The following is a 67503-nucleotide window of genomic DNA, read 5'->3' on the forward strand; positions in this document are numbered from 1 at the left end:
AAACAAGTTTGGTAACTCGTGGATTGAATTGTGCCACAATACTTGTGAGGAAAGTCACCTCAGGTGATGAAATATAGTTGATGAGAACATTCCTGGATAGTGATTTGGGAACAAGAATTTTAGAGACAAACGTTTTAATAAATGTGAGATTGCTCAATAAAGAACCATATGTTTGATTCGAAGTATAACTTATTTCAACTAAAGGGCCCATAGATGGTTAGAAGTGAAATCCACTACTGATAATTGTGGAAGTGGATTTTTGTATGGTCTGACAAGATGAAGGCTCAACATCATCCTATCCGAGAAATTGGAAAATAAGTTTGGTAAATCGTGGATTGAATCGTGCCACAATACTTGTGAGGAAAGTCACCTCAGGTGATGAAATTTAGTTAATGAAAACATTTCTGGATAATGACATAATATAACTTCTCATACTAAGATTATGCTAGGTGAAGAAGTTGTCATGTTGCAAAAAGGATTTGCAAAACAAAGGATCAATAAAAGCAGTACAACATAATTTTATAAGTGAAAACTTATCATCATAACTGAGTATAAGTACATGTATGTTCAACCATAATTCGGAGATTTAACTTGGTTTGCCACATCCTGGACAATAAGAATTTTATACTCTATTCCAACAAATTTTTAGGTTAGAATTCAGAAAAACTTCAGTTATGTTATTAGACATCATACATTACTGGTTGTCTTTGATTAAAACATAAAAATAATGTGAAGAATAAAATATTTTATTAAATACTAGCAGCATAACTATGTAAATTCACACTTGTGATAAATCTACAAATTAAACGATAATATTCAAATAGTTACAAAAGAAACATGTACAATATTAATCAAGTAAAAAAATTCCATCAGATTGGGCATGTCTTAATTTAATTCACGCGTTACTTGACACATGAAGTGAGAGTGTTTTAATACTTTTGATGATTGTGAAAAAAGTTTCAAAATGACATAGCGAGCCTCAACTCGGGGAGTTTAAAATGAACAAAGTTCAATTAAGATGTTTAAGTGAAAGTTGGTGTCAATTTTAGGTGGCCGACCACCTATTTCTGAAAAATGGGTGCCCAAAAAATTGGAGCATAAAGCAATTACATACTATTGCAAGTATTTTAAATTTTAATTGTGTTTGATATAATTTTTACAAATAATATTTAATTATTTGAGTATACTTTTCCTAAAAAAATAATCATGAAATGTGATTTAAACATGAACTACTAAAATTTAAATTAAGCTATTTTACAGAATAAAAATTTAGGATAATTTTTAAAAAAATATATATTAAAAGTGAAAAAATAAAATAAAATTGAATTGTTCTTATTTCTAAATTTGAAATTTCATGATCAATCGTTTTTTAATAAAGTTAAAAAAAATTCTCGATAAAGGTTAAAAAATTCTCGTGCCCAAATGAAAATATAGCCAGCATGTCATTTCAGAAAAAAAGAGACAGAAATCCAACATTACAGTATGAATAAAATGAGTCAAACCCTCTACATTTAATGGTTTATGTTATACTTCACCCACTATTTTTTAATTGTCATTTATATATATTAAAAATACATGTTTCAAAATAATTGTCAGTTTAAATAATTAAGAGTGAATTAATTAAAAAAAATTCAACTTTGTTTTTAACATTAATTATTTTAGAATTAAGAGTCATTGAGAATATATAGATAAAGATTAAAGAATTAATAAGAAATATATTGGTCAAACAACACTCCTTATTAATTTTATCTTTTAAGAATTGTGTCAAACTTTATCATAACAACTAAAAAGGAACAACATGAGTATAATTGTCACAACCCGGGAGCACTCCCTAGTCGTAACCGGCGTACTCGACCTCGAAGAGGTCTAATACAAGCCTCTTAGCACTCATTCATCGCATAGACACTAAAACCATAAGGAATTAAAAACTTTCTTTACCAAGAAAACATTTCATTAAAAAAAAAAAATATCAAGCGGAAGACTTTCTAGACTTTATACATGATGTCTCAAAACCAGCTAATACTTTAGAGTACAAAATTCGGGACTAATCCCATACACAACTTAAACAATACTAAAAAGACATAAAAGAACATACTGGGTATTGTCCTCGAATCTATGAGGACTCACCAAGTCTTCATATTCATCTTCAACACTTAGAAACCTATCAAATAGCCATGACATGTCATCATCTCCAAATCCCTACACTTTAGTCCAAAAAGAGAAAGAAAGGGGTTAGCACAATTAAGTACTAAGTATGGAGACAATGCAAAAACATGTCAAAAAGTACATTTTCAAGGAAGTAAATGCTTTCATATCATTTGATAAAACCTTTCATTTACAAGTATAAGAGACATAATACAAGTCAACATTAACATATAAGACCATAGCCAACCATACATATACTCAACATATGTCCATATACAACCCATGCTTAACTTTAAAAGAACACATGTCATCTCATTACCATAGGACCTCTACCTAATATAACCTTAAGACACACTTGAGAGTGAGACAAGAAGTGACCTCCCATACAACCTCTTCAAGCACACTTAAGTGTTCCCCAAGATTACCTCAGATAAGGACATTTCATTTACAACATAACATCAATAGACCAACATTCTTTAAGAAATCATTTTGGAGACATTCAAGCACATAAGGGGACTTTCACATACTAGTCGTTAGACTTAGGGAATAGTGTCTTCAAAGCCTACTCGTGCAATGTGTAGATAGCATCTCATACTACTACCTACACGTTGTAGAACCTATCCAATAACTATAGTGCACATCCCACATGATGGGAATAGGCATAACCGACATAGACCATACTAGTTAGGTATGGAATCCGGAGTCTATCCTACTCCGTGGAGGTTGTTCTACTTGCCAAAGGTAGAACTAGTAAGCAACCCATGTAGGCACATGGTTTAGGGGATGTCCAAGAAAGTTCATTGTGCCCTAGTCTCATACTCAAGTAGGGCCACCATCCTAACCACATCCACTCGGTGCTAGCCTTGTTTCCCATAGAGTATTTTCATTCACATATGTACTAGAGAGGGTTCCTTTTCTAGTTCAACCAACTCATAGTATCTCTTCCCAAGAAAGGCCCCATTTCTTAGTTATGGTCAATCAAGGTTCATAAGGATAGCTCATTTGACTTTCTTAGATAAGGATTATCATGCCGTTCCGGCTCCATCCATCTCTAAGTCTATCATCTCACTCAAGAAGGGAACTTCGCCCTAAGGCCCATCCTTCAAGGTTATACATTTACTTAGGAAAGCTAGACTTATGAAAGGGCACCATTTCTTAGTTCTGCCGATTCAAGTCTTTGCCTAGAATTCCTCTTTTAGCATTTATAGAAAGGGCACCATTTCTTAGTTCTAGCCCACTTCACACATTCATGCATTCAAGACTTTAAGTAGCAAGGAGAGACACTTTAGTCTACCAGCCAAGTCACAACATTATCATCTAAGGATACTTCATAATCCAACATCATTTCATATATACATCATGAGAAATCATACTTTAAATCACAATGCTATACACTTTACATAGGATCATCAGAAGATCATATAAACTCATTCACATCATACCTTCACATATAGCTTCACATAAAACTTTACATATAGCTTCATATAGGACTTTACACATAGCCTCATATGTGTATAATAATACAACAATATAATAACATTCATATAAGAGATCAACAAATAACCACCTCCACCAAAGGTGGATCAAACCAACTAATAACAATTATAGCAATATTAAGAGATCAAACCATCTTACCATTCTCCAAAGCCATAACCAACATTACTCATTTCCCTAGTAATTCAACATTATTCATAAAATAGGTCAACTTACCATTCTTTCCAAGCCACAATCAACATCATTAATTCTCCATAATATCACAATAGAATAACATAGATAATAGTAGAATTTAGCTATACAATACAAGCTAAACATAATCAAATAATCAACATATGGACCGATTCACTATTTGCCCATTCAAGGCTCAAATCTCATATCCTTCAATTCAACATCAATTCTTCACAATTCGACATATATAATACCATATATGAACAACACATACCATACTAAACACAATTCTATAATCATCTAATCAAAATCAATACACCCACTTTATGGTGAAATTTAGAGAATTTGAGAAAAACATGGGTTCATGGGAATTTCTTTCTAAAAACCATTAATAATCATTAATAACAATATAAATCATCATTTAAAACCTTTTTTTATGCAAGAACCCATGCTAGAATCGAAATTAGGAATTTAGGATTTTTGAAGAACTTTGAAAATACTTTGAATTAGCTCTTTGATTGAAAAAGGAATCAAAGATAAAGAGTCTCCATACCTTAACTAAGAATCCCCAAGCAATTTGAGAAAGAACCACCTTAAAATCGTCAAACCCTAGCTCCTAGTTCTTGACCTTCTTCAATGGAGGATTGTAGAGAAAGATATTTGAGAGGAGGTGGATTTCTTTCTTTATTCTAATTGGAGTGACTTAAATGAAAGAATTTTGGTCGAAAAGGGGATTTATAATTGCTAGGAAAGGCAAAGAATAATAGGAACTCAACTTAGGAAAAGAATTAAGGACCCACAAAGTTAAACTTAAAAGTGTTCACTAAACTCGTCTAAACTAGTCTTTTTGGACAGTGCTTCACTATTTCGGGCATAACTTTTTACTCCAAGGTCGGAATTGGGCAAACTCGGTGGCGTTGGAAAGAGGACTCAGAGACCTTTAATTGGATAGGTAAAGGTCCACCTAATTCATTTTTAGCTAAAAGATATGACCATTTAAAGTTGATCCTTACAACTCACTAGTTCAAATGACTAGTTTCCGGACGTCACAGTCATTTCTCATCATTTCATCATTTCATCAAGTTCTCAACTCCAAACTCACATGTGAGGCTCTAGTTTCACTAGTTCGTTTTTAGGGTCGTTACAATAATAAAACATACGAATGGTCAATGAAATATTTTGGCAAAGCAAAAATGTCACTCTTGGACATTGATTCCAAAATCTTACACCTACAGTCATGCATGCACAACATGATATGTTCATGAAAAACACTACCAAATATGTTACATAAGTTATATATTGAACTTATAGTTGAAAGACGCGAAATTATTGAAATTGAAATATATAGAGAATCATCCTTGCGTTAAAACTATATTCACTAAGTATTTCCTTTTATTATTTTTGTAGTAAATATCAATGTCAAGACATTGTCAAGCTTGAGGTCGTTAAAATAGATATACATTTCATTTTTAATAAGTTGCACATCACACCAAATAATGACATTGGCAAGATAATTTTCATTGTTATAATATATGCATCGTAGATTGAATCAAGAAATAATTTAAAAAATTCATCACAGGCTATCACTAATAGTGCATTTTCTACAATCAATAAATTAAAAAAAATACTATGTGAAAAAAATTACTAAAAAGAAAAAAGATCATTTTATTTAAAACGAATTATAAATGGACAAACATGTCACATCATTCTATTTATGGTATTAGAGAAAAATTAAAGCAATTTTAATCATGCTCTAATACCACAAAAAAGTGATGTGACATGTTTTTCATTAAATATATATGGCACGATGAATTTTTGACACGAATTACATGACCTTACTTTTTTGGTGTAAGATCGTAATTACAGGTGGCTGTAAAGGATGTTAGTGTAAATTCATTTCTTTTTTTTACCAAAAATATTCTCTAACGTGAAATCACTATCTTTTCATTGAAATTATTTTTTCTTTTATAATTTAAATCACTTTGAATAACCTTAAACCTATAATCTTTTTCAACTTAGTATACTGGCCAATTTTTTTAGTTCAAATAACACTTTTCAAAAAGTTATATCAACTAAAATACTCTATGGAGATCATTATATTTGTTCCAAATTTTTTGTCTTCTCAATTCTTCTTTCTTTTGAACATCTCATAATTTAATTTAATGGGCAAGTACGATGACTATGTTGTTTTAAGGATAAAAAAACAAGGTATATATTCAAGTTAATAACAGACGTTATAACCGATTCTTGAAGCTTGTAGTTTGTTATAACTTGTAATTTGGAACTCCAATATTTGATAGCAAATATGAGAATTATATTTATTATGATATAATATGAAAATTTAGAATTAAAATATATGTATTATAATAATATGAGATTTAAATGGAATAAAAAATTAAGACTTAAGATTGAGAGGATATAAAAATAGATGAGAGAATAGATGATTTTGTAAGAAATAATAAGGGATAGAGGAGTATTTATAATATTAAAAAGGGAAAAGGGACGGATTTACCCTCGAACTTTAATAAATGATACGTATATGCCCTCCGTTATACTTTGCATCCACATATGCCCCTACCGTCCAATTATACGTACACATATACCCCTTGACTTGGTTTTTTTTATTCCATTACTTTGTCTACTTTATTCCACTACTTTATTTTTTGTTGGAATTTTTTGTTTGTATTCATGTCTTTATGTTGTGGACCACTTTGAGTTAATAAGAGATAATGTTTCTTTAATTGTTAATTGTGAACCACTTTGAGTTAATAAGAGATAAAACTCAATGTTACTAATTGAAATTCTTAACTCAATGTGACTTAATTAACTAACTTACCTACTTTAATCCTAATGTGACTAACTTACTTTATGCCACTAACTTACTTAATCCAAATGTGACTTACTTAACTAATTGACTTACTTAATCCTAATGTGACTTACTTAACTAATATGATTTTCTTAACTTACTCAATGTGACTTAATTAACTAACTTACCTACTTTAATCCTAATGTGACTAACTTACTTTAATCCTAATGTGACTTACTTAACTTACTTATTTATGCTTACTAATTGACTTTCTTAACTCAATGTGACTTAATTAACTAACTTACCTACTTTAATCCTTATGTGACTAACTTACTTTAATCATTCGTGTAAGAAATTAGGGGTCCCTTAGTAAGAGGGGTATATGTGTACCTATAATTGGACGCTAGGGGCATATGTAGACGCAAAGTATAACGGAGGGCATATACGTACCATTTATTAAAGTTCGGGGGTAAATCCATCATTTTTCCCTATTAAAAATGAATTAAAGTTTATTTATGATAACTTGAGAGTTTAAATTAAAAAACTCAAAGTAGGGAATGTTGGGGAAGTGAAAAAGTGGAATAAATTTGTTTTTTTTTTGGAGGGGGGGGGGGGGAGGGGGGGAGGGCACTAGTCGTTGCCCCAACGGTCCCCAATTGATACAATTCAAATAATTAAAAAAAATAAAAATAAAGGGAATCTTGCGAAAACTGGCCGGTTCAGACGAGCCGGGTCGACCAGGACCAAAGGTTGAACCGGCCCCTAACGCGTAATCCCCCCAACCCGTGAGAATAGATAGGACTGAGTCCGGCGAGGCGATTCTCGATTCAATCGCGGGGCGGGCCGACCCGATTCCCCTACCAATCCTATTTAAGAGAATAAAAAATAAATGTTTAGTGATTATAAACGAATGTTGTTGCAACGTAAATAGTAAAAGGTCAAACAATCATTCTATTTAAACCGTTATAAATAAACAAACATGTCACATCACTTTATTTATGTGTCATGACCCAAGCCTAAGGCCTAGACGTGACCAGCGATTAGGGAACCCGAAGGAACCCTAAACAAGCCTCATAGCATATCATTACACATCCTTGGTCGCGGAAGCAATTAAAATGACCATAAGCGATAAGCATAATCAAGGGGAAGTCGGGACTAAAGGAGCAAGAGAAAAAGAGAATGATACATAAATACCATAGATGAGTCAAGCTCAAACATAATACACAACTTGTCTAACACCACCTCTAAACATGGTTACTTAGCGGGGGCCAAGACAAACTATCGGGCTCACCCTCATAGTCAACACATAACTAAAAACGAAAAGTCTTATACATAGCAAGAGATCATAAGCAACGTCCCCGGAATGGAGGACTCACCAATAACCTCGATAGAAAATCATATTAGCCACGCAGAGGAGGATGGTCAAGCGGTGCTCCGGTCCCTACATGGTGACATCATGTAGGCATAGAGTATGCATTAGTACGTTTGAATGTACTAAGTATATGGGATGCAATGCAATGTAACAATAGATGGACATCATAGGCAAAATGCATAATCATACCCGATAGATAGCATATTAATGAGATGATATGTATAATTATGCTTACATAAAAAATAAAAAAAAATAGTGGGGCGTAGTACATGTGTAGCGAGTGACCATCAATATAGTTTTTCCAAGGCCTACCACCCCCTTGGAGAGGCGAAAGAGGTACAAACCCCTCAATGTGGTTACCCGGGCATACCACCCCCCGAACTAGGGACCAAGGTACAAACCCCTCGATATGGTTATACGGACCTACTACTCCCGTACTAGGCAACCAAGGTACCAACCCCTCGATACGGTTACCCGGGCCTACAACCCCCCCGAGCTAGGCTTGGTCGACTCACAACACTAATATAGAGAAAATCATATACATGTGTCCATTTCATCATCATTTCAGTAATTATATAACTATCCGACTCATAGGACGTACATTAGACCTTCCATTTCCTAAGAATTCTATAAATGAGCATTTTATCAAACACATGGTGGGCTACTGTTCATGTAAATAAAATCATGTATTTCAAGAGTACTAAGTCCAACCAATTCCAAAATCCATATAAATCAGCCCACCAACAACATACATATATATATATATCAACATTCATAATTTGATCGTGGAAGCATGAAAACCATAAACATCACATAATAATTTCATTTCATGATAATATGCAAAATAGACCATAATAGGATGTGTAGTAGTAATTACATACTTCAAGAGTTCATAAATAACCATAAGAACCTATAAACTTGAAGTAGAAATAGAGGATAAATGGTTGGACTTGTGGAAAGGAAGGTTTCCACAATCAAACCCACATACCTCAACTTTGGAGAATCCTTGATGAAGATTGGAATGGAGAATTGAAGCTTGAGATTGAGTCTTGAATTCGGAATTAGAGCTTGAGATGTTTGAATTTGGTTGAGGATCTTGGTGAAATTTTGGAGAGGGCTTAGAGAGTGTTTTTGATGTTAAAAATTACTAAGTATGGGACATATCCCCTTTTTATAAAAAACGTCCCCAACACTTAGCCTCAAAAAAGAAAAAATAGCTCACTGGAAATTGCAAATCTGCACAGACAAGTTTTACGAAAATAGTCATAACTCCCTCATCCTAACTCGGAATGAGGTGAAACCAAGTGCGTTGGAAAGCTAACTCAAAGAGATTTAATTTAATAGGTTGTGGCCCTTCCAGTTCCTTGTGTACTAAGAGATATGCCCCTTTGAAGTTGACCCTCCAAATCGTATTTTTTGCGATTTTTGAATTTTGATACGGTTGCTCTAAAATTCGGGTTAGACCCATTCCCCACTCAATTTGATCCCATGAATAAGAATATGAAGTCAAATTTCCGAAATCATGCACAGATTTTGAAATATATGGTAATTACAATTATAAGTGTTTCCGAAACACATTTTCGGATATTTTTGAGGTCGTTTCATTATGGTATCAGAGCAAAATTAAAGTAATTTTAATCATAAAATAGGTCAATATACCATCCTTATAAAGCGACAATCAACATCCTTAATTCTCCATAATATCACAATCGAATAACATAGATAATAGTAGAATTTAGCTATACAATACAAGCTAAACATAATCAAATAATCAACATGTTGATCGATTCACTATTTACCCATTCAAGGCTCAAATCTCATATCCTTCAATTCAACATCAATTCTTCACAATTCGACATATATAATACCATATATGAACAACACATACCATACTAAACACAATTCTATAATCATCTAATCAAAATCAATACACCCACTTTATGGTGAAATTTAGAGAATTTGAGAAAAACATGGGTTCATGGGAATTTCTTTCTAAAAACCATTAATAATCATTAATAACAATATAAATCATCATTTAAAACCTTTTTTTATGCAAGAACCCATGCTAGAATCGAAATTAGGAATTTAGGATTTTTGAAGAACTTTGAAAATACTTTAAATTAGCTCTTTGATTGAAAAAGGAATCAAAGATAAAGAGTCTCCATACCTTAACTAAGAATCCCCAAGCAATTTGAGAAAGAACCACCTTAAAATCGTCAAACCCTAGCTCCTAGTTCTTGACCTTCTTTAATGAAGGATTGTAGAAAAAGATATTTGAGAGGAGGTGGATTTCTTTCTTTATTCTAATTGGAGTGACTTAAATGAATGAATTTTGGTCGAAAAGAGGCTTTATAATTGCTAGGAAAAGCAAAGAATAATAGGAACTCAACTTAGGAAAAGAATTAAGGACCCACAAAGTTAAACTTAAAAGTGTTCACTAAACCCGTCTAAACTAGTCTTTTTGGACAGTGTTTCACTATTTCGGGCATAACTTTTTACTCCAAGGTCGGAATTGGGCAAACTCGGTGGCGTTGGAAAGAGGACTCAGAGACCTTTAATTGGATAGGTAAAGGTCCACCTAATTCATTTTTAGCTAAAAGATATGACCATTTAAAGTTGATCCTTACAACTCACTAGTTCAAATGACTAGTTTCCGGACGTCACGGTCATTTCTCATCATTTCATCAAGTTCTCAACTCCAAACTCACATGTGAGGCTCTAGTTTCACTAGTTCGTTTTTAGGGTCGTTACAATAATAAAACATACGAATGGTCAATGAAATATTTTGGCAAAGCAAAAATGTCACTCTTGGACATTGATTCCAAAATCTTGCACCTACAGTCATGCATGCACAACATGATATGTTCATGAAAAACACTACCAAATATGTTACATAAGTTATATATTGAACTTATAGTTGAAAGACGCGAAATTATTGAAATTGAAATATATAGAGAATCATCCTTGCGTTAAAACTATATTCACTAAGTATTTCCTTTTATTATTTTTGTAGTAAATATCAATGTCAAGACATTGTCAAGCTTGAGGTCATTAAAATAGATATACATTTCATTTTTAATAAGTTGCACATCACACCAAATAATGACATTGGCAAGATAATTTTCATTGTTATAATATATGCATCGTAGATTGAATCAAGAAATAATTTAAAAAATTCATCACAGGCTATCACTAATAGTGCATTTTCTACAATCAATAAATTGAAAAAAATACTATGTGAAAAAAATTACTAAAAAGAAAAAAGATCATTTTATTTAAAACGAATTATAAATGGACAAACATGTCACATTATTCTATTTATGGTATCAGAGCAAAATTAAAGCAATTTTAATCATGCTCTGATACCACAAAAAAAGTGATGTGACATGTTTTTCATTAAATCTTTACTAAAAAATATATTTGGCACGATGAATTTTTGACACGAATTACATGACCTTACTTTTTTTGTGTAAGATCGTAATTACAGGTGGCTGTGAATAATGTTAGTGTAACTTCATTTCTTTTTTTTACCAAAAATATTCTCTAACGTGAAATCACTATCTTTTCATTGAAATTATTTTTTCTTTTACAATTTAAATCACTTTGAATAACCTTAAACCTATAATCTTTTTCAACTTAGTATACTGGCTAATTTTTTTAGTTCAAATCACACTTTTCAAAAAGTTTTATATCAACTCAAATACTATATAGAGATCATTATATTTGTTCCAAATTTTTTGTCTTCTCAATTCTTCTTTCTTTTAAACATCTCATAATTTAATTTAATAAGCAAGTACGATGACTATGTTGTTTTAAGGATAAAAAAACAAGGTATATATTTAAGTTAATAACAGACGTTATAACCGATTCTTGAAGCTTGTAGTTTGTTATAACTTGTAATTTGGAACTCCAATATTTGATAGCAAATATGAGAATTATATTTATTATGATATAATATGAAAATTTAGAATTAAAATATATGTATTATAATAATATGAGACTTAAATGGAATAAAAAATTAAGACTTAAGATTGAGAGGATATAGAAATAGATGAGAGAATATATGATTTGTAAGAAATAATAAGGGATAGAGGAGTATTTATAATATTAAAAAGGAAAAAGGGACGGATTTACCCTCGAACTTTAATAAATGGTACGTATATGCCCTCCGTTATACTTTGTATCCACATATGCCCCTAACGTCCAATTATACGTACACATATACCCCTTGACCTGGTCTATTTTATTCCATTACTTAGTCTACTTTATTCCACTACTTTATTTTTTGTAGAAATTTTTTGTTTGTATTCATGCCTTTATGTTGTGGACCACTTTGAGTTAATAAGAGATAATGCTTCTTTAATTGTTTATTGTGAACCACTTTGAGTTAATAAGAGATAATACTCAATGTTACTAATTGAAATTCTTAACTCAATTTGACTTAATTAACTAACTTACCTACTTTAATCCTAAGGTGACTAACTAACTTTATGTGACTAACTTACTTAATCTAAATGTGACTTACTTAACTAATTGACTTACTTAATCCTAATGTGCTTACTAATCCAAATGTGACTTACTTAACTAATATGATTTTCTTAACTTAGTCAATGTGTCTTAATTAACTAACTTACCTACTTTAATCCTAATGTGACTAATTACTTTAATCCTAATGTGATTTACTTAACTTACTTATTTATGCTTATTAATTGACTTTCTTAACTCAATGTGACTTAATTAACTAACGTACCTATTTTAATCCTAATGTGACTAACTTACTTTAATCATTCGTGTAAGAAATTAGGGGTCCCATAGTGAGACGGGTATATGTGCACCTATAATTGGACGGTAGGGGCATATGTGGACGCAAAGTATAACGGAAGGCATATACGTACTATTTATTAAAGTTCGGGGGTAAATCCATCCTTTTTCCCTATTAAAAATGAATTAAAGTTTATTTATGATAACTTGAGAGTTTAAATTAAAAAACTAATAGTAGGGGGTGTTGGGGAAGTGAAAAAGTGAAATAAATTTGTTTGGGGTGGGGGAGGGGGGGCACTAGTCGTTGCCCCAACGGTCCCCAACGGATATAATTCAAATAATTAAAAAAAATAAAAATAAAGGAAATCTTGCGAAAACTGGATGGATCAGACGGGCCGGGTCGACTGGGACCAAAGGTTGAACCGGCCCCTAACCCGTAATCCCCCCAACCCGCGAGAATAAATAGGACCGAGTCCGGCGAGGCGATTCTCAAATCGATCGCGGGGCGGGGTGGGCCGACCCGATCCCCCTACCAATCCTATTTAAGAGTATAAAAAATAAATGTTTAGTGATTATAAACGAATGTTGTTGCAGCGTAAATAGTAAAAAGTCAAACAATCATTCTATTTAAAACGTTATAAATAGACAAGCATGTCACATCACTTTATTTATGTGTCACGACCCAAGGCTAGGGGCTAGACGTGACCGGCGAATAGGGAACCCGAAGGAACCCCAAACAAGCCTCATAGCATATCATTACACATTCTTGGTCGTGGAAGCAATTAAAATGACCATAAGCGATAAACATAATCAAGGGGAAGTCGGGACTAAAGGAGCAAGAGAAAAAGAGAATGATACATAAATACCATAGATGAGTCAAGCTCAAACATAATGCACAACTTGTCTAACACCACCTCTAAACATGGTTACTTAGCGGGGGCCAAAACAAACTACCGGGCTCACCCTCATAGTCAACACATAACTAAAAACGAAAAGTATTATACATAGCAAGAGATCATAAGCAACGTCTCAAGAATGGAGGATTCACCAATAACCTCGATAGAAAATCGTATTAGCCACGCGGAGGAGGATGGTCAAGCGGTGCTCCGGTCCCTACATGGTGACATCATATAGGCATAGAGTATGCATTAGTACGTTTGAATGTACTAAGTATATGGGATTCAATGCAATGTAACAATAGATGGACATCATAGGCAAAATGCATAATCATACCCGATAGGTAGCATATTAATGAGATGATATGTATAATTATGCTTACATAAAAAAATCATATTTAGTGAGGCGTAGTACATGTGTGGCGAGTGACCATAAATATAATATTTCCAACGCTACCACCCCCTTGGAGAGGCGAAAGAGGTACAAACCCCTTAATGTGGTTACCCGAGCATACCACCCCCTGAGCTAGGGACCAAGGTACAAACCCCTTGATATGGTTATACGGGCCTACTACCCCCGTACTAGGCAACCAAGGTACTAACCCCTTGATACGGTTACCCGGGCCTACAACCCCCCGAGCTAGGCTTGGTCGACTCACAACACTTATATAGAGAAAACCATATACATGTGTCCATTTCATCATCATTTCAGTAATTATATAACCATCCGACTCATAGGACGTACATTGGACCTTCCATTTCCTAAGAATTCTATAAATGAGCATTTTATCAAACACATGGTGGGCTACTGTTCATGTAAATAAAATCATGTATTTCAAGAGTACTAAGTCCAACCAATTCCAAAATCCATATAAATCAGCCCACCAACAACATACATATATATATATATCAACATTCATAATTTGATCGTGGAAGCATGAAAACCATAAACATCACATAATAATTTCATTTCATGATAATATGCAAAATAGACCATAATAGGATGTGTAGTAGTAATTACATACTTCAAGAGTTCATAAATAACCATAAGAACCTATAAACTTGAAGTAGAAATAGAGGATAAATGGTTGGACTTGTGGAAAGGAAGGTTTCCACAATCAAACCCACATACCTCAACTTTGGAGAATCCTTGATGAAGATTGGAATGGAGAATTGAAGCTTGAGATTGAGTCTTGAATTCGGAATTAGAGCTTGAGATGTTTGAATTTGGTTGAGGATCTTGGTGAAATTTTGGAGAGGGCTTAGAGAGTGTTTTTGATGTTAAAAATTACTAAGTATGGGACATATCCCCTTTTTATAAAAAACGTCCCCAACACTTAGCCTCAAAAAAGAAAAAATAGCTCACTGGAAATTGCAAATCTGCACAGACAAGTTTTACGAAAATAGTCATAACTCCCTCATCCTAACTCGGAATGAGGTGAAACCAAGTGCGTTGGAAAGCTAACTCAAAGAGATTTAATTTAATAGGTTGTGGCCCTTCCAGTTCCTTGTGTGCTAAGAGATATGCCCCTTTGAAGTTGACCCTCCAAATCGTATTTTTTGCGATTTTTGAATTTTGATACGGTTGCTCTAAAATTCGTGTTAGACCCATTTCTCACTCAATTTGACCCCATGAATTAGAATATGAAGTCAAAATTCCGAAATCATGCACAAATTTTGAGATATATGGAAATTACAATTATTGGTGTTTTCGAAGCACATTTTCGGACATTTTTGGGGTCGTTTCATTATGGTATCAGAGCAAAATTAAAGTAATTTTAATCATGCTCTGATACCATAAAAATAGTGATGTGATATGTTTGTTCATTAAATATTTACGAAAAATTAAAGTAATTTTTTAGTACACGTCATTGAATACGTTCATTACATTTTTTAATATTTATGTTATTTATTACTTTTATTAATCCACTTTGGTGTTTTAGCATAGTTTAGAATTACAGTTAAATACAAATAATAATTATGTACACATATATTTTATTTAACCAACAATTTTGGGTTATAGTCTCAAACCCACAATTTGAGCTCATTGTATAATTATTTCCTATTTAAGTTTTGATTAGGTCAAAAAATAAGGGTGGTGGATGAATTTTCGAATTGGAATCAATTTTCCTCCTTCAGCAGAACTCAAACCACCCTTCCAAAATTCCACAATCTTCATTCATAATTTTCATTTCATGGACAAGTACGTCTATATTATTTTTAAAGATAAAAAATAAGGTCTATATTTAAGTTGGCAAGAATGTGCAAATTTGATAATTCGAGTTAACAAAAGTTTATACAGAAAATACAAGAATTATAACGATGTTTTGAAAGCTTTTGAAGATTAAATATTCAAATACATAAACGGTGCTTCAGAATAAGTTTTTCTACTATTGGGAAGAAACTAAAAAAAATTGTTTTTTTAAAGAAGCAAAATTATTTTTTTGAAGATTAAAATATCCCTTACATATTTACATTTTACCAATATATCTCTTATTATTTACATTTTACCAATATAAGTTTTGTTAAGTTTCATGCAAGAATTTTATTTTTTATTTTTATATGATAAACTTTTTATTTTATTTATGTTTATATATTATTATTTATATTTTATATATTATTTTACGTATTATTAGAAATAGGTAATAATAGTATTTAAATTTGTTTTGTTTGATATTTTTAATTATATTTAACTCATCATGTTAACATTATATTAATATTTTATTTATTTATTTATCTATGTATAATATTGATTAATGAATATGTACATTTTAATTTAATTAAATTCTTAATTAAAGTTATGTATTAGATATTTAAAATAGTTTATCTCTACAAAATAATCTTAAAGGTACATTGATACTTGCCATTTTTCGTAATTTGACTCTCAAAAACACTTTTTTTTAAAAGATAGTCAAACACAAATTGCTTATCAAAAGCACTTTTCAAATGAATTTGTCAAAAACATTATTATTATTTTTTGTAAAACACTTCTAGAATCAAACAATTTTTAGCAGTTATGTCAAACAGAATCTAAAAAACCACAAGATTAAAAATTATTTTGGTACATTTGGCAAATCTTTAATTTTATACTACAAAATTCAAAAATCTATTTTTTTTAAAAACTTTGTGCAAATTCAAAGCAGGTAACTCATCAAACAGATGAAGTACTGATTATATATAGTAACTAGTCACAAGTAAGCCTAACAAATTCATGTGAAGCCGCGAGGTAATTGAAGACAAGTTAAGTGGGGTTGCGTAACAACTTGCATTATGACAACTTTCATATAATTAGATTGGTTAATGATGTTTTTAGTTACTAAAAATATGATAAATTAACACCAACTTGAAAAAAAAATAGCTTTTGAAGCCTTTCTACCCTTAAAATCTCTTTTCTTCTTCATGTCTCTCCTTCTTCGTCCTATCAAAGTCAAATATATAGTTCATATTTTCGAGGATAGGGGTGGAGCTACAGTGTGTCGAGGGTGTCCAATTGGACATTTTTCGATGAAAATTATATTGTGTATGTAGGCAAAATGCTACTTAATATGTGGATAAATATAATTTTGGACACCCTAAAAATAAGCTGGTGACTTAGTTCAGTGGTCCAATGCCTAAAATTAGAGTTAAGTTATCCATGTGCACAAGATCAATTCTTGATCGCTATAACTATTTTACTTGTTTTTGTTACTTTTAAACTGTTTTTTTATTTTAAAATGTCTTATTTTTAATTCAATTAGAAAGTCGCAAAGAGATTTAATTTCTCTTAATAATCTCTAAAAGGAATAAAGTATCAATAGCCAATTGAATTCTCACCTGATTTATCTTTTGGATTTTCTTTACATACATTAAATATTTAAATAAAACTTAAAATTTATACCTAAAATGGAAAGCAAAAATATTGACAAGGATTGTTTTGCAAAAAATCATCTTCTGATGTTGCTCTCCTTTCTTCATGTCTCATTGTTATCATTGTTGTTGCTAGGAGTCGATGAAATGTTAAAGCCTAAAAATGATTTCTTTCTAGGCAAAACTCTCTTCTCGCTATCATTCTTCTTCTTTTATTCCATATGTTCACTTCATACTAAATTAGATATGAATTCATTAGAGCTAAATATTATGCATTTTGATTTTATAATTTTGACGAATCCAATTATTAGAAAAGTCAATTACAATAATATATTATTTAATTTTTAAAAAATATGGTTCACCCATTTGTCCAAAATAAAGTTTATTTGTATAACACTTGGACACTCTTCGTGAAATTTCTAGTTGTGCCACTGCCCGAGGATATTGTGACACTATTCTTGCTAGTAATGTGGAATCTCTGGTGTCTCTCATGCTTATTATTGTTCTTCACAATAATTGTTGCTCGAGATTTCACATTGTAGTTATTCCAATTATTTAATTCCTAGAATTTAACTCAACCTTCTCTTTCAGTAATACTCACATGCATATATTTGTATTGAAAAGGTTATTATCTAACTAGTATATAAGAAATAAAAATTACACTCATGATCCTACCAAATAAGAATATTGAAATCATTCATGGCAATTAGTGACGGACATAGGATTTTCTTCGAGTATGATCAAATAAATATTAAACCTTACAATGGTAATTGACGGTAGAATTAGAAATTACTATACTTTTCCCGTAATACCCCTGAAAAATGTTATATTAAAGGTGTCATTATTTCTAAAAATAAATATAATTCCATATATATCATGAATTTCATCAAAAACTGGCCCGTCAAATACATTTTCAACAAACTTTTCATCAAAAGTCCCAAACATCAATGGGTGAATTCGTTGAAAAATCACGTTTTTTTAAATAGTAAATTAGATAAATTAAACAACATTATTTGTACTTCCTCTGTCCAATAATATTTGTTCACTATTGACTTTGCACATTTTTTAAGAAACTATAAACAAAAAGATAATTTTACTGTATCACCATTCGAATATAATAAATACAATGTCTTGAAAAATGTAATAGAAAAATAGTTATAGTTAATGATAAGAGTAAATTAGGAACTAAGTGTAAAATTATCCATTAATTTCATAAAATTGACAAATATTGTTGGACATTCCAAAATAATATAATGGACAACTATTGTTAGACCAATAGTTAGACGGAGGGAGTACTATAGAAGTGATAAGTCGCATGCTTACACATACCAAAATTTAACTTTCTAAATATCAGACTTCAAATTATTATGTTTACTCTTATAATTAGTTGATAACAAAACAATACATTAATTTTGAAAGACCATAAAACTAAACCAACAATTAACTAAAACAATAAAGAAAGAAAAATAAACTAACCTAACCTTCATGCATACCAAAGAAGAAGAAAAAAAGACATAACTTCATAAATTAGAGAACTATTATTCTTTACAAACAATAAACAATAAAATCTAAATTATTGGACAATCTAAAACAATTTTAATATAATTCTCAAATATTATATTTATAAAATTAAAAGTAAGCTAAAGCAAAATGGATGAGCTATAAAACCATAATAAAGATAGAAAATGAAAAATCTATTTCAACTGCAACATAGTTGCTTACACAATATAAAGATTAAAACTTAGAGCTTATACAAATCTGCAAGGAGAATAAATCAGAAAATTCAGTACTTATTTTTTGGTTGGTATCCCTGTTGTTACACACTGGTATATAAAAAAGATGTCGAATACAGTCTCAGAAAAAAAAACAAATACCTGATAAAAGAACTACAAGAACAAACAACAGCAGCTTTGCCAGTTACTAAACTGGACAAAAAAGTTCAAAAAAAACTCTACCTCTTGACATAGTCCAATTGATACTCCGCTTTGTTGAGGATGAACAACACACATCAACTGTAGTGGACGGTGTCAAGTATAATCGGATATACATCTTGATTAAATGCTGATACACGAGCCTAAATTCGAAAAATTGAAACCTCAATTTATAACACAAAACCCCTTTAAAAACTGCTTTGTCTCTTCTCAATATGTATACTTTTTCCAGACAGGCCCCTCGTTAGCTCAATATGATCAGCTATAGCTGAAATGCATATTAAGTGGAATATGGATTAACATTCACAGCCCACTTAATTTTCTTAAGGCACTTCGAAGAATCTTCAGATCTCCTATGCTGCGATTCCTGGAAAATTCATGAACAGAAGATTGAGCAATCTCAGTATCTGGACAACTTTCCAGAGTAATATATAACATTGATTCAAGAAACCAGGTAAAACTCGGAGAAAGATAATAAACAAAAGGCAACATTCTGCATTTACTCAATAGCAAGTTTGACGAAAGTAAAATAACATCATTTATACATGACAATTTTTTAGTGAAGGAGCTCATCGTATACTAGGAACACCTGCATCTAATTAACCAGGTCTTTCTACACCACACATTTGAATAAGGGCATCCTTTGGTATTAAACTGTTACAGGCTACAACTTAAATCATTAGAGTTCTTTCTCCTGGGTCCAAAAGGTGTGATTGTTATTCTTTTAAAGCAAACACAAAGTAATGGTCCAAAAGATTTTCAGACAGATTGAACTAGAAACTATTGGGGTATACCAAGGTCCTTTTATATGGCCACTACAAATTCATCATTCATCAGGCCGAAAAACCAGAGCTCAGCAAGCGATAATCCTCCTTCAGCCCCTGAATATTGACCTCCTGTAGATCTGCAGGACCCTAGGGAATGTAGGAAATAAAAATTTTGAACTATTTTTTCGGGGGAAGCAGGAGATGAGGAGGAGAGAAGTCCCACACATTCAGCCTCTCTTTAGGCACTCTAGCTCATCGAAGCCACTAATATTTATTTTCCCTTTACTTTTTAGCATGGAAATGATTTCAATTACAAAAGACACAAAATTTAGCTAAGAAAGTCACAATCATAAGGCCATAGTACGGCTCAAGCAGCTATGGCAGTGAATGGACAAAGGGAGGAAGACCCTAATTCATCTCCCATCTAACCACCATTCTTATTCCCCTCGGTACTATCTCGTGCTAAATCAAGGAACCTTAATTTGAAAATTTAACATCCAACATTGTATGACATTAAAACAATAGGACAGCTCTTTTGGAAGTTGTCAAACCTTATAAGGTACATGATTAGCACATGCATTAACTATCAGGAGGAAAAATATTTCACCCCATTCAAAGCCCCTACTCCCACACCATTAGGGGCGGCCGTACACAAATCCCTAATTCCTTCACCCTCATTCCTGTAACAGCAAGGCTTTACTATCTTATGAAAACTCATAAAAACCATATCTGGTTTACTGAAGTGATTAACTAATGCTTATGTAACTCAAAGAAACTTTTTAAGTAAAAGGTATGGCTACAAGCTTCACCTTTACAATCTTAAATTTAAGAACATATTCCAAGAACTTAACTGGTAAAGCCTATTTGTTTTTGTCTTTTGTTAAGAGAGAGAAGGAAGTTTCACTTTTAGGCACATATTGCAGACTTCGGAAAAGAAAAATCAAATGCAAGATTTCCCAAGGACTTTAGGAAAAGCTGCATGCCCACAGTTCTACAAATATTTCAACTACAATTGCTTGAACAGTGTGTCCTATTTTGCCTAGGAGAAAAAGGCCAGTAAAGGTATCCTCAAGTTTTTTTCTATTAAGGTTTTCAAGTTTCATATGAGGCATAATAAGGGTGTTTCAACCACTTCTGTTATTTCGGAAAAAGAAGTTACAATAATTTATAGAATGTCAACTTAAATTTAAACTTGGAGCAAATACTACCTAAATTGAGATCAAATCTTCAAGCGCCATTTTGCAAATATCTTTTAATGATCTTTCAAGTTAAGAGTCTACTAATCACAAAAGTAAGGTATCCTCTTGCAAATGAAAAACCAAGTTCCTATAAAAAGAAGCATTCTAAATCCAAAAGGGGAAAAGCCGGTTATTATCTACTTGACCAATATTGGTAATATGACAGATATGTGTCAAGAATCAAGAAAACTTCATCAAAAGGAAAAGTAGAATACCAAGAAATGCACAATATGAAGTCCAGTTTTGAAGTAACAGAAGAAAAATATCCAAATTATACAGCATATGCAATTGGAAGAGTATTCATACCTCTATTTGATTGTCTATTTGCAATACTATAATTTCCAATATAATTCTCAGAGTCTTTAGCTGAATCATCTGCTGGATTTTCAAGTCCATATCCAAATGTATTAGAGCCCTCCATATCAGAAGACACAGCTTGCCATGTTGGATCACCATACATGGAGCCACTGCGATATACATCTCCATAAGACCCCTCATAAGCACCACCTGATGCAGCAAATGAAGTTGGGACACCACCTGCTGCATTGCTTCTTGCAAGTCCTCCAGATCCCAGCCCATAACCGTTTCCCCCACTCCTGAACCCAACATTCCGACCACCATATCCAGAAGCACTACCAACTGGAGCAGAAATAGCCGACGAGCCCCAATTGGCACCATTATTCCCAAAGACCCCATAACCACCAGTTCCGGATCCCAAAAATGAACCGGAGCTACCAGGACCTGGAGAACTGTTAAGACCACCATTTCCCCATACATTCCTGGTTGGTGAGCTAAGCAAAGAATCACCTCTATTGCTGCCTGTGTTATATCCAATGGGCGTAGTGTATCTGCTTGAGTTGCCAGTGAAATATGGGTTCAGAACCCGCCCATAACCAAGATTGTTGCTAAAATTGGAAGCTCCTGCAAAGGTGGGGCTCAAAGCTGGGTCCAAATTGACACCCATTCCATAAGCAGGAGAAGAAAACTGAGAGAAACTTGTACGTCCGCTGGAAACTGGACTAAATCTACCATCCACCCTGACCCCATATCCTCCAACCGAACCTAAACTATACCCTTGAGCATAGTTGTTGAGAAAGTTATTTACTCTACCAAGTCCATAGTTGAATCCAGTGAAAGGGCTCCTGTTGGGCCCCGGAGACAGCTCTTTAGGAACAGCGCACTTCACCTCAATCATTTTACCATTTAGATCATGAAACGTCTTATACAATGCCCTATCCACTGCATCCTCTGAATCATAAGTTATAAATCCAAAGCCTCTTGGCCTCTGAGTGTTGTGGTCATACATCACTACAACATCTGTAATTGTACCAAACTGATCAAAGTATGTCTTGAAGTCACTCTCAGTAACAGTAGATGCTAAACCTCCTACAAATATCTTTTTTGTGCGTCCAGGACCTGGAGATCCTTGAATGCTGCTATTGTTTCTATTTATTATTTGTTGGTCATCCCTCGGAACAGCCTTCTTTGCCTCAACCTGAAAATTGGATGCCAATGAAGAACTTGGACATACAAAAATGATTATTCATCTATCCTAATCAGCACAATCCAGCACGGATTAATCTTCAACGGAAACTTGTCAAAAACATTTCCGTCATTTACCCATCAGTTAGGTGTAGTAAATTATGAACAGAAAACTTGCTGAATTGAAGCAAAAGATTCACATAGGCAATATACCAACTAGTTGAGTTTCATAATGATACATTATAAACCTCTAGCATTAGAGAACTCCGAATTATTGAATATTAGTGAAATCGATAGTGAGAATTCATATAACCGACCAAACTAAACACGTAATTGTTGCTGCTGTATTCTAATCAAACACGAAATACTGAAAAAAAAAGAAGAAAATAACTGACCGTCCTCCCATCGATGATGTGCTTCTCATTAACAACTCTTTCAGCAACAGCGGGATTAGCAAAGACAACAAAACCAAAACCACGAGCACGACCAGTATTGCGATCTCTCATGATCACAGCTTCAACCACTTCTCCATACGAAGTGAAATATTCTTTAAGACGTTCTTCATCTGTGTCCCAAGATATTCCACCTATAAATAGCTTACCGAGATCTGTCTCCATCATTTCTGCTATCCAGATCACAACAAATACAAAAATCACTATAAATAGCAAAAACCCATCATCAATACTAATCATACAGATCCAGATTTGGATAATAAAAAACTAATCAACAAACCTTTTTATGAAGAAAATCAGGCAGACCCCAGTTTTCAAAATACTGATTAAACAGCAAAATGAAAGTTTTGGATTCAATCTAACAACATCAGATCTTTATACCATCAATCAAAACTCAATCCACAATCTCTGAAAATCCACAATTCAGATCAGAAACTCATAAAAACTATAAAAATAAAAATAAAAAGAAGCGTATGAATGAAGCATATAAAGATGAAATGAAAATGCAACATTTGCGAATAATGAAAAAGATTAAAGGGAAATTGGTACAAACCAGAGATCTATAAGAAAATGAAAACAGAGGATGTGGTTATCATCCTCATTTCTTTTCATTGATCTTTGGTTATTCCAAAGCCATTTTTTTTTTCTGTTTTTTTACTATATAGTTTTTATAATATGGAAATGGAAATGACAATGTCGAACAAATAATTTGGGTTAGAAAAAATTATTATATACAAGAATATTTGGAGTGCACAACATGGTACACGACCACTACTACCTTTTGGTTAAACCAAAGGCCTACAATACATTGTACTATCATATCTATTTCATTTTTTCTTAGTACTCTAGTTCTGTTTTAATTTTTTTGTCTGATTTTGATTTAATACGGTGTTTGAGAAAGTAAATTGTATTAAATTAAATTTTCATTGTCTTCTTATTCTTTGTATATGATTTTATTGCACTTGAGTCGAGTGTTTTTTGAAAATAGTTTTTCTACTTTCACGAGATAGTGGTTAGATCTACTACGTTTTACCTTCCCTAGACCTTGTTTATGGGATTTCACCCTATATATTGGTGTGGTCTTGAATTAAATGGATGGTTGCTCATGTTTCATTGTGAAATTTTGATAAAAGTAATTTTTATTTTCAAAGTGAAAATTGGAGTTGTTTTTCTGACTTTTTTAGGGTAATTAGGAGTGGGAAAAAAAGAAGTAAAAACACGTTTATGTAGTTTTTCAAATTCTTGAAAATTCTGAAATTTCCACTTTAACTTGAATTGCGAATTTTTATAGTCAAACGTGTTTTTCGAAGTACAACTCTTAAAAGAAGTGAAGAAAATTCATGATCAAATGTCTCTTAAGCATATGTAGAATGTATTAAATTGTTCTTAATTTTGTCATCTTAAACAAATATGTGAAAAGTTAAAAGAGGGCTTTTTTAAAGGAAAAACTATATACATATATATATATACACTTCACTATCATATATACTATTGTTACTTATACTTTCAAAATATTACATGTCTTACCAGTTATCACTACTTAAGAGTTTTTTTTTATCGAAGATACATGTATTTTGACTACCAGATATACTAAAATAGGGAGAGAGGCGAGCGAGATGGGGAGGGAGGCGAGCGAGATGGGGAGGGAGGCGAGCGAGATCTGTTATTTATCCCAAATACATGTGAATCATACTATATACACACTATATGTATCAGGTGTGATACACATTTATTTTGAATATCAGATACATAGGAAAGTGTCGAGCGAGATGAGAGAAAGCCGAGAGGTGAGCAATATTTGTAATGTATCACATATACATGCGAAGCCACTTGGATACAATGTATCTACAATAAATTACACCTAATTTTCACCCCATGTATCCAAAATACATGTATATGGATGCATCAAAATCTAATAAGATACATAATATTGTAAATTAAAATATATTTAAGTAATTACCTCATAAACTAGTGGAATTATATAAGCTTTTCTTTTAAAAATAGATAAAACAAAGAAATTAAAACGGATGGAGTATTTTATAATAATAGAAATGAATTGTTAAAATTACTACTAATGCAAATAAACTCGTCATCAAGAAAGAGGAAGAGTACAAGTAACACATATTTTTGCTAACTAAAATCCGAAATTCTCGCGCATTGAAACTAATATTTTTATTCGTACACTATTTGCATATTAATACGAGGCGAAAAAAAAAAAGCTTTGTTCTACCAACTTTTGTCTCTACGAACGACATTAGTTGCCTCAAATAATATTTACTTGATTGGTATGTGGTTATGTACTTCCTCTTGGTATTTAATTATTGGGTTATAAATAATTTCGTAAAAATATTAATATCATAGAAAATCAAATTTCAAATCAAAAGCAAGTAAAAATAAATGAAAAATCTTAAAAGTTAACGGGTGCACGTGCATCCCTATCCTATAGGGTGGGTCTACCTCTGCACTCTATTACTACGATGACTCAATTGTCACTAGCTCCTAGTGCTGAAAGTGCACACAAACCGTGTGTAAAACATGTGAGTAAAATAAAATATGTGTGCTCAGTAGCATTATCGATCGATCCTGATATGAAGCAATGAAGAGAGTTGATCCAATATTACCCTTTATCTACACTAACCATAAATATCAACTAGAAGTAGGGGTGTGCATTTGGCTTTTCTATTTGACTTTGTATTATTTGGTTTGAATTTTTAGTTTTTGATTTTGAAAAGTATAACATAATTCGAGAATATGAGTGTATAAATACCTCTTATAATTTTGTATGATTTCAATGTTTAGATTCAAGAAAAAAAACGAGGTCAATTTTTTTTATATAATAATGTATAAGACCGTATATTATTGTATATGAGTGTATAAATATCTTTTTATAATTTTGTATAATATCATATAATATTATATATCAAGTTAGTAAATATTTTTGCAAAAATAAAGTATGAAAATTGTGTATGTTATTATATACCGAATGTATATTGTTGTGTACCATTGAGTTTTGGACTAACGATTTGTAAAGTAAATTGGACTATATATTTTTTCAATATAAGTTAGAAAATTTTACTTTTCTGATATTTTTTCTAAAATATTTGATAGAGATAAAATATTAATTGAGATATTTTAAATATATGTAAAAGAGAGAAATATTTGATATTCCTTTTACGGTGTTTTTATTAAGGATAAAAAAGAATTTGTTAATTCAAGGTAAATTGATAATTTGTTATTGCATTAAAATAGAGATGCTAATGGTCTCTTATGAAACTACAATCTATGTAAAAACACAAATTGTTTTTGTAAAATTGAAAAAGTATTATTATTCATGTAATTGAGTCTTAAAAATTGTTTTGCTATACAATTTTTCTTTTTACTATTTCATTTTAAATTATGGCCTTTTAATCTAATACAACTTAGCTCATGGTTCAAAATAAGGATTGATCAGGTATACTGGATCAATATGTTTTGATAACTTTATGTGAATGATATGTAATAAAATTATAATGTTGCAAAAAAACACAATTTAATAAAACAGTATAAAAGGGACAAGCTAAGATAATAACTTTCAAATCTCGTGAGCTCTTTCAAGTGCTTTTAATTTTCTTTTCATAATTAGCAAGCGTAAAACCACAAACTAACTCCGCACCTTATTGTCTCTATCATTCTAAAAAAATCATACTATAAGTCAAATTGCTCAATTATTAATATCGCCTTCAAAAAAGTATTACTATCTTTCACTCGATTTTTATACATAAGATGTATTTAATTACTTAATATACTAATTAATATGGATTTTTATTAGTATCTTTTAAATTCGAGTAATGTTTATTTTGAAAAAAACTTTCTTTACAAATTGCTCTTATTTTCCAATTTTGGATATTTTCTTTTTTTCGATCAAGCTAGCATATCAAACCAAGTAAAATCCTATTTATTAAAAAAAAAGTGTTCTTTTCAAATAAAACCCATGCCAAATTGCGAATTCTTCTTTTCATACTTGAGAAAAACTATAGAATGAATCTAATAAATATTTTTGATGCTCAAAAAAGAAAATAATAGACACAATTCATAATCAATTTTAGCAAAGTTATGACTTGTCATAGATTATATGACCAACAAAATATTTTTGATAAAAAAATTCAAGAGAATTAAAAGCACCATGTGTTTACGATTTTCAGTTTTTTTTTCAATAGTTAATTTCTTTTTTTTTTAATAACTTAGTTGTCTATCTAAACTTTCACCTTTATTAGTGGAAGTTCAATTTTGTGCCTTATAATCTATTCCTATTTATCCTTTCCCACCCCCTCTTTTTTATTTTAGCTCAAAAACATTAAAGGAGAATTATGTAGCAATTTTTACTTAAATTATTTGTTTTTTTCCTACTCATCTACACTCAACCCTTGTTGGTAGGAATGCCAATAGGGCGGGACAAAGCGGTTATGGAAAGAATTTAGAGCTATATAAGGTGGGATAGACTTAATATTATGCGGGATGAGATGAGCAGGGAACAGGTTAAAGTAGTTATTTTTAACAGATAATATGGACGGGCGAGTTTAAGATAACCAAATAAGAACCCAAAGAAAATTAAATTTTTGTAATTAATAAAAATAAAAAATACAAACCTTTTATATTAAACTTTGACTTTAATTTTTTTTTAAAAAATTAAACTATATCTAGCCAGTAAATTTTTAGTGTTGAAATATTAATTAGCGATTTAGAAACAATTGTTGAAATGCTAACTAGAAACCATTAATTAGTTGTTGAGATGTTAATTGGCGAAAAATGATTTTTTTTTTTTTTTTTATGAATTTTATGTTTCATATTAAACTCAATTAACAAAAAACTATAAATTTATGCAAGTTAGGTACATATGTAACAGAGCAAGACGATTTTAAAATGAAAAAAATTGTAATAAATTATCATGTAAGACGATTTAAAAAAAATTATGAGTTAATCTCAATCGGTCACGCACCCATGTCGTCTGGTCTCATTGTCATCCCTAGCCTAGCTTAGCCTTATCTCAACCCCTGTCCCTTCCATGCCCCCACATCCCCACCCACCCCACCCTACCCCACCCTACCCCACATCCCCATCCTATTTCTCCCCTTTTGACTGTGTCTCCTCCTACCTCCAAAAAAAACTCTTCTGAATCCGTCAATGGAAGATTCTCAGTCTCACTCCCACTCTCACCCTCACCAATACAACCACTCATGTCCACTCCCTTCCATCAATGAATCTTCTGAGCAAGTCAAATTTGCAAGCTCCGATGCTGCCTTCTCCCCCACCGTTGGATCCAACACCGGTGCTAAATACAAGCTCATGTCACCTGCTAAGCTCCCGATCTCTCGCTCCACCGCATGTATCACCATCCCTCCTGGTCTCAGTCCTTCATCCTTTCTCGAATCTCCCGTTCTTCTTTCTAACATCAAAGTTAGTTCTACATCTCAACACATGAAATTTACACTTGAGAAATTTCACTTTCAGATTTGGGATCCGATAACCTAACTAGATGTCTTTTCGTTTGTTAAGAAAATGAAATTGGATATCTTAACTAGTATTTTGATTGCTAATTTGAAAGTAATATAGTTGTGCTGTCTTCAAATTGTTTTCCTTATTTGATACTCTCGAGTGGAGGACCGGAGGAATTATTGATGTGATTGCTGCTTTCTTAAAGTACATTTTGAACTATTAATTATATGTTTGGTTGTTTTCATTTTATTGCAATTTGTTGTTTGATTCCTTTTCCCCACCTGAGTGCTATTTTGGGGAATACGTGTATATATATGGATTTCTGTGAAATTTGCAACCGTAGGTTTTGATGCTAACATTAGGGATGCTGATATATGATTATTCTTCTAGATTTTCGTAGAATTATATTCTGCCGTCCCCTGCATATATAGCCGTCAGTGTGCTTCTTCACATGTTGAATCTTCCTTTTGGCAAGATGCTCAACTTACCACTAAGTGGTTCCATAGAGAAAAAAGATACTGGTGATATGAATGTGAACATAATAATGGCATTAGAAAGTTATTTATTCTTTTGTTATTCTAACCAGCATGATTATTATAAGCATGTGTGCCTCATGTGTCACTTAAGTCTTATATTGAAAGGTTCTAACTTCAGTGGCTGGTGATGAATCACCTATGAAACTACTATAAGTAGCATCTATTTTTCTTGAAAGCATCTTCACCCGCCACTGAGATGGAATGATAATTGATAAAGAAAGATAGCGAAAAGAAAAAAAAAAGGTTTCTTCCCCTATAAAGGAGGAGGAAGCTGAGGAAAAAGAGGAAAATTTGTATCACTTTGGTTATCCTATGTTCAGATGCTACTTCTATTTTGGAAAGGAGATTGTGATCACTGAGTAGTGTTTCTTATAACCTGCAGGCTGAGCCGTCTCCGACCACAGGTTCCTTCTCCAAATTTCAACTAATGCAAGGCTCTAGTGGGAGTGCTGCTTTTTCATTTATGAGAAGCTGTTCCAGTGGAAATGCATATGGTGAAACGACCGGCGAATTTGAGTTTAAATTTGCTATTGCATCTAGTTCTACATCAGGATCACTGGCGAAGGAAGCTGCGGTGGTAATGCCCTTGACTGTTATCCTTGGCATATTGGAAATAAATTACCTAGGTTTTATTCAAAGCCTATATACTTGAATTAGATTAGAAACAAGGAAATACAACAAGAGCACTATTGAATATTAGTTATTTTCTCTTCCCCCTTTAAAACTTCTCAATGGGCCAATCCATTCCTTAAATTGAACTGTGCTTGATTCAGAAATTTGCTTAAAAATCTGACTGTGGTGTTCTTGAAATTCTCTCTCTCTCTCTCTCACACACACACACACCCACACCCACTCACTCACTTACCGCATCTCATTCGTGAAAGGATGGAGACACAACTATTACCAATAAAAAAAGGACTATAACACAATTCTTTGCACTTGATGCCTGTTGTATGCTTGTAATTATAACATGAAATGTCAGTCAAAGTAATTCTGTTGATCTTTTTGTCAAACATACAAAAGGCATCTGCAAGTGAGAGATAACTTCTTTGTGACCAAAGTTGTGGGAACAGGGTAGGTTTTTGGTCAATTCTTTCTTTAACAGAAAAATAAAATGGTATAATGATTGCACCTTTTGTTTTGTTTGTTTGTTTTCAGTTTTTGTAACAAGGTGATTACATCTCTTTTGTTGATAGTTCAAGACCCTTAAATGAATTAATTTGAAGATTGACTTTATAAAATGAAAAGAATGGAGTGTAGCTGTTAAAAGTATAGTCAAAAGGTGTTAACTCATTGCCAGGAAAATGATGATTTGTTTGCATCGTGTATTTGGTTTCCATATATGTCGCTAATTTTTTCCTCTTGGTTTTATTTGTTTTCTTCTACATTTGAGTGGATGTGTGGTTCTGATGAATTGCTCATCTCACTTGACTGATGCTTTGGGGTTTGGAAGCATTTCCTTTCTTTCTACATTTTATGGATTTAATGACAGAGGATCCAACAACAATAAGAAGGCCGTGCAGATTTAGTTTTTTATTTTCTTTTAGTACCTAAAGAAGCAACATGTGAGCTTCATTATTATTTTAGCTGAGTTGAATTGAGTTAATTCCTAATACACTGTTGTAATGAAGATATCTGCAGGTTTCAACCAACAGCAAAGTGAACCTCTGATTCAAGTTCAAGATCGATCTCTTTCTCAATCATTAGCACCTTCAGCTCTTGTTGACAGCGAGATGCCTGATTCAAAAGAGCTGAGTCTACCTGCACCTGTTAGTTTAGAAGCCTCGTCAATTAGTACTTCTGCTGCTGCAACTGATAATGAGGAAATAAATCAGAGGGGTCAATCAAATCCAAGCTCGCAAGGGTCACATGCTGATAATAAAGATGTATCATCGGTAACAGCTGAGAGATCATCAGAAGATGGGTATAACTGGAGAAAGTATGGCCAGAAACTTGTTAAAGGAAGTGAATTCCCAAGGAGCTACTACAAATGTACATACCCAAACTGTGAAGTTAAAAAGATATTTGAGCGCTCTCCTGATGGACAAATAACAGAGATTGTGTATAAAGGTTCCCATGATCATCCTAAACCCCAGCCCAGCCGTAGGTTTACTCCTGGTGCGCTTACTTCCATCCAAGAAGACAGAGGTGAGAGAGATGCATGCCTAACTGGTCAAGAAGGTAAATTGAATTGCTCTTTACGGGTTGTTTCCTACTCAACCAATGCATGACATGGTAGTCTTTATTGAAGCTTCTTTGATCTCATATGGAGTTATTCCTCTCTCTGTTTTATCTTTTCTTGAAGACAAATTCAACACTAATGCTCAGACTAGTAACACTGAGCCCAGCGGTACTCCACTATCACCTCGACAAGCTGGTGGTGATGGTCTTGAAGGTACAGTGTCTCAGTTGCATAGTGCTAATGATCAGGTGGACGAGGATGATCCATTTGCAAAAAGAAGGTAAAAACTGAGGGCCCTAAATTTATTCCTGTGTAGTAGTCCGGTTTTACAATTGAGTCTTTAAGCAGGAAAATGGATGGTGGCATGGATATTACACCAATTGTTAAGCCTATCCGTGAACCACGCGTTGTTGTTCAAACTGTGAGTGAAGTTGATATATTGGATGATGGATACAGGTGGCGGAAATACGGTCAAAAGGTGGTCCGTGGTAATCCTAATCCCAGGTATTTTAAGCATTGTGTGTCATCTAATGCTAAGTGTCTGAAGTTCATGGTAGTTACTGGTTAAGAAGTTATTTTATGGTCCAAAGTAAATCAATACTTTTAGGGGGAGTTCCCCATAATGTTCTAAGCCATCTTTCTAGTCGACTCGATAGGTTCCCCTCTCAATAACAGTGTTACTTAGCAAAGTAAAGAAATAGATAGCCAACTATTGTTTTGGGTGAGATGAGAATAATCATGAGATGTAGTGGTGATGTCTTATTAAGCTGTGAACTGAAACTTATTTACAATCCCATACAACCATAACTGGAAAAACTGGGAAGTCATGTGTTATAGCAGAAAGTTTTGGGTCTGTAACATAATCAGCCTAGAATGTTAACACTTTCAACTAATTAGACTCTCTAAATGAGGTCTTAGATGAGTCTGTACCAACTGTTGGGAAATGATTTGAAATCATTTATATGTCAATTCTCATTGCTTGGTAGCCATGTTCATAAATCAAATAAAGTTTATTATGTAGAATGAACATATTTAGCTCTCCAACCCTCCCTCTTCCTATCTAGCAGTCTCTTCTGACCCCCTTTTCCACCTAATTTTTTGTTTGATGTTTTATGTTATATTATTTACACTCAATTTTGGTCCATTAGATTTTTTTTGGTTCTGAATCCAGTCCCATTTTTATTTTGTCGCAGTATTAATAGTACAAAACAACATACCCAGCCAACAAAGTGAGGTCTGGGGCGGACAGAGTGTACGCGGACCTTACCCCTATCTTGGAGTTAGAGAGACATATCCTAGTATTAATAATACGTATGAAAATTGGCAGTGTTAATGATAGATTAATGGCAGCAGTGCCATTCTTGAATGTATTACTTTGACAACTTTTTGGGCTAAAATTTGATTGAGAGGTTAATTACCACTCGATGCCCTGTAGGTTAAGTTAGAGCATGTGAAGCTGCCATTAGAGAAACAGTCATTTAGTAACCATTTATATCCAATCTGTGTTTTTCGCTGCTCATTTAATTGTTGGTACTCTGGAGAGCTCCTTAATACCATAATGGCCTAAAGTATTTGGAGGTTCTAGGTTCAACTCTCATACCCTTGAAGTGCTGAAGTAAAGCAAGGGTTAACATGCACCTGCATGACTGCGTCTGAACCTTGTGCCTCTAAAATATAGAAAATTGCACCACTCAGTATTTCATTTATTTGCCAAAGGCGTGATTGTAATGCCCTTGTTTCAGCAGCAGACCATAGAGTTCTATATGCAGCTTATCAAACAAACATTTCAGAATGAGCTGAATGAACTTCTAGTGAGACATCTAAGTAGTAGAGGGTGAATGGTTTTCATGCTTGATCGATTATCTTCAGGTAAATGTTTAATTAGGAATATAGGACAAGTGAATATAACCTTTTTTGTGTTAAAATATCAAGGTAGTTTGTGACTAGATTCATACACGCCTAGATCTATTGTATTAAATGAAGAAAATCATATAGAATATATTCTATAGGATACCTCAGGATATTCTATTTAATTATAGAATATTTACTTTTTTTATTAGCATAGGAATTGATAACTACTATATTATGTATTAAGTCAATTGAAAATTTTCTATTTTCACAATATGTATATCTGATCTCCTAAATTTTCTTTCTGAAACTCAAAATACCCTTAATTAGCTTTCATGGGTAGAAATCGCTAAACTGAAGACCGAGCAGGCAGAGAGATCATGCATCTAACAATTCATCAAATCTTTGATAAACTTCTGAATATCTTTGCATGGAGGACCTGGTGATGTTTTCATTAATTTGGCGTACTTTAAACAGGAAGGTGAAAGAACATAGATTTGTTGACCTCTCTTTCAATTTTGTAGTCTTTGGAAGGAGGGCGATTATTTAGCTATCATTTTAGGTATAGAAAATAGTCAATTTACCTCTAAAACTGTAAAGTCTACATCCAAAATACAATGAACCTGGTCTTGGCATGAGTTTCTTATGTTTTTATGGTGCTCATGTGAATGTGATGTAGGAGTTATTACAAGTGCACCAATGCTGGATGCCCTGTCAGGAAACATGTGGAGAGGGCATCCCATGATCCCAAAGCTGTAATTACTACATATGAGGGGAAACACAATCACGATGTACCAGCAGCCAGGACTAATAACCATGAAATGGCAGGATCAGCATCTGTAACTGGGGGTTCAAGGGTCAGGACGGAAGAGAATGGGTCAGTTAGCTTGAATCTAGGTGTTGGTATAGGTTATGGTATGGAGAATAGGCGCAATGGACAGCTGCACACACTGCCTGCAGAAACTGTACATAGCCAAGTTCAGGTTTCAAGTTCTAGTATAATGGTAGTACAGCCAGCTACAGTTGCGGCATGCTACAACATTGTAAATGGTGGCATGAGCCGGTTTGGAACTATAGAAGATCGTGTTCAGGGCACTGGCTTTGAGACTCTGCCCTTGCAATCATCTGCTCAATGTCCTCAAAACTATGGAAGGATACTATTGGGGCCGTGAATGTTTCTTCCTTCAGGCAAAAACTTAAAAATAAGATGCCTCCATCTGTTTTCTTTTTCAGCTTCTTGGTGGGATTACAGAGGGCTGGCTACATCTCTTGTTGGCATATACACTTTGCTTCAGAATTGAGAACCCAATATGTTGTATGATACAGGTTCACCAAATGTTCATTATGTAATTAGCTTTAATATCACTGTTGCTTTATACCGACAGTATGCTACAAAATGTAACAACTATGGATGTTCTGAGTAGATGTGAACGTCAATATATTTGCTTTACAGTAGACACAATTTGCTCGGCCCTAGCTGTGAAGAACTTGGAGGTATCAGCTCCTTTTGGAAATTATAGGATACTTGAATATGTTGTATTTTCTGTAATATGGTAGTAGACCTGTGTGAAATGTATTTTCCCACTATAGGTTGTGTAGAATATACCCTTGTTCGATCCCTTCCTGGATTCGGTGCTATCATAGCGGGAGCTTTAGTACACATGCTGCCTTCTTTACTGAGGTAAAGAAAAGATCTGGATCTGATGAAAATGCATTTTTGTATTTTTCCAATTTGATGCTCTTGTATCCTTTTCCTACGTAATTACTCCGCATAAACCCTTCTGCTAAATTTACATGTATTTAGTTTATGGGTGTGTTTGGTATGAAGGAAAATGTTTTCCTAGAAAATGTTTTTCTGGAAAACAAGTTGATTTTTGACTTATTTTCTCATGTTTGGTTGGTGAGTAGAAAATATTTTCCAGAAAAGATTTTGTGTTTGATTTATGAATGATTTTTTTTTTTTTTGAGAAATATCTTTTATTTTTACTAGGGTAGAAAATAATTTTTGAAATTGAAAATATTTTTTAAAAACAAACTTAAATTTTTTTGGGGGTGGGGTGGGGGGTGGTAGGGGTGGGTTGAGGGTAGGGGTGAAAAATTGAATTTTTGAAGTTGAAAATATTTTTTAAAAACAAACTTAATTTTTTTGGGGGGGATGGGGGATGGTAGGGGGTGGGTGGGGTGGGGGGCTGGTAGGGGGTGGGTGGGGAGGTCGAGGGTTGGGTGAAAAAATAAAATTTTGAAGTTGAAAATATTTTTTAAAAACAAACTTAATTTTTTTTTTTTGGGGGGTGGGTGGTAGGGGTGGGGTGGGTGGGGGGCTGGGTAGGAGGTGCGTGAGGGTGGGTAAAAAAAATTTAATTTAAAAACAAGCTTTAAATTATTATTTTTTTGGGGGGTTGGTTGGGGGGCTGATTTGAGGGTAGGAACAAAATAAATTGATTTTTTCAACAATTTTTTTTAATTGGAAGTTGGAAGAGAGTTTTGGAAAATGTTTTCCTTAAGTTTTGAAGGGAAGTCATTTTCCTTAAATCTGAGGAAAATGAGTTGATTTGGAAAACATTTTCTAAAACATTTAACCCAACCAAACATGAGAAAATTGGAAAACATTTTCCGGAAAATGTTTTCCTTCATACCAAACACACCCTATATCTTGACTCTGTAAGATCCTTTTTACACTAGTGTAATTTAACATATTTTAGTAGGTGTCATGTTTTATTTTACTAGTTTTAATGGTTCCATCATCTTTCTCCATAGATGTCGTCGATGATTTCATGTTTCAAATCTTTTTAAAAAAACAACTTACTATAACTACTAGCATGAACAAATGCTTTTTCTTTCAAATTATAGGCATTGAAGTGATCGAGAAAAACTTTTTTCAAGATTTGGACCATATTCACTCTACTCTATAAAATTTCGGCAATAACTACCACAAGTTCTAATTTAAGGAGAATATAGTGCCTTAAATTTGAACGTTGAACTTGGAGATAAATCTTGAATCTCTAATTAAATCACTATACCAACATCTTATCTTGTGTTTAGGAAATTTAAAATCTATACGTACATTTTTATTAAACGGAGTTCAGATGAACACCCTCTCGACCTCCTAAATCAGCCCCTGACCACTCGTTTCAAAGAAATCAGATAATGTATGAAGTGATTCAAGTTGTCATATACCCCCAACAAAATCTGCGTTGTCCTGCATGAGTTTTTAAATTGTACCTACTTGTGAGCTTTTAATACAAAAATACAAAATCCTTAAATTCAATCATTGTCTCTTTTCTCCTTTTGGCAATCTTCCACATATATTTCCCACTACCTTTATTTGGATAATAATAACAATATTCAACTTCTCCATACACTACTTGGTTCATGTTTCTAAGTTTTAGTTCAGTAGTGAAGTCAAAAATTTTGTTAAGAATGCTCAAGAAATTAATATTTTACTTATATATACAGTACAATTTTCTGACATCACTCAATGCATGCTATGTGGATGTTAGTGACAGAAACTATCAAATGTGGTAGTAAGCTGAGTACAGATGTTTTACCACAGAGAGAGAGGACACATTGTTATCATAAGACTAATGCTCCCATTGAAAAACCAGAATTCAGCACCATTTCTCAACACAAGGAACCTCTATGGAGATGGTTTTGTGGTAAAGTTTCTATCTTTCAATTCTTAGTTCACTCTCTCCTTCTAGTATTTTTATTACCATTACAGGTGACTCTGTCCATCAAGATTTGTAGTTGTTTGGCTATGTTTCTTGAAAGTTAAAAGTGAGTTTAAAGTGTTTGACCAAATTTGAAAAAATAAAAAATTATTTTTCGGTAGTTGTAAAATATATTTTTGATAGATATATATTGAATTCCCTTGACGTCTTGATATTTTTGAACCCCCTCAATAAATACTAACTCCGCCACTGATTACTGTTAGTGGCGGAGCCACCTTTTAATTAGGGGTTCGTCCGAATCCCTTTCTGCGGTAAATTATATTATATTTACATGGTTAAAATAGTTTTTTAGGTATATATAGCATATGTCGAACCCCCTTCGGCTACTTCATGTATCTATTTTTTCAGATTTTGAACCCTCTTATCGAAAATTCTGGCTCCGCCACTGATTACTTACTGTAGTGATGTCCCATATATAACACAACATAGTTAAGCTTGGAGTTGTTTTTTTTTCCCCCTCTAACACAACATGATTTTGTGGTTCAACAGAACTGGAAATTGGACATCCATCTAGGAATATTATCGAGAAGATTTTTCTAGCATCCACAACAAATCCATCAAAGCAACGTCGAACAATAAAGAAAGTTCTAAGGGTGAACAACACCATTGATATGTTGGAAAAATTTGAAAAATACAGAGAAACTGTGAAGAAAAGGTCATTTGGACAGTACAAAAACCATCCAAGAAGCACAGTTGATGGAAATGAATTGTTGCAATTTCATGTCACGACAATGAATTGTTGTTATAAACATATGAAAATCAATCCTGATGAACTCTGCAAAGATCCAAGTTGTTGTGTTTGCAGGCTAATTCAATCCAGCTTCAAAACTTTGTACAACTCGAAAAATGGAATTCAATTAAACACAAACAGTGATGTCCCGTGTGAGCACGCGAATCGCGTCTCTAAGGGAAAGAATGTGAAGAGAGCTGTGATAGTTTGCAGGACAATTGCTGGTAGAGTAGTAAGAAAGGATGATGTAAAACTTGATGAAGAGTATGATTCAATTTCAATTGCAAGTGGACTCCATTCATGGTCACAATACTTGATTGTAAAGGACTCAAGTGCTGTACTCCCTTGCTTCATCATTGTTTTAGACTGAATATATTCTTGTGTGGAGTTGATTTTTCTTAAATTATGTGAAATTGAGTAAAAATATATTTTTCTTAATAACTTGATGTAGAAATATCTCCACCATCAGTTGTTTGATCCAAAATGTCTCTGTTGTTACTTAATGTGTTAAAAATGGAGTAAATTCCTTAGATAGTCACTTATGTTTGGAAATTTGTCCCATAATATATCCTTTTTTTTTTATTTTAGGACCACAATATCACTCAACTATTTATATTTTCCTCTAGGCATAATACATAAACATAACTCTCAACTTGACTTCAGCTGACAACTATGACATTTAACTTTGAATGTGCACAAACATGTACTTAAACTTGTATAAGATTAAACAAGTAGATACACGTGTTCTACGTGACATAATACATGTAGGACACCATGTAGGACGAATGTGTTTATTTGTTCAATTTTATACAAGTTTAAGTGCATATTTGTGCACATTCAAAGTTAAATGTCATAATTGTCAGCTGAAGTCAAGTTGAGAGTCATGTTTATGTATTATGCCATACATAAGTATGCCCTTTAAGTTGGCCTCAATTTACATTTATGCCCTCTAACTTTGATTTTGCACAAGTAAACACTTAAACTTTTATAAATATAAACAAATAGACACATACATCCTACATGACATTTTTTATTTTATGTGTCCTATATGTATTATGTCACATATGACTCATGTGTCTGCTTGTTCAACTTTATACAAGTTCAAATGCCTACTTATCCACACTCAAAGTTGAATGACATAAATATGAAATAAGACCAAGTTAAAAGATATATTTATACTGTATTATGTCTTTCCTCTAAATATACTCCTCTCTCCTAATGGGAAAGTGTATATATACCTCAATTTGTTTATTTTTTTTAAACTTATGATATAAAAATGTGTCATATCCATTAAATGGAAAAGTAAGTCCAAAGTCAAAAGAATATGCATGGTATACATGACGACTTATATCGAAATCTTATATTTTACAAGTAGTATACATATGTATATTGGATGTACAGAGTGAATCATCAAACTTGGTATGAAGCTTCCACAAATGTACTACAGTACTGTATATTAACCAGTGAAGAATCTTCTCCAAGACTGCCAAGGAAGAAATCCCCCTGTTTTACATTTAAAAAAAATTAGAAACAACAAACATAATATACATAATAATGCTCTATAACTATATTTTCGATAATTCCACTTCATAGCTATAATTTTGGTTGCTATAAAAGCTGCGATTTGTTCTAAGACCTATTACTAGTTTGAAATATTCAATTTGTAGTCATGAGTAAAAAGGAAGAAAAATTGAATATCATAAAGTAGAGTAGGATAGCTTAGTACCACAATTAGGACATCTCTTGTAAAATTTGTTCTTAAGAACAAGTCCTGAACCCCCACAAACTTCACATTTCCTCTGTTTTACCTGGCAAAACCAACAAGTTTTATCAGATTTTTGAGTATGGGATGCAAGAAATTAAATAGAATTTAGCATTAATGGTACTTAACAATTCTCTTGCTAAACTCCACTCCTGCTACCACAAATGGTGTCACACCCGCTGCATAAATGGTTCTCATTAGTTTGCTAATCCCCCCCAAAAAAAAATAACAATAGCAATAACATATTCAGTGAAATCTCATAGGAGCTTTGAGAGGTTAGAATATACGCATGTCTTATTAGGATATTGTTTTTGAAAAACCCTCAATTCAAGCTAATTAAAAAAAGGGAAAAAAGACAAATATACCCCTGAACTATCTTAAATGGTATGCAGATACCCTCCGTCATACTTTTGTAACATTGGTGCTCCTACCGTCCAAAAACTAGAGCATATATGTTCTTCACTCTAACGGAAGACTATATAGGGACACGTGGCACAATCTTATCCGTCGATTCGATATTTAATAAATGTCGGATCGGTGGATAAGATTATGACACGTGTATGTACGTCAGTATAAAGGGTATATATGCTATCGTTTTTGGACGGTAGGGGCACAAATGTCCCAAAAGTATGACTGAGGGTATCTGCAAATCATTTACGATAGTTCGAATGTATATTTACCTTTTTTTCCTTAAAAGAAAAATGGTGTAAAAAAAATGACAATGAAGATAAACATAATACTATCTAATAGCAAAACAGTGCGGAGAATATATACAAGAAACTGAAACAACAACAATGTGCAGTAATCTAAACACAATAAATCACACAGATAATGTCATATACCAAAAATAAAAAATTACATGAATAGGTTGATACTATGACTGACTCGATGTTTAATGCTAAGAATAGACCAGTAGTAACAAGACAACCCGCTATCCTTGTTTGCGACCTTCATATGCTCTATGACACATTTCAAATTTTGAGAATTAAACCTTTTTAATTTTGATTGTCAATTCAGACATAAAATATTTATTTTTCCTAAAAATTAACAACTGAAAGACATGTAAATTGAGAAGGTAAAATAGTACCCAAAGAGCCAGCAACAATTTGCCAAGTGATTTCCACCTGAGTTGGGTCTGCAGTAATAATATCTGTGGAGGCCGCGTTGATTGAGTTGCTAAATTGCCTGTTTCGTTTCATAAGAAGAGGAAACTGAGGTTGCTTGTTTAATGGAATTGCTGGTGAATTGAATCCATGAAGAGGCGCCAATGGAGTGGCCATTGGAGAGGGAGTAAGGAGCACACAATTCTTCTTTTGGTTATAGGGGTAAAATTGGTGTAAATGTTTAACAACCACAAATTTGTATTCTTGCCCTAATCTCTCCACGTTGCGTTCCTTGCTCTCTCCTGGTTCTTTTTTTGGGGTTGAGAAATTTAAAAAAAAAAAGATATTAGAAAATGCTTTTCAAGTTGTGTTAATCAAAATGTGTTTGAAAAATGTTTTCTCTAGAAATATAAGTTTCTTAAAAAGGAGAAAAATGATTTTTTCAATACGAAGGTGAGAAACAGATTTCATAAATGACATTTCAAATTCAGTATCTCCTCTCTACTCACTGAACACATCTTTGATCATCTCAGCAGACTCAGCCCATGAGCCCCCACTTTTCATCTTATAGTATTTTGTTAGGTTATATATAAATAATTTTAATATAATAATTTTTTACTTGTTATCAAATACTAAAAAATATTTTCTGCTAGTATTTGTATTTGAATTTTTTTTACTTTGACTCTTCATTTTGCTTTTTTGCTTTTCAGTCGTAGATGAAGAAATTTAAATATACTTGTTAAAGAACTCTTAAATTTGGTACACTTTAATAAATGTACACCTAAATTATGAAAAGTCTTAATTACCTCCTCAAATATGAATTAACTATATGCCACATGACACAAAATAATTCTTTACACTTCAATAGTTAATCTATTCACTTTGACCATAATTTTTTAATATAATCTTTTCACATATTACAAATAATGTGTTCATGCCCAACTTGATTTTTGTGTTTTTTATTTACAAAATATAAAATTATATTTTATGGAGAAGAATTTGAGATTTAAAACAAAACACATGTGGAAATGATTCGAAATGGTGACAATTGTCCTTACCAACTTGGATTAAGGTAGTGTGATTGTTTTACCCTTAATTAAATGTATTGTGTTTAAATTTTAAGTATGAATTTTTTTTTATTGAAAACGCCACCTTCAAATAGGCTTTGTGTGCGACTTGAATTTAGTTTTGTACATTTCCTGAATGCTGTAGAAACTGTGAAGCGGAAAAATCACTGCGACTGTTGCGAGGAGTAAAGACATTCTGTGGACCATTCTCCTCTTAAGCATTTTTGTGAAGATAAGATGGCCACAACACAACACCATATCTTCCTCACAAATACCATATACTTCCAAATCCTCTAAATTTAGGGTTTTAGAGTATATTCCTTCTTTTGCTTCTTCTTTCACTAACTAACTAATATGGCAGCAGCAGCTATTTCTATTATCTGCAACTTCCCACTCCATTCTCACACTTCCATTTTCTTCAATATCAGTTTTCCCCCTTCTGTCCGTAGCCGGAAGAGCTGCTTCTTCAGGTTTAGTAGAATTTGCGTTGTTTCTTCTCATACCAATCCGAAGATTCTCAAGCCTAAGCGAAGGTCTAGGTATGGCCAGCCGTTATCTCCTTATGACTCTGACTCCGATGAAGATGATGATGATAGTTTTGAAGATGAAGAAGACGACGACATTTCAACTTCTGATGTGAGTTTCAATTTCCTCGCAAGTTAATACTTTACCTGGGTTTTATTAGTACAATTTCATTAGTGCGGATACATTTAAGAAAATATTGAAAAAACTTCACAAGTAGAACACCAGTTGAATGTTAACCTTACCACATAAATATACTCTGTTAACAATTTTTATTGTCTATGTTAGTTCATTGTACTAAATTGACTGCAACGCGTTTAATTTATTGATATGGAATCCTATAACGTTGGCAAGTTTAGTCAGGTGTCCCCACTAGTTAGTATGATGTAAAGCTAGCTTGTTGTTGAATGATGTTGCATAAATTATTAATCACTTAGGATGAAAAGAATTTTATTGTTAATAGAAAAGAACAAGTGTTGATACCACAGGTAGCACATACTTTTGTTCGTCTTGTTTCAAAAGATCAAATAACACTTTTATGTTGTTGCAGCATATAGTCACTTTGTTTTATCTTCAATTTCACAATGATAAATGTTTGAGTACAAGCTGAGAAAGCTTGTCTTATATTGTTCTGCTTACACTAGCACTCTTTTTTGGACAATCTTGGTTGAGTTCTTTTGGGGTTTATATAGTCTTGGTTACTGATGCTACAGTCTCCTCCTCCCCATCCATTTTTCTTTGAATCACGAAAACTTGATGCTCCTTCTTTTTCCTTTTCTATTACCATGTTTTAATCACCCAGGATGAATCACTAGATGTGAGAGTTTCTGCCCAGGATCGGCAACACCTGAAGTTTCAGAATGCAACAAACATCAGACGAGGTATACTTCCAGTTTTTTCATCTTAATGGTTGGGAAGGAACATAAATTACATGCTATTGTGTGTCATGCAGACAGTCATCACCATTCAGAAGGAGGATCGAATGCAAAGTTGGGACACCGGCGGCAAACTCCTGAGATAACCCAAGGCAAGTCGAGCAATAAAAATGATGAAAGTTCACAAGAACAAAAAAAATAAATAATGGAAGTTCCCAAGAGAAAATATTGGGTATGCTAATTCTTCAAGTAAACTGACTAGTTAAACTTTCTTGCATGCAGATTACAGAGAAAGGTATTAAATGTTAGCATGTCAAGCTGTATAGTTTGCTTCATCCGTTAGCTGCAAAATCATGTCTTGTGGCATTGTAGGAGGCAAGAGGAAGCTTAGCTAAGGACAGATTTAGTCATCTTGCAGAGGAACTGGATCTCGATGAGAGATGGTATCCACTTCTTGATTACCTAAGTACCTTTGGATTTAAGGACTCTCACTTCATCCAGATGTATGAAAGGCACATGCCTTCCCTTCAAATAAATAAGAGTTCTGCACAGGAAAGGTTGGAGTTCTTGTTGAGTGTCGGTGTCAAACATAAAGACATCAGGAAGATAATATTGAGGCAGCCTCAACTTCTCGAGTATACTGTGGAAAACAATCTGAAATCCCATGTCACATTTTTAACTAGTTTGGGTATCCCAGACTCAAGAATAGGACAGATAATTACTGCAACTCCGTCTCTTTTTTCCTATAGTGTGGAAAATTCATTAAAACCCACAGTGACTTACTTACTCGAGGAGGTTGGTATTGAGAAGAATGACCTGGCTAAAGTTGTGCAGTTAAGCCCTCAAATTCTGGTGCAGCGGATTAACACTTCATGGACATCCCGCTTCAATTTTCTCACCAGAGAATTGAATGCACCCAGAGATAGTATTGTCAAAATGGTTAGGAAGCATCCTCAATTACTTCACTACAGCATAGAGGATGGATTGCTTCCCCGGATTAACTTTTTTAGGAGCATCGGAATGCGCAATTCTGAGATAGTGAAAGTGCTAACTAGCATTACACAGGTCAGCTTTATTGCTTCTGCAGTTTATATCTTCATTTGTGAGCGTGGTTGGTTGTCTCACCAAGTTAGAAAATGGTGCTCTGGCCAATTTCTCATAGAGATGGGCTGTTTTACATCTTATCTCCTATTTTGCATAACCTACTGCTCATTCATAATAGATTTCCGAGTATAGCCGACTTATTACTTAAAATTAGTACTATCGGATAAAAATAATGATTACATTACGGAGAAGGCATAAATCATAATACATAAATATACCCTTTAACTTGGTTATGTCCTCAAATTTTGGGTATGCACAAGTAGATACTTAAACTTGTATAAAGTTGAACAAGTAGACACATGTGTCCTATGTGGCACAATACATGTAGGATGCCATATAGGATGTGAATTGCTACATAGGCGTCAAGTATGACATGTGTGTCTATTTGTTCAACTCTACACATGTTTAAGTGTATACCCAAAGTTGGAGGGCATAGATACCATATGAGGCCAAGTTGAAGGGGACGTTTATGTATTATGCTCCAGAGAATTATAGCTGTGCTAGCATGGAAGTCTTCAATGCTATTGAAGATTTCTCATTCTTTTAGATTGATATATTTTCATGGACATATATTCACAATGTCTTTACATGCAGGTCTTCTCTCTATCACTTGAGGGGAATCTAAAACCTAAGTACAGCTACTTGGTTAATGAACTTGGCAATGAAGTGCGATCATTAACTAAATATCCGATGTACCTAAGCTTGTCGCTGGATCAGAGAATTAGGCCTCGCCATATGTTTTTGGTTTCTCTAAAGAGGGCTCCCAAGGGACCATTTCCATTAAGTTCACTGGTCCCAACTGATGAATCTTTTTGTCAGCAGTGGGCAAGGACTAGCGTGGACAAATATCTTGATTTTCGGCAGAGATTGCTTCTAAAGGAACTTGCCAGAAAATATGAAAGACGATAATATGTTTGAGTTCACTGGTCACCAATCTTCTGCCCTGCATACTTATTATAAGGCTAATTTTGTGATTTATAGCCCTTAGTTGAAAGTCAAAGATCAATACACATACGCAGGTAAGCAAAGCATCTCTATTTATGTTTTCCGGAAGCTGTTTTTATCTTTTCTTAACTTGATGCTGAATAATCTTCTATAACTTTCAATCCTTATGATTCATGGCAGGAAACACAGTTAAGACATACAGTTTCAGCAGTTGAAGTGGGACTTTTGCACTACCTTTGAGGTTTTGAAGTCAAACCACACAAACATAACCATATATTCTCAAGCCTCAGGTGAAGCATGCGTTTTTTAAAAATACTTATGGTAAGTGTAATTATATAATGGTACAGTGTATATTGTGAGATACTGCACAAAATTTTGACATCATCTGCTGGCTGTTGTAATATATGGCCATTGTACTACAGTTTTGTACCTTGCTGCAAATGGTTAAAAGGCAGCTTTGGAGACACTTTTGTTTAGTGAGAAAATCTCAGTTAAAGAATACTTTTTGGAGTCTGTTTATTGTCTACTTCTCTATTACATTTATAAATAATTGTGGTTTATCTGGTGCATAATCTGAGTGCAAAAACTTGTAAAATGAAATTAAGTAAAAAGCTTCTATCCTTTGGTCTTTCAAGTTATTATATTCATTAATCTCTCTATTTCTTATGACAGAAATTCAACTTTTTCGATTTTATCTTAAAGGCAAATCAAATGATAATTGAAGCATTTCGATTATCCATGTTTCATCGAGTGTTGAAAATCCTCAAGGGCTCGATTTTATTTAAATACGTCATGATATATGAAAAGGGTCAACTATATTATTGTACTGTCAGAAATAGTTTAATAAACGTATTTTCACTTCAAATATACTCATTTTGTCATACTTTCGATGTGTATGGACAGAATGTGCAGACTTCGATGGTTAAAGGGCAATAGTATAAATTAGATACATAAGTTGTCTCAATTTATGTGACGCTAATGAAATTTCGAGAGTCAATCAAACATTTTATATGATTTTTAAATATTTTAAATTATAAGTAACTAATATAATTTATCATACTTTTTATGTAATTTTCAAATACATAACAAACTTAAAAAAAAATTAAATAGAGAGAATTGAATTTCTAAAATATCCTCAATTAAAAGCAAGTGTATGGATGGACAGTTGTTAACAGCCCTTCTACATAATAGTAAAGTAATATAATATTGTTTCATTATTGAATTGTTTTGTGCATCCAAAAATTATATACAAAGAATTTCAAATTCTATAATACTTCCTTAGGGTGACACTCACCCTCGTAGAAATTGAAATTTTAGTAACTTTGTAGTGTTTGAATTAAAAAAAAAATGTTTATAAGTACTTATTTTAAGTTATAAGTAACTAATATAATTTATTTAAATAAAATATCCTTAAATTTTTATCAATTTTGAAATCATGATTTATTCTTTAATATAACATTTTGCAGAACTTCATAAAAGCCAAAAAAAAAAAAAAACAGATCTCTATCTATTTTAAGTTCAAATTTTTTTTATTCAAATATTATAATATAAATATAAATTTTACCAACTTTTTCACTTCAAATTTGACCGCTCTTCATTTTAATCAATTTTGGATCTAAACTACAAAAAAGTAGAGAGACCGACCAGACCATCAAATCATTTCTGTTAATTTTCCTTCTTCTTCTTTATCATATTCCTTTTTCCCATTTGCACATTCCTGAAACTCCAAAGTGAGTTTTCCACAACGGATGATTGCTTTGACACAAATCCCAAAGGCAAGCTTTTTATTCGAATTTTTGTTTTTATTGTGTATGATTTTGATGCTTCCTTGCTTATTATTCCTCTATGAATGAATGTAACTGTACCTAAAGTTTTTACCTTAATCGCTGTAAAATGAAATTGATTGATACCCTTTTTAGAAAAAAATACTCATTAATTAGTGAAGAGGGTTTGTTTTAATTTTTAATCACCTTCTACATGTACTTATTGGCATGTGCATATTCATTCACTTGTCTTTTTTGAGTTTTGTCTTTCTTATGCAAAATTTAAGTTAATTACCTGTAAAACCCCTTTGCCAATATGATTTGAGTATAAGGAAAATAGAAAGAATTTGCCTGCTAATGTGTGAACTCTTTTTGCCCTAAATTGAGGGTGGGTGCTACTTTGTTCCTAATCATATTTCTCTCTGTATACCCACATATCCATCTCAACATTCTCATTTCTGCTACTTTCATTTTCTGGACATGCGAGTTTTTGATCGGCCAACGCTCCACACCGTACAACATAGTTGGTCTAACAACTACTTTATATAAAAAGTTACCGCTGAGTCTTGGTGGAACATTCTTATCACACAAGACATCGTATGTTAGCCTCCATTTCATCCACCTTGCTGCAATATGATGAGTAACATCATCGTCAATCTCCCTATTTCTTGGACAATTGACCCAAGATGCTTGAAACTTGTGCATCAATCTTCACTTCCACATCTACCAAGTGAGTTACATCACTTAACTTTCACTTCAAGTATTTTGTGTCCTGCTCAACCTGAACCCTTTATACTCCAAGGTCTGTCTTCAAACCTTCAGCCTATCGCTAACTCCGCCACTTGTCTAGAATCAATACTATGTCATTTGCAAATAACATACACCTTGGCACCTCCCCTTGGCCCGAACTATCTAATTAGGTTATAGTATACGATATGATAAAACAGCCATGATAAGGCTTGGAAACTTTTACTTTGACATTTTTCATAGCCATGACAAGGCTTTAGTATACCATTCACTAGGCAACTAAGGGTGTGACCTGGTGGTCAATGAAGTGGGTGAGAACCATGAGGTCTTAGGTCCAAATCCCGACAAAGACAAAAAATACTATGTGATTTCTTCCCATCTATCCTAGCCTTAGTGGATAGAGTTGTCTGATACCTGTTGCGGGTGGGAGGTGACATGTATCTCGTGAAATATCAAGCTGGCCCGGACACCATGGTTATATTAAAAAAGTATACCATTCACTAGTATATTGTACAAGAGAGACAACATGTGTGTTTGTAACTTTTGGATATCTACAGTGGTTTTATGCCCTCAATGAACCTCACTTCATTAGTCTTCCATATGAGTCTGTTCTTGATAACCTGATTGAGGTCGCAGTCTTTTATATGGTGAAGTTTGTTTGCAGTACTTTTACCTTATGGCCTTCTTTTAATGTACCTAGAGTAGTGTTTGAATATGATTTTTGCGAGCTGTTCTCAAACTTGTATAGATTATACACTGCTTCACCTGCTTTATGGTGCTAAATATGTGGTAAAGTAGGTTCAGCAAAACAATTATGTCTATTAAATGTAGCGTTCTGTGAGCCCTTTTTTACAACATAATTTTCAACAAATGGCGATGTATGTTTGGAAGTTAATTTTCCTTCCTCTGATGTTTACAGCGCTTAGAGTGTACAGAGTGACCATAAAAGGGATCCTAGTTTGTAATGGCCCAGTTTGGTAGAACAACTGAAAAACCTGGCATAAATTGGGAACGAGCATTTGATCTTTATGTAAATGCAATTGCATGTGACAATGAGCTTTTATGGGTCCAAGCTACAACTAAGCTAGCCAAACTGTCGAAACACGCGCCTGAGGATCTCTTAGCACGCACGATCCCTGTCCTTGTAGAGCTTCTTAGAGGGATCCCTTCCACTGATCTGAGTCCTTCAATTCAGGAAGCTGCTGCTCACTGCTTGAAATGTGTTGCTTGTCGAGGGGAAGGAAGATTGGCTGTACTTATTGGTGAATCAGGTGCCATCCCTTCTCTTTTGAGTTTATTATTGCATGCTGATGGGAGTTTGCGAAGGGTTTTATTGAAATGCCTTAGAAATAGTGTCACGTTTGCTGCTCATAACCGTGAGATTGTAGTTAGACATGGTGGGCTGGAAATCATTCTCAATTTGTTGAATACCTGCTCGGATGATCTAAAGCGATACTTGCTAGAAATTCTCAGTGCATTGGCTCTTCTGAGAGAAGTTAGGAGGACCATTTTGATTTCCAGGGGTGTTTGTTTTCTTGTTGAAGCTGCTAGACGTGGAAGCATGGTATCTAGATGTAGAGCTGCTCAGGCAATTGGGTTGCTTGGATTGGTCAAGAGAGCAAGGCGCACGCTTGTTGACTCGGGCACATTTTCAGTGCTTCTAGAACTACTTCAGGTTGGGGATACTTCAACTAAAGTCGTAGCTGCTAATGCACTTGGTGTGATCTCATCTCATGTTGATTACATTAGACCCCTTGCTAGTGCTGGAGCGATTCCTCTTTACGCTGACCTTCTGCAAGGAACTGATCCCATGGGTAAGGAGATTGCAGAGGATGTCTTTTGCATTCTAGCAGTGGTAGAAGAGAATGGTGTAGCAATTGTTGAACATTTGGTTAGAATCCTAAGAGGAGATAGTGCCGAAGCTAAAGCTGCGGCTGCTGATGTATTGTGGGATCTCGCAGGTTACAAGCATTTGCCATCAGTTGTGCGAAATTCAGGTGCAATTCCTATTCTAGTTCAGCTGTTGGAAGACCAAAACATTGATGTCAGGGAAAAGGTTTCTGGAGCTATCACCCAGTTGAGTTACAATGAAGCAGATAGAGCTGCTCTTGCAAATTCTGGAGCTATTCCGCGATTAGTAGATATGTTACAGGATGAGTCGGAGGAAATGAGAGATAATGCTGCAGAAGCTCTGGTCAATTTCTCAGAGGATCCATCACTAGGTGATAGAATATCAGATGTGTTATATAGTCCTTCGTTCCAGAATATGCAAGAAAGACTGACGCAAATTCGTGCTTCAGATGCTTATTTGGCTGCATCTCTTAGACATATGAATACTGAGCAATTAACTATGGACCCTGCTGCTCTTATCTGACTCCTCATTCTGTCTTGAATGTTAGAGTTATCTTTTTAAAAGCATTTTTTGATTCTTCCCTTCTCTGAAACTTGTTTGAATGATTCAAGCAAAAGGGAATATATAGTATTGATCTTGAAGTTAAAAATATTACACAATGATGAATCATCATGAAATTTAAAGAAGGTATTTATTTGTTTCTTCTAAATAACAAATATATGCTTTAAATTAAATACATTCATCGTCACATCTATTCTGAATGCAGCTCAGTTCTCCGACTTCTTCTTCACTTGACTTCATCGACAAGCTCCAGGCTGGCGTGGCCTACCTTCTTCCTCAATAAACTGGTAATGCCTGCTGCATCTACTGCTTCTCCTATTATCACCACTTTATCTTTCTTCTCCCCTTCTAGTGCCACCGAGTTGACTCCTACATAAAGCAAAGAGCAAAATGAAGGTGGGAAAGAAACAAAGTTAATGTTATATGAAATTTGCTGTACCAGTTGACATAGCAGCAATCATCAAGGCTTTTGATTGACATTTCTTGCAGTTATGATGTACTCTTATGACAATTTTTTGCTGCAGTATTGCATGTAAACTGTCTCAGCTTAACTAAAATTGCATAGCTGTTGAAAAAATGAACTTGTATAGTTGTAGTAGAGTCTTACCATCATTGCTCAAGAGTAGAAACAGAACTAAACTTTGGTTGTTGCTAGTTTCTCAAAGAAGTGGACACAATGGACAAGTAATGGCATATGAGTAGTATATATATAAGCACAGTTTAGGGTACTCTGCCTTTGAGACACTTTGGAGAGAGAGAGTGTAAGAAATGCTTGCTCTATTTTGTTCACCTTTACTTGTTTAGTATTTCAAAATATAAATAGTCACTTTTAAAATATCAAGATTTTTTTTTTCTGTATCTAAGATTATACATCAATTAATATGGATTTTGTGGTAAAACTATCCATATTTATCATTATTTCTTGAAAGACGTGTAAAATTTAAAGTAGACAAGTAAAAGTAAACGGAGAAAGCATTTCTAAATAAGATAAATGGAACTGAAAATTGGCTATGAAGATTTGGGCATGTTCAGCTTTGCGTGTATTATTCACTTTGCAAGGACAGACTGTCTGGTGGACTTTGCCTTATTAATGACATAATAAACCTTTCTCTTATGGTCTTCGATTCATCCTAATTAGTTTATATTGCAATTTGTACTATTATGACGCGGTTTTATAATTTAAACTTTTATTTCGACTTTAACACTCTGTTTGGATGATTGTTTTATTATTTGTGGTATTGTATTGTATTGTGTCGTAGCATTTTGTTTTAATGAATATAACATTTAGATTGATTGTATCGTTTTCTGTTGTTATTAGGGGTGTGCACTATTCGGATTAAACCTAATAACCAAATCAAATCAAACCGAATTTTTATTTGGATTGGCTTTTTGGTTTTTCGGATTGGTTTTGGATTAATAAATTACTTTGTTTGGTTTTTTGGTTTGGTTTTGGATTTTAAAAGATAAAAACCGAAAAAAACCGAATTTTATATATATATATATATTGTGTGGAGTCGCGTGGTGTGTCACATAAGTCAAAAGGTGTACAAAATTACAAAAAAAAATGAGTTCAAGGGGGTAATAGGACCTTAATTTAGTTAAGGTGTGTCTCTATGATTTCGGTCATAATCTAGGGGGTACTTGTGTCTTCTCCCTTTTATGTTTGAATTACATCTATAATAGGTATACTTATAAGTATTGTGTTTTAAGTTTTACTTATGATTTATATTAGAAAGTATATTTAAGGGATTAAATATTATTACTTTGGTTATATATGTTATTAATTATTGACATAACCGAATAACCAAACCAAAGAAAGCCAAACCGAATAGAGGAAAACCAAACCAAACCAAATTTATTTTGGATCGGATTGGGTTACACTTTTACAAAACCAAAAATCGAAAATCCAAACCGAATAGTGTAAAATCAAACCAAAAAACCGAATGCACACCCCTAGTTGTTATAGAATGTCACCCTCAATATTTAAAGATAAGCCAAAAGATTACTACGAAATTTACAAACTAATTACTCGTTTTTATTTATTTATCAAAGTTTTAAATAGATTGATTGCTTAAATGTGTGGAATCCCCTTAATTCCTTCTTGGCCAATTTCTAGAGAAAATAAACATAGAAAAATGATTTTAAAAATATGTTAACCTAAAGTGTTCACTAAACACTGCAGGTGAAAGGTGGCATGTATCTCATGAAATTAATGAATGCGCAAAAATTGATCTGAACATTATAATCATAAAAAATAATAATAAAAATAAAATCTTGATTACTCGACTACCATACCAAGTGCCATGAGATGAAAGACGGTATCATATTAAGTCAAACTATAAAATAATAAAGTCATCTTTCAAAATTAAGCTTCAATTTTAAGTCAATTATAAAATAATGAAGTTACCACTAGTGTTACTTGCTAGACTTTTAAAACATACTCGACAAGAAAACGAGTTATTTTTATATTATATGTATATATAACCACCACCTCCCTCTTTTACCATCAGGGGCGGAGCTAAGTCGGATTCGTGGATTCAGTTGAATTCACTAGTTTTTCTGTAGATGCTATATTTATATAAGAAAATTAAATATATATATATGCATAGTAACTTGTGAACCTCATAACAAAATTCATTAACAATTTAGCGGTAAGGAAGGAGTGGTGAAAATGTTTTTCACACTAATGTTGTGGGTTCAAACCGTCCTAAAATTTAGAATTCTCAAATTTCAAATTTTGGCTCCGTCTCTATTTATCATCTAAAAATAATGATAAAATTAGGAATTTCGTTAGTAGTGTATAGAATTTCTTAAATATTTCAATTTAATTTTGATTGGAAAGGATATATGGAACATTTACGTCTAATCATGTGAGGAAATTTCTTGTTTAAGGATACATCTTACTATATTTTATTATTTAAAGCGTGGAAATTTCTTATAAATGCATGTTCTAACATGTGTCCATCCAAAACTAAAAATAAACAACAAATATATTTTTTAAAAATATATTTTAAAAAGTGTGGAAAAATAAAATTAGAAAATAAAGTAAACCATTTGACGCATTCATACTGGAAACTCATACGTAGGTACTACATCATCCATCATATGTGAAGTTGTGAATAGTGGGACATCAAGCTTCTACTTTGGTCTTTAAGTAGGAATTTGGGATATTAAAAAAGTTATTTTACTTTATTTGAAATTTTTAAAATTGGAGTTGTGTTCGATCATAATATTAGAATATTTATTTTAGAATTCGGATGTATTTTTTATAAATATGATTTTAGATCGTAATTATAAAAACTAGCAAATTAACTAATCTTACAACTATTGAACATTGAAAAACTAGCCATATGGAGCCATGGTTCTGTCAACCATAACTTTATTGGGGTAATATATTTAAAAATAAGTGATAGTAAGAAGTTGGGTTAATATTTAAAATAAAATGATAATAAAGGGTGAAATAATAAGGTGTTTCTCAAAATTTCAAATTATATTTGATATTTTTATAATTAAATAAGAATTTCGAAATAAAGTGAATAATATTTATGGTCAAACAGCTCTTACAAATGATTGGAAAAAAGAAAGAGAAAAGCAATGTCTACTCTACAACAAAATATCAATTGTATGCTTCTTCACATACGCTCAAAATGCCAAAACCCAAAATTGATTTTTAAAGAAGTTGAAAACGATGACATTTCGAATGCAATTATAATTATAATGTTTATAATTATGTAGTGTTTAAGTAGCTCATCACCTTTCTAAGTATTGGTACCTGTTCATAATTAGTTTGGCCGTTGTTATATATTTAATTTGAAGTCGTTGTCCTGTCCACAAACTTTAAATTCTGACTTCGTCTCTGCTTTGAGTGAAGGGTCGCTCTATTTTTTTTCTCCAAAATTTCTCAATTATGCAGTCCAAATTTTTTAAAATGAATATGACTACCACCACCATGTAACATTTCTAATGTGATAATCAAATACAAGAAGAATATTAACAGACCACAATATTTGATTTTAAAGTTTTAGAGCTTGATCTTAAATCTGAACTAACTGTCATGAACACTTGACGAATAGTAATAATAATTTGGATTTGCTCACCATGAACAATTAATTCAAGTTCGTGTTGAACTTGATTTAAGGGTTTGATAATTTGGCCATGAAATAATTATATCATCAGCCATGAAAACTTCCATGTTCATCATCCCTGGAAAAACTTGATGTTCACTCTCTGGGTCTATCTACACAGCCACCTGAATTAGTGAGGCATGCTCTGTTCAAATGTCATTCCTTTAGAAGACGCATCGAGGATTTCAACTTCCAAATTTGAGACAAAATCAGCACATCCATTTCTCTGCCAGAGTGCTAAATGGCAATGTCCTTTCTCTACAGAAGAACCTGCAATGAAGAAGCGGGGTAGAGGAATTGGTCAACTCATCAGACTCATGACCTGAAGATTGCAGATTCGAATCCTGTCCCAACCTAATCAGTCTTTCAAGAGACTCAAGGGGAATAATGGAAGTCTGCTGCAGGGAGGAGGTGAACATCTTCCAAAGAGTATTTCCCTATCTACATCTTTTCAAGACAAGCTCAACTCTACCAAAAATAACAAAAACATGTTGCTGATACATTGGTTCTTTCTTTCCAAATGTGAATAGCATATTTCTTGATAAAAAGAAATTGACATGAAGAAAATTGAGAGGAAAGTATGAGGATAAACAAGCTTCTATTGGAGATTCACAAGTAAAACTACCACCTTAGCACAATTAGCAAAGACAAAAAGCTTTTCCAGTTTATCAAATCAGGTGAATTCTTGAATACTGATCAACTGATGGGCAACGCAAAATTGACATCAATAATCAGGAGTGACAATTTCGAGAAAAAAAGTGAGTTCCCACAATTCATGTTCACCTCAAGTGCCAAGATTGGGTGCTGATGTTGCTACAGGAGGGCCGTGAGAATATCTCCATTCTCCACAGGCTGTGCACTGATCCAACTTTAGACTGTTATCCAGGGTACAAAATTTGCATGACCATATACTATTTCTGTCATCCACGTCTTTGGGCTTTTGGGTTTGGCAAACTTTGCACACAGGAGCTAATGGCTGCACAAAATGTTGGTGAAGAAAAAAGAGGAAGTCAACTCCAAGAATTGGAAGAAGATTTTACAAACTGATGGAAACCAACAGAAAAGGTAAAAACTGAAGTGGAAAAAACACAATTATAAGTTATATTCTGCTAATAAACAGTAGAAATAAGACATTACAAGAATTTCACAAACTTAGAACCATCAAACAACAGTATTTGAAAAGAACAAGAAGTCACATCAAGTTTTTCCACTTTAATGCACGTTGATTAGGATGTCAGATGAATATCAAAGGGTCTGGAAATGGGTCCAAGCACACATTAATCAGGTCACCAACACAACCTGACATCTACATAGAAATACTTACTAGTTTGACACTTCGAAAATATTACATCAGCAGTGATATAATCATAATGTCTCTACCAGCTATTCAGCATAAAAGTCGCAGAGAGTAGAAGTCTCCTCACATACCAGAACGCACACTTTCGTTGATTTTAAGTACTGTAGCTTTTAAATATGATCTTAACTGTAAACCTATGACTATTGTGCTAGGAGCTTGTGCAAGAAAGCTACAGTGAAAGCATAATTTGTCTACACAATTTCAAGAAGTGCAAATTCATCTAGCACAAACAAGCCAATGCTTATCGAGAGAGAAACTAAACTAAGAGAAAATTGCTCAGATTACACTAAGAAGGGAAAAGCATACTGGGTTCAACAGCGTGCACATCAAACACTCCCACATCATTGATTCCTTGGGACTGTGTAAGTCATCATGGCCATGCATTGATGTAGAACTTGAAGCATTGCCAGTTAAATCAATAAAAGACTCTGGATAACCTCTTGATGGCACAGTATGAGAGTTCCCTTCTGCCTGACCAACTCTCTGAGCAATTTCTTTATCATGGTTAGACAGAGGCTTAGATACTGGCTTAGTCACAGTATGGCCATGCAAGGACTTTGAGGATGATACAGAATTTGATTCTCGACTTCTTTTTCGAGATGTTACTTTGGAAGACAGTGCATCAAACCCATTAGAGATCTTGGATCTATCAGAAGTATGCCCTAGTGGTAAAGGCTCAGGTAATGAATCAGAAATTTCATCTAAGTCTGATAAGTCACACGATTCAGAACCACACCAAATGTTATCCTGTAATCTCCTTTCTGCAGCCATTGCTGCAGCTTGAATTGGAGTAAGTGCAGACTTAATAGAATGGTCACCACCCAGGCGTCTAGGCCCAGATGGTAGCAAGGATTTAAGACGTGCTCGATTTTCAGCAGCAGCTGCAGCAGTTTTGCGGAGAGACGACATGGATGGCTGTGGGTGACGGCCTCCTAATTGCCTTCCATGGAGATCAAACCCTTCTCCTGTGCCACTTATCCCTTTAGCAATTAAATCTTCACATTCCTATCCAAAAAGAAGACCATAAATTTTCATGGCAGCAAAAACCAAAAGTACACAAAAAGAACAAAGAAAACAGCACAAGTTTTATGCTCTATTAGTTCAACATAAAACACGTGTCTTTTCTCCTTGAAGCTGTACCGATTAATAAATGGCAGAAAGCTTCAATCATCATGGCTTCAATTTCCAGGGTTCAGGAGAAATGTCTGACATTGATGCTTCTTCTACATTATGCCATGTTGAACTAGATTTAGACATCTCAAATTTAACGATGTGTTTTTCATTTCTTTTGCAGTTATAATGTTCAATATTCTTTTAATGATATTACTAAATAAAGAATAAGTTAGTTTAATATATTATAGAACATCAATTCGTATTGTATCCATATGAGTAAAAAATATATTGTAAGTCTGTAATATGCATTTCCAAAACTATATCTGCATATATACCCATGCTAAATAGAGAAAGAGAAAACGCACAAGGATGAACATAACCTAACAACCACCTTTTTCTGTTATAATAAGTTCTAGCTTCTGTGACATTTGAAAGTCTGGTTGACAATGATAACAAATCTCTGGTTACTATTGCTCGTGGGAAGTGGCAGGTATCACATAGAATTCGTAACATGTATCAAGAGACAGTTATTGCTATCAAGATCGACAAAGATTTTATCCTACGTGAAGGCTAACAAAAAAGGGTCAGCATACTTCAGAATGTATTCAAATTGGTTCTGCCTTGGCAATTGCTTAGGCAAAAAAAGGGTAGATTTGACATAAAAACTTGGAGTTCTAGACGTACCATAATTTCTTTGCCTTCTCTTCATAGGCCTTGGATATTAAAAATAGGTTTAATTATACAAAGAAAAATCAGACAAATTTGTTAGGTGTTTCCAACTGCAATAACTCCAACAAGTAGATTACAATCTCGTGTAACTAATGCAAGTTCATGTTTCCACTGCCTTGTCAGGCTAAATTCAGTCCATAAAAAGCTAAGTCAGAGTTATCAAATATAATTCACAGGAACTTAAACTAACATACTAACAGTATTTACACAAAACATGAATATTATGAAGGCAAACCACTTCGAAAAAAGCCAACAAAATATACACAAGGTTCTTCAGTAACATAAAATTATCAATTATGAACCACAACTCAAGCATAATCTTACCACTAAACTAAAATCTTCACAACAAAGGCTAAGTGACTAATTTAACTCCTAATAGTAGGCCATCATTCTAAACTATAGAAACGAAAACATCAACTCTATTTGCCATGAACTCGACGAAAATTTTGAATGTTGTGCTTAAATAAACTCCAGACCCAACCATACTTATTATGCAATTTACCTTTCTAAGTTCATCCCATAGTTTGTAAAAACTAGCATTGTGCGGACCATGAGCATTATGGCAAAGTTCATGAAGCATAGTATCCAGAACTTCATTGTAAGGATAAAATTCCTCATCATTGTTCGGTCTTCGAAGCCTCAGCTTTACATGTATTCCTGCTCCTACATTCAATCCCAAAAGTGCTGGTCTTTTTGGACTGCAAACATTCACAATCCACTTAGTTAAATCATTTTCTCAATCGAGAAACACAATAGTAAAAAATGAAAATAATTACCAAAATTCAGATAGAACTTTAACTCTCCAGTTATGCTTACGCATAATGGGCTGAACCTGTTTAGCGATTTTCTCAAGAATCTTGTTAGCTTCTTCATTTTTGGGTTTACGCTTCAGAGCTTTGATTTCCCATACCTTATTAAGATCGCCCAAATTCATTTTTCTAAAGCAAACCCTAGATTTTTTGTGATAGAAAAACGCAAAATCTTTTATGATGAAGAAATCAAAAGAATTGAAAGAAACAGTTTCTGTTGAGAATTTGAAATCATAATTTTATGGAAAACCATGAAACGCCGCCGAGGATTCGAAAATCGAAACTTTGCTCTGGTTTGATATTGGCGGGATTTTAAGATTTGAGGTGTTGGTTTGGGACGTGATGCATCTTCAATAAACAACACCTCAATAATATCATTAAGTTTGGCACAAAGTTGTACAAAAATACACTAAAACCTCTCTAAATTAATATAAACGGACCATGAGATATTATTATTTTATAGAGGGATTATTTAATCGATAAAGTAATATTTATTAATTTAAAGAATGTTTTGACACCGAAAAAATTATTCATGAATGAAATCTCAAAGAATCTGAAAGAACCCACTTGTGAAAACGTCATTTATGAACTTGAGGACATGATTAATGATCTCGATTATCACAATAAAATGGACGTTAATAACTTATTGGATGGATGAAAAATGATACATGTTCAGAGGTCCAAAGCTTAGAACAAATTGTGAATATCATTGGAAAAACAATGTTGATGATAAAGTTGAAGATGATACAATACATTTGGAACCAGTTACACGTAAGGAAACACTTGCATCTAGAACTCTTCACAATTTTATGGAGCAATTAGAAAAGACAACACCGAAACTTTTGGATGCAATAAGAAAGGTTAGAGATGAGATTCAACTAAATTTAAATTTTTTTAAAAAAACAGAACATAATAGAAATCATATTTTACTAAGTTTTCTTAGATATATTTGTACTTTTAAAGAATTATTAATTTATAATATTAATGGGATCATATATTTTATATATGGGTCTTCTAAAAATATACTAGTTTTGATGCACGTGCATTGCACGTGAATATCAAACCATGTACCACTCTATTTTTAAAAATAATGTGAACATTATTAAATAAAATATTAGCCACTCTTAAAATTTCTTAGTTGTACCTCTTAAATATACTTTCTCCTCCCTTTTCCATAGTGTGTTACCTTGTTATTATTGTATTGTTGGTGTTCTTACTTTTAATATAATAATATAATATAATATAAACATTGACATAAAATATAGAAGATATACTAAATTGGATTTTTTAGTTGGGGTGTTAGATTAATTTAACATTCATGTTAGGGAGTGTTCTAATTTCATTGAACTTTGAGACTGTCAAAGTCTGTAAATCAAACTTGAGGTTTTAAGAAGAGAAAAATAGAAAACACAAAAAACAGTGTAGTTTAAAAATGTGGGAAAACCCCTCCATTTATAGTTAAAAATGTATAGTATTAGTATGTGCATATTGTTTCTTATCATAAAAATACAGAAGATATACTAAATAAGACGTTTTAAGAAGAAGAAGAAGAATGAATAATTTTTTTTAAAATGTAGTTTAAAAATTTGTGGAAGCCCCTCTTTTTATAGTCAACAAAGGGTAGTATATGAAAAACTGATTATTGTGCCTTATAAAAAAGAAGTCACAACCCTATAGAAAAGTCACAAGCCTTCAGAAAGGTTATAACTCATCGGAAAAGTCACAACTCTTATGAAAAGTCACAACCCTATAAAAAAAGTCACAACCCTTCAAAAAGGTCACAATTCATCGGAAAAGTTATAACTCTTCGAAAATGTTACAACCCTTCAATGTGAAAAGGTGTCTGCCTTTAATATAATATAATATTATACACACAAATAAATATAATACAATATTAAATATAGAAGATATGCTACATTTGGTGTTTTAAGTTTGGGGTATTATAATAATTTAACATTTAAGTTAAGTGTTCATTCTTTTAAGGTAGTATATATAGATTACAAAAAAAAAAGATATAGATTGGTCTAATTTTAATTTGATATGTTTAAAAAATAAAGAAAACTTTTAATTTAAGGATCATATGTAGAATATATAAAAATTTCTTTTAACTTTGTGGTCTTAAAGATGCGTCCCCACCCCCAAGAAAAAAGAACATTGTATATCAAATTGAATAAAATTAAAAGTACAATGAATAAATTGGAAACAAAAGAGTACTTATTAAATGTAGTTTGGACTCTTCAAACAAGTTTTTGATCAAATACTTTTTCTCCAATAGTTTGAGACTTTTCAGATTCTGAACACCAAGTTGTAGTTTGTGCAACGAAAAATTATTGAACTTCTTCTCAAGTAAAAATTGTTGCAAAAGTACATTTTATTGCTATGAAAATGAGTACATATTAATTATCAAGATACTCTTATCGTTTAGAGTTGACTTATTTCATTCTCCTTGTTGCATTAATTTTTGTTGATCTATCTAATTTATCCACAAAAAATATTGTAATTGCATAATTGAACAACTCTCACAATCTTCCTTATTTTAAGAAGAAGAATAGAAAACTTACAAAATTCGTAGTTTAAAAGTGTGAGAAACCCCATCTATTTATAGACAACAAATGATAGTATGAAAAGGTGCTTATCGTGTCTTTTTAGATAAGTCACAACCCTTTAGAAAAATTACAACTTTTCGAAAATGTCATAACTCATTGAATAAGTCACAACTTTATATATATAAAAAAAGTCACAACTCTTTGAAAAAGTCAACACATCAATGTGAAAATGTACCTGCTTTTAATAAAATATAGCGTAAATAAATATAATATTAAATATAGTGTATATATTAAATTGAGTGTTTAAGTTGGGGGTATTGTAGTAATTTAACATTCAAGTTAAGGAATTCATGCTTTTAAGGTAGTACAGATAGATATAGATATAGATTATCTTATCGAAATGAGTGATTTTTTCCATTGTCCCAAGTTGGGACACGCGCGCGCATACACACAGTAATGTGTAAAACAACCAAATGGTCAAATCATTTCAACTTGACAATAAATAAATAAATTATTAGTATTAGTTAAAAATTAAAGTATCACTATTCCAAAAAATTGATTTTTTAAAAAATAAATCAAATTTAAAACATTTTTCTTACAACAACAGTCCACCACCTCCTCCAACAATTTTTTATTTTTAAATTAATACCCCCCCCCCCCCCCCCCCCACAAATCACTCACTCATTCCCAAATAAAATTACATATATTTTTTTAAAAAAAAAAAAACTACTAATCTCATCTGACCTCTATTCCCCAATTACTTTTTGTTGTTTTACTTTAAATATATACATGCCACGATCCCGACCGTTGTGAATGACACTCACACTAAACAATTTGGTGGGAGAATCAAAATCTAACACGAAACCAACACAACACCATTCAAAAGAGACCAAGTTCATCATAAATAAAGAAAATGATAGTTAGCTAAAGAATCGAGTCCCCATAAACTCGACCCAATAGTCAAACATCTAAATGTGTAAAATAACCCCTAAAACCTGAAAACCACCATACCAAAACTCTAAACAAATTCAACTAGGGATGCAACTCTGAAACTAAACATAACTAAGTCACTAGTCCAAGTCCGAACAGATGGACAAGAACATAGAAAAATCCTTGGAAGCCTGAAAGGCGAAGTTTACCCTTGAACTCGAAATTAGATATTTATCAAATGAGGTCTCGGATCAGCCACTGGAAGATTTTCTACACCAAACAAGAAAGGAACAAGTGTAGTATCAGTACTCAAACAATCATGTACTAATAGGATTACGTGGTCAGTCCAATTTATATATATAAACAGTTCACGATCAAATAGTATAACAAAACAATACACCATATAGCAAAATTATCAGTCACATCCAGACTCTCAATCACATGACTTGAAATAACAATGTATAACCATAACCACACGTCAACCGCATGCAATAACAGTCACGAATACATAGACTTCAATCACAATATCATGAAACAACAACACTTGGGTTAAACAATGCATAACTATATGTCCAACATGATTACAATGCAAATACTAATTTGTTCATGAGACCTCAAACACATATTTAGTCCTCCATAGTCTCACGGAACCCAAACTAAAATTGTAGTATCATACTAGGTGTGGTATCCGAGCCAACCAAGAATATTTTGTATCGACGTAGTACTCGAGTCAACAAAAAATCAAAATCAAGCATGTATAATCACATAGCACAATAAGTATGCATAATCACATTGTACAATGAACAAGACCACTTGAAATACCATAGTCACAACCAGAATTTCATTTATGAGATTACCTATGTCATGTCATTTTATATACCTTCATATCATGCATTGCACAATGTGATACTACATGCGACAAACATGCATACATACATAAATTGGAAATATACAACCATCACCTACCTCTAATCAAGCCTCTTAAAAACTCTAATTATCCCGAGTTTTCCCCTTGCAAAGTTTCTTGGCTTATTCTTGGTCTTAAATTAACAATACAAACAATAATCAATTACGAAGGACCTATTAATTTACATGGATTAGTAACAAATCCTAAACCTAACCCAACTGGGATCATCTTCCCCAACTTAGGGCTCTTTCCCATCATGAAATCATGCCAAAATATTTCCTCCAATGTTAATCATTAGTTTTTAAGATTTAAGAAAAAATTTACAAGATTGTGAAGTCGAATTCTTACCTTTATCAATGAATTTCGTGAGAAAACTGATGTAGGTTGTCCAAAATCATCCTTCTCTATTTTAAAGAATACAATTGCATAAAATATGGTTTTAGACAGTTTTCTGCATAAATTTATGATTCCTTTGTTATAACGACGTCGGTCTCGCAATAGTACACTGCTATAGCGATAACTTTCCTCGCTATAGTGGTCTGAGCATCGCTATAGCGAGAGGCCATATGTTATAGCGATATCGATACAAGTTCAATGGCTCATCATCCGAAAATAGGCCCTTCTTACAATACATCACTTTTCCTTGACGTCCTGACTCATACATTTTATGCCAAATTCAATTTTTGGAGTTCTATTTATCCAAATTTAATTCAGAAAGGGTGTATCTGGACTACAAATATACATCAATCAAATCTCAAACTAAGACCCTAACCTTTTTCGAATGACCCTAGACCTCACCTAGCCCAGATTTCATCTAAGACTAGCCTAGCCAAGAATTTTTAAGTTACTATCTGAAAAGTTTTATGGCTCAAATTCCTATCCCATGGACTTATTCATATGACCAGATCAGATCATTACAATAGATACCAATTTATCCATCACTCATCCCCGAGTGATAAAGCATGACATATTATGCTAAACTAGAGAAAAAGGTAGTACCTAAAATTTTGAACAAGGATACGTGTCTCACATATCCGTTTTTGTCTCCCAAGTAGCCTTCTCCACTAGACGATGCTTCCACTGAACCTTTGTTGATTTGATCTTTTTTGTCCTCAGCTTTGGACATCCCGATTAAGAATCGCAACCAATTCTTCATAATATCACAAGTCCTTGTCTAATACAATTGAGTCTCATTTAATGATGTATGATTTATCCCTATGATACTTCTTCAATATTGACACGTGAAATACTGGATGAACCCCAAACATGTTAGGTGGCAGTGCTAACATGTAAGTCACTGACTCCACTCCCTTAAGAACCTCAAATGAATGTAACGAAGGCTGAATTTACCCTTTTTACCAAACCTCATGACCCTTTTCATAGGTGACACCTTCAATAAGACTTGTTCACCAACTTGAAAAACCATATCCTCACCTTGTGGTCTGAATACTCTTTCTGCCTACTTTGGACGGTCAACAACTTAGCTTGAATTCTCCTCACCTTTTCCTGAGCCTCCCTAACCAAATCAACACTTTACTATTTCATATCTCCAGCCTTAAACCAACTTATGAGAGACATGCATCCTTTTTCATAAAGAGCCTCAAGCGATGTCATATTAATGTTGGAATCATAACTATTATTATAGGAGAACTTACATAAAAGTAGAAATTGATTTGAATTGCCTCCAATATCAATCACACACGCCTGCAACATATCTTCCAATACATGATAGTCTTCTCTGACTAAATGTTAGTTTGTGGATGAAACGAAGTGCTGAGCGTGAGTTAAGTGTCCAACGCCTCATGCAACTTACCTCAAAATTTAAAAGTAAATTGAGTATCACAATCTAAAATGATAAAAAGGGGCACCCTGTGCAGACTTACTATCTCATTGACATAAACCTTAGCCAACTGTTGAGAGTTGTAATCCACTCTGAACGAAATAAAGTGAGTTGATTTAGTCAACCTATCAACAATAATCTAACTAGAATCATTTTTCCCAAGGTAATGGGTAGTCCTACCACGAAATTCATGGCTATCCTTTCTCACTTCCATTTAGGAATGAGCATCCTTTGTAGCAAACCTCTAGACCTTTGATGCTCATACTTTACATGCTGGCAATTGGAGCACCTGAAAATATACTCTGCAATGTCCTTCTTTATCCTCGGCCATCAATAAAGTTGTTTCATGTCTTTATACATCTTGATCACACCTGGATAAATAGAATAACATGAACCATGAGTCTCTATCAATACACTCTAAATTAAGTCATTAACCCAAGGAACACAAGTCCTCCTTCTAAACTTGAACACACTGCCATCAATCAAGTGTGACATCTCGGGTTTCCCAAACTCCACCTTACATTTTAGCTTGGCCAGTTCTTCATCCTCAAATTATTTAGTGATGATTTCGTTTATGAAAGTGGGTTTAACCTCAATACTGCTAGTACCATATCCCTCTTAGAGATATCTAACTACATCAACAACAACTCCAAAGTCTGAATTTCTCTAGCTAGGGATTGCTTGGGCATCCCTAAGCAAGTCAAATTGTCCATGCTAACTGTCTTCTGACTCAATGAATCTGCCACGTTATTGGCCTTATCTGGATGATACTGAATGGTCACATCGTAATCCTTGAGCAATTTCATCCATCTTTTATTTCTCAAGTTTATATATTTTTGAGTGAACATGTGCTGAAGATTGCGGTGATCGCTTCACACTTAACACTTAATTCCATATAAATAATGTCGCTAGATCTTGAGAGCAAACACCATCACCGCCAATTCCAATTTATTGGTAGGATAGTTCCTCTCACAGAACTTTAGTTGTCTGGAAGCATAAGTTATGACATTCTTCTCCTACATCAACATAGCACACAAATTCAAATGTGAAGCATCACAATAATCAATGAAATCCTTAACCTCCACCGATAATACACTATTACAACGTTATTATAAGAAAATACAATATTTATTGATCAGGCTTGAATTCAATATAAAAAATTGAAAGTTACAGTGTACTAGTCTTTAATATAATTCTTCCACATAGTAAGAACAATCTTCTCACATTGAACTTGCATTTCTTGATCATATGACTGGGAAGACGAACCAACATTATTACTTTGAGTCATTTGTTGGTAAATAAATTTGATTAAAGATAATGAATTTGGTGAATATAAATGGTAAAATAAGAATTGATTTGAAGTAATAATAAATTTTGTATTGGTGAGGATAATCCTTGCATGTGACATACATACTTTAAAAAGTAATTATATGAATTATAAATTTTATTTATATTTGAAACAAATGATTAATAGATATAAATGTGAGATTGTTTTTACAAAATATAAATTTGTGGGTTGTCAATTTTTGTATCTGAAGAATTCTAAATCATGATTTGAAATTCCTAAATCATGTTTTTTTTTGTTGAGAATTTGAGATTTCATCTCAATATTTGAAATCATGAGATGAAATCGACATGAACTCACATGTCCAAACGCCGATTGCATCTCATGATTTCGTATCGCGAAATGAAATCACATGTCCAAACGCCTACTAAGTCCCTAAAATTTTGAGACCTCAAAAAGTTATACTAGTGAATTTTATGATTTTATTTCTTCACTAAAAAAAATTGAAGTCTATATAAATAAATAAAAAATTATACAAAAATTTATATTAAAAAAAGTTACTCCCTTAGTCCCATTTTATGTGGCACTTTTCAGATTACGAGATTCAAACCCATCTATCTTTGGCCGTAAATTTTTTATAGATCTTTTAAACATTTTGAATTATCAATTATTGTGACTTATAGTACTTTTTATGTAGTTTATAAATAATTAAATTTCATTTCAAAAAAATTGTAGATTCTATGCGCAATTTCCCGATCAAACTTACACTGTTTGACTCTCGAAAAACGAAAAGGCCACATCAATTGGGACAGAGGGAGAACATATTTTTTTTCAGAAATATTTGAGAACTTTAAATTAAACAACTCAAATTTTCATATTAATAAATAAAGTTTACACTACAACATCCAAAGTAATGTATTGCAAACAAATATGTAACATCTTATTAACTAGAATTAATTCATATTTTTATAAATAATAATATTTTTATTGAAAGTTAAAGTTTTTATGTATTTTAAGCATACTACATTACAATAAGTAGTCTATAGCAATAAAAAAGGTAATTTCATTTTTTTAATTTTTGAAATCATGTTTATTCCCTCATATTAATATAAAGCAAAATTGAAAATTTGTTATTTAATTTCTTTAAACCGACTGACTTGAAATACAGAATCTTAACATTTAATTTGTAATTATTATCTTTTGCTTTTGTCATATTGAGTAAAAAAATATTTTTTCATAACTAATTTATCTTATCTTTTATTTCTTGTAATAATTGTACATGAGTGTTATGCTCCATCTATAATGCAATTTGTGCAAAGTTGCTAAAATGTTGTGTTAAATGTGCAATTGAGATCATATAGGGTGGCTACATGTGAGAGATCAACCAGTCCTAAAATCAAATGCAGTAGTTGATGATGAGAAATGTTGTAGCCTACAAATTACCAGGCAAGCAAGTCCATCATGAAGAAATACAACTCTGTAAACAAGAGTGATGAATACGTGTCATTTTATCAAGGTGTTCACTGTTTTGGCTTATAAGATTGAATGGATTGAATTTAGACTTCAATTATCTTTATACAATTTAACTTTAATGTCATTTGTTACTGATAAGTTAAAAATTCATTATTGTTTTATTTCATAATATCAATCTAAAAATATAATAAATTTTGAATTCTTATTTATCAGAACTATCCAAAATTGA

At 33.0% G+C, this 67503-nt stretch overlaps 8 protein-coding genes across 10 annotated transcripts; 4 read left to right on the forward strand and 4 right to left on the reverse strand.

Moving 5' to 3' along the window:
- Positions 1 to 19170: 19170 nt before the first annotated feature.
- On the reverse strand, positions 19171 to 24057 carry LOC125809646 (heterogeneous nuclear ribonucleoprotein 1-like). 2 transcript variants are annotated; one of them, XM_049489240.1, is made up of 5 exons: positions 23915 to 24057; positions 23642 to 23769; positions 23305 to 23531; positions 21734 to 22922; positions 19171 to 19789 (listed from the first exon to the last, which is right to left on the reverse strand). In XM_049489240.1, exons 3-5 carry the CDS (start codon positions 23527 to 23529, stop codon positions 19776 to 19778), a joined length of 1428 nt encoding a protein of 475 aa, XP_049345197.1. In that variant the 5' UTR covers positions 23530 to 23531; positions 23642 to 23769; positions 23915 to 24057; the 3' UTR covers positions 19171 to 19775. The 2 variants fall into 2 exon arrangements, with proteins under 2 accessions (XP_049345197.1, XP_049345204.1); XM_049489247.1 differs by having other exon boundaries at positions 23305 to 23532; positions 23644 to 23754; positions 23911 to 24054.
- A 4459-nt stretch (positions 24058 to 28516) lies between these two features.
- Positions 28517 to 34842, forward strand: LOC125809684 (probable WRKY transcription factor 20). Its single transcript, XM_049489281.1, has 6 exons — positions 28517 to 28794; positions 29752 to 29946; positions 31001 to 31550; positions 31675 to 31831; positions 31900 to 32055; positions 34079 to 34842. Exons 1-6 carry the CDS (start codon positions 28522 to 28524, stop codon positions 34569 to 34571), a joined length of 1824 nt encoding a protein of 607 aa, XP_049345238.1. The 5' UTR covers positions 28517 to 28521; the 3' UTR covers positions 34572 to 34842.
- A 2035-nt stretch (positions 34843 to 36877) lies between these two features.
- Positions 36878 to 38230, forward strand: LOC125809799 (uncharacterized). The gene is made up of 2 exons (XM_049489385.1): positions 36878 to 37055; positions 37620 to 38230. Exons 1-2 carry the CDS (start codon positions 36878 to 36880, stop codon positions 38228 to 38230), a joined length of 789 nt encoding a protein of 262 aa, XP_049345342.1.
- A 944-nt stretch (positions 38231 to 39174) lies between these two features.
- On the reverse strand, positions 39175 to 40948 carry LOC125809732 (uncharacterized). 2 transcript variants are annotated; one of them, XM_049489334.1, is made up of 4 exons: positions 40710 to 40948; positions 39752 to 39801; positions 39587 to 39668; positions 39175 to 39363 (listed from the first exon to the last, which is right to left on the reverse strand). In XM_049489334.1, exons 1-4 carry the CDS (start codon positions 40900 to 40902, stop codon positions 39317 to 39319), a joined length of 372 nt encoding a protein of 123 aa, XP_049345291.1. In that variant the 5' UTR covers positions 40903 to 40948; the 3' UTR covers positions 39175 to 39316. The 2 variants fall into 2 exon arrangements, with proteins under 2 accessions (XP_049345291.1, XP_049345297.1); XM_049489340.1 differs by having other exon boundaries at positions 39752 to 39796; positions 40708 to 40903.
- Positions 40949 to 42146: 1198 nt separating this feature from the next.
- LOC125809810 (transcription termination factor MTERF9, chloroplastic) lies at positions 42147 to 45285 on the forward strand. The gene is made up of 5 exons (XM_049489395.1): positions 42147 to 42428; positions 43117 to 43195; positions 43267 to 43353; positions 43560 to 44254; positions 44888 to 45285. Exons 1-5 carry the CDS (start codon positions 42147 to 42149, stop codon positions 45200 to 45202), a joined length of 1458 nt encoding a protein of 485 aa, XP_049345352.1. The 3' UTR covers positions 45203 to 45285.
- Positions 45286 to 48680: 3395 nt separating this feature from the next.
- Positions 48681 to 50738, forward strand: LOC125810051 (uncharacterized). The gene is made up of 2 exons (XM_049489570.1): positions 48681 to 50287; positions 50367 to 50738. Exon 1 carries the CDS (start codon positions 48713 to 48715, stop codon positions 50120 to 50122), a length of 1410 nt encoding a protein of 469 aa, XP_049345527.1. The 5' UTR covers positions 48681 to 48712; the 3' UTR covers positions 50123 to 50287; positions 50367 to 50738.
- Positions 50381 to 50829, reverse strand: LOC125810149 (heavy metal-associated isoprenylated plant protein 47-like). Its single transcript, XM_049489673.1, has 3 exons — positions 50769 to 50829; positions 50601 to 50679; positions 50381 to 50530 (listed from the first exon to the last, which is right to left on the reverse strand). Exons 1-3 carry the CDS (start codon positions 50772 to 50774, stop codon positions 50388 to 50390), a joined length of 228 nt encoding a protein of 75 aa, XP_049345630.1. The 5' UTR covers positions 50775 to 50829; the 3' UTR covers positions 50381 to 50387.
- Positions 50830 to 54647: 3818 nt separating this feature from the next.
- LOC125810062 (DNA-dependent metalloprotease WSS1-like) lies at positions 54648 to 58617 on the reverse strand. Its single transcript, XM_049489582.1, has 4 exons — positions 58261 to 58617; positions 57987 to 58182; positions 55949 to 56647; positions 54648 to 55261 (listed from the first exon to the last, which is right to left on the reverse strand). The coding sequence occupies exons 1-4, from the start codon at positions 58416 to 58418 to the stop codon at positions 55070 to 55072; spliced, it is 1245 nt and encodes a 414-aa protein (XP_049345539.1). The 5' UTR covers positions 58419 to 58617; the 3' UTR covers positions 54648 to 55069.
- Between the last annotated feature and the right edge of the window lie 8886 nt (positions 58618 to 67503).

This window comes from Solanum verrucosum, unplaced genomic scaffold (assembly GCF_900185275.1).
Source record: "Solanum verrucosum unplaced genomic scaffold, falcon-dt-bn FXZP01000276.1, whole genome shotgun sequence".
NCBI lineage: Eukaryota > Viridiplantae > Streptophyta > Magnoliopsida > Solanales > Solanaceae > Solanum > Solanum verrucosum.

Excerpts from the sequence above, each read along its gene's own strand:
- LOC125809646 (XM_049489240.1), bottom strand. The coding sequence starts at position 23,529 with ATGATGGAGACAGATCTCGGTAAGCTATTTATAGGTGGAATATCTTGG. Across the intron at positions 22,923-23,304 it reads ACATCATCGATGGGAGGACG|GTTGAGGCAAAGAAGGCTGT; the intron begins GTCAGTTATTTT and ends TCCAATTTTCAG.
- LOC125809684 (XM_049489281.1), top strand. The coding sequence starts at position 28,522 with ATGGAAGATTCTCAGTCTCACTCCCACTCTCACCCTCACCAATACAAC. Across the intron at positions 31,832-31,899 it reads GATCCATTTGCAAAAAGAAG|GAAAATGGATGGTGGCATGG; the intron begins GTAAAAACTGAG and ends GTCTTTAAGCAG. Across the intron at positions 32,056-34,078 it reads CGTGGTAATCCTAATCCCAG|GAGTTATTACAAGTGCACCA; the intron begins GTATTTTAAGCA and ends AATGTGATGTAG.
- LOC125809799 (XM_049489385.1), top strand. The coding sequence starts at position 36,878 with ATGCATGCTATGTGGATGTTAGTGACAGAAACTATCAAATGTGGTAGT. Across the intron at positions 37,056-37,619 it reads TCTATGGAGATGGTTTTGTG|AACTGGAAATTGGACATCCA; the intron begins GTAAAGTTTCTA and ends GTGGTTCAACAG.
- LOC125809732 (XM_049489334.1), bottom strand. The coding sequence starts at position 40,902 with ATGGCCACTCCATTGGCGCCTCTTCATGGATTCAATTCACCAGCAATT. Across the intron at positions 39,802-40,709 it reads AATTGTTGCTGGCTCTTTGG|CGGGTGTGACACCATTTGTG; the intron begins GTACTATTTTAC and ends CCATTTATGCAG. Across the intron at positions 39,364-39,586 it reads CAAGAGATGTCCTAATTGTG|GGGGATTTCTTCCTTGGCAG; the intron begins GTACTAAGCTAT and ends AATGTAAAACAG.
- LOC125809810 (XM_049489395.1), top strand. The coding sequence starts at position 42,147 with ATGGCAGCAGCAGCTATTTCTATTATCTGCAACTTCCCACTCCATTCT. Across the intron at positions 42,429-43,116 it reads ACGACATTTCAACTTCTGAT|GATGAATCACTAGATGTGAG; the intron begins GTGAGTTTCAAT and ends TTAATCACCCAG. Across the intron at positions 43,354-43,559 it reads AACCCAAGGCAAGTCGAGCA|AGGAGGCAAGAGGAAGCTTA; the intron begins ATAAAAATGATG and ends TTGTGGCATTGT.
- LOC125810051 (XM_049489570.1), top strand. The coding sequence starts at position 48,713 with ATGGCCCAGTTTGGTAGAACAACTGAAAAACCTGGCATAAATTGGGAA.
- LOC125810149 (XM_049489673.1), bottom strand. Across the intron at positions 50,531-50,600 it reads GATTGCTGCTATGTCAACTG|GAGTCAACTCGGTGGCACTA; the intron begins GTACAGCAAATT and ends TGCTTTATGTAG.
- LOC125810062 (XM_049489582.1), bottom strand. The coding sequence starts at position 58,418 with ATGAATTTGGGCGATCTTAATAAGGTATGGGAAATCAAAGCTCTGAAG. Across the intron at positions 56,648-57,986 it reads TATGGGATGAACTTAGAAAG|GAATGTGAAGATTTAATTGC; the intron begins GTAAATTGCATA and ends CTTTTTGGATAG. Across the intron at positions 55,262-55,948 it reads TGTGCACGCTGTTGAACCCA|CCATTAGCTCCTGTGTGCAA; the intron begins GTATGCTTTTCC and ends CATTTTGTGCAG.